The following is a 54,637-nucleotide window of genomic DNA, read 5'->3' on the forward strand; positions in this document are numbered from 1 at the left end:
CTGGCAGCATTTGAACAATAACATTTTCCTAACCGCATCGGCGGGGCCGCGTGCTTACCCTCAGTCACGGGGGGGCTGGGGCCTGGGGGGCTACAGGGGAGCCCCCAGGACCCCCATGGCCACGTTGCTGATACCCCCCCCCTCATGGGCTGCCTTGACCTGTCCCCCAAGCTCGAGGCCTGGACTTCACGGGCCCCGCGGAGGAGCTGGGGGTGGTGACTGCTGCTCAGTTCAGCAGAGCACCAGTGTCTGGAGGCCTGTTCCCCGGTCCCCACCGTGTGGCCCAGTGGGGACCCTTCCCAGCCTCAGCTCCCAGCTCTCTAACAGGGAGAGCTGCCCCTTGCCCTCATGGAGCTCTGGCGACCATCTGGTGAGCTCACGGCCACGGAGAGAACCCCCACAGACCCCGGCACCCCGCCTTGTGCCCAGCTCAGCTGAATGCCATGTGGACTGGGCTGCCGTGCCCTGGCCAGGACCCAGGGGCTGCGGGGGGCACTTGGAAAGGCGCCCAGGGTAAGAGCCCTCGGTGGACCCTGCTGGGCAGCTGCTCCTGCGTCCTGGGGCGGGAGAGCTTTTGAGGGTGGGTGAGGGGCACGGCCCCCCAAAACAGGCAGTCTGGGCAGGGGCGCCCCAACACTGGGGTCTGCCTTGCCCACGCTGCCCTCTCCCTCCTCCCCGGTGTGGCCCCAGCACAATGGCCCGAGCTCGTGGCCCGAGGCCTCATCCACTGTCCTTTGGCCTCCTGTGTGATGGCCGTGCCAAAGTGTCACCCGTTTGTAAAAGATGGAAGTTCAAGGGCTGCATCTCTGTCCCTGGCCCTCGCCCACATTTCCAGGCAGTTCCAGGCGAGGTGTCAGTGGCTTACGGGGACACACTGCACTCCCAGGGGCCCGAGCAGACAGGAGAGGCCCCAGGCCGGGGCTTTGAGAGGCTGTGGGAAGGCGGTGAACTGGGGCGCTGCAGGAACTGGTCCCTCCGCCTGAACGGCCACTGACCCACAGGGACTGTCTCAATCCACTTTTGGAACCCCGGGCAGCACCCGGGGAGAAGAGGCTGGTGAGTGGCAGCAGATCTGGGTGAATCCCACCCTGCGCAGCAGCCACCCCCATCCCCCCACCACACGGCACGCAGCAGTGGGGGCTGCAGCCGGGGCTCCCAGGGCGGCTAGAAGGAGCTAGGCCTCCAAACTCCTGGGGAGTGCGTCTGCTCGGGACCCCTGCCTTTCATCAGCTACCTTGGTTTACAGGCGTCCAGCTCTGAGGGTGGCCAAAGTGGCAGGTGATCTTAAAGAAGCAGTAAAACCATCTTGAAAGGAGAACAGAGTTACAACACAATACTCAGAATGTCTAGGTCTCAACAAAAAATTACAAACACATAAACTGGAAAGTATGGCCCATTCACAGAAGGAAAGAATTTGCCAGAAACCTCCCCGAGGAAGCTCACACATTAGAACTATTAGTCAAAGACTTTAAATCAGGTAGCAGACTTAGCCCAGTGGTTAGGGCGTCCGTCTACCACATGGGAGGTCCGCAGTTCAAACCCCGGGCCTCCCTGACCCGTGTGGAGCTGGCCCATGAGCAGTGCTGATGCACGCAAGGAGTGCCGTGTGCCCCAGAAGGACAGCCACCCAGTGTGAAAGAAAGTGCAGCCTGCCCAGGAACGGTGCCGCACACACGGAGAGCTGACACAACAAGATGACGCAACAAAAAGAAACACAGATTCCTGTGCCGCTGACAACAACAGAAGTGGACAAAGATGACGCAGCAAATAGACACAGAGAACTGACAACCGGGGTGGGGAAGGGGAGAGAAATAAATTAATAAAAAAATCTTTAAAAAAAAAAAGACTTTAAATCGAATGTCCCAACTTCATTCCTCATTTTTATTTATTTGTGTCCTTTATCTTTTTTCTTTGGCTGAAAGTTTAGTCACTTCTCTTGATCTTTTAAAAAAATCCCACTTTGGGGGTGGTTGTTTTTCTCCATTGTTTTCTTCTTCTCTATTTCCATGATCTCTGCTTGAATCTTTACTCTTCCCTTTCTTCTGCTACCTTTGAGTTTCGTTTGCTCTTCTTGTTCTAGTTTCTTTAGGTGTGAAGAACAAGTTAGAGGAGTCCCACTCCTGATTTCAAAGCTTAGTACAAATCTACAGTAATTAAAACTGTGGTACTGGGATACGGATAGACGGAAAGACATACATACAAATGGGATAGAATTTAGACTCGAGACAAAATCCCATGCATCTATGGCTACTTGATTTTTGACAAGGTGCCACGGCCATTCAATGAGGAAAGAAGAGTCTCTTGAACAACAAATGATGCTGGGACAACCAGAAACCCACATGCCAAAGAATGAATGTGGACCCCCCACCTTTCACCATGTACAAAAATTAATTCAAAGTGGACCAAAGACCTAAATATAAGAGCTAATACTATGAATCTCTCACAAGAAGACATAAGGAAGTCTCTCCAAGACTTCACAGTGCATTAAATATCTTCAGGATCAACAGCAAAAGAAAAATAGATAAGTAGGACTTCATCAAAATTAAAAACTTTTGCGCATCAAAGGACATTATCAAGAAAGTGAAAAGACAACCTACAAAAGGGGAAAAAATATTTGGAAACCATGGGTTTAATATCTGAAAAGAGTTTAATATCCAGAAGATATAAAGAACTCCTACAATGTAATAACAAAGAGACAGACAACCCAATTTAAAAATGGACCAAGGATTTGAATACATTTCTCCAAAGATGATATTCAAATGGCCAATAAGTGCATGAAAAGATGCTCAACATCATTAGCCATTAGAGAAATGCAAATGAAAACCACAGTGAGGCACCACTTCATACCCACTAGAATGACTACTATGAAAAAAAACACCTGAAAGTAATGGGAGTTGGCAAGGATGTGGAGAAATAGGAACCCTTGCACCTTGTTGGTGGGGATGTGAGACGGTGCAGCTGCCGTGGAAACCAGGTGGAAGTGCCTCAGGAAGTTAAACATAAAATTTCCATATGACCCAACAATCCCACTCCCGGGTACATGCCCAGAAGAATCGAAAGCAGGGACTCGGGCAGGTATTTGTCCACCAACGTTCACTGCAGCATCACTCAAAATAGCCAGAAGCTGAGAGCGACCCATGTGTCCATCAACAGATCAACGGGTAAAGAAGGCGGCTCCCGGGTACAGGGCAATATGACTCTGCGGTAACAGGAACGAAGGGCTGGGACAGGCTCCAGCACGGATGAACCTTGGAGACACCATGTTGAATGAAACAAGCCAGACACAGAAGGACAGATGCTGTACAGTGTCTCTCAGAAATCCACAGAGACAGAAAGCAGAGCAGCGGTGGTCAGGAGGGAGGACTGCGGAGTTAATGCCAAATGGGGATGAGTTTTGATTTTGGGGATGATGACAATAGTCTGGAAACAGGTGGTGGTGAGAAGAGTTACAGTGTTTCAGTGCTCCTAAGGTCAAAGAATCGCCCTTTCCACATAGTTAAAATGATTTTTTTTTTTTTTTGGTATATTTTACCACAATTAAAAGTAAATACATGAAAAGAAAACCACAAAACCCTGTGATGTGCTTTGCTAGTTGACAGATTGAAGGACAAACCCCTGTGATCTTGCTGGTAAAGATGAAAAATCCACTAGCGAAGGAGAGAGGGAAACAGCCTTAATTTGATTTGCCTCAATCTCCACAACAAAAGAAGGCCCCACTGGGCCTCAGCAGACGTGCAGCTCCTGCCCTCTCGTTTATTGGACTCACCCCGGCCAGCAGACAGGGAGGTGGAGAAGGTCAACCATATGCCAGGGAGCCAAGAGTGCCTGCAACTGCAAGCAGGAGGACCACACCCATCATCCAAGTGGAATCTAAGCCCCCTCTCGGTTTAGAGGTGGAGTGGACATCACCATCCCAGGGTCCACGGGAGGGAGGAGTGGAGTGTGGACTAGAGTGGACCTACTCATATTGTACTATGGAACTGTTGTGATTAGTAATGGAAGAAAGTGTAGCGTTGATGTGGAGACAGTGGCCACGGTAGCTGCTGAGGGCAGGGAGAGGGAAGAAGAGATGTGATGTGGGGGCATTTTCAGGACTTGGAGTTGTCCTGGGTGGTACTTCAGGGACAGAGGCTGGACATTGTATGTCCTGCCATGGCCCACTGGGTGGACTGGGGGAGAGTGTAAACTACAATGTAAACCACTATCCATGTGGTACAGCAGTGCTCCAAAATGTATTCACCCAATGCAATGAATGTTCCACGATGATGAAAGAGGTTGTTGACGTGGGAGGAGTGGGGTGAGGGGGGTGGGGGATATGTTGGGGACCTCTTGTATTTCTTGAATGTAACATTAAAAAAAAAAAAAGGAGGCCCCAGGCCGAAGCAGACACTGGTGTGACATGGGGTTCATTCAGTTCCAGTCGGGAAGGCGAACAGGCGGCCACGGCCGCAGTAATGGGGGGGGCTGGCCTGCAAGGCGCAAGCTGGGAGGGGGAGGAGAGGGGCTAAGTGGGAGCAGCTGGCCTAATCACCTACCTAGAAAACCCAAGAGACTCCACGGAAAACAATTAGAACAAGAAGAGCATCTAATGAAGTGGCTGAACGAAGACCAGCGCCCCAACCAGAAGCAAACACGGGCCAAAAAACATCCCAGGAAAAGAGCAGCTGCGGAAACCCAAGAACTGGGAGCGCGCGTGCCAAAAGCATATCAGCAGGAACCCTGTGATTTTCCGGAAAGACCGACTCGGAGCCGTGATTAATGGGAGACAGGTTCCCCAGGCTCGGCAGTGAGCTCTCCACCAGGCGGCCAGCGTCAGTCAGGTCCACTCAGGAGCCCGCTGTTATTGTCCTGGAATTTAGCACGCCATTTCAGAACAGTTCCTACGGGAGAATGAAGGGGAAGCGCCCAGGCGGGCGTGGGAAAGGACCGAGGGAAGGGTCCCCGGACAGCTGCGGGGACTAATTTGTAACCACAGCAACGGAGACACTGGGGCGTGGCTCAGAGGGAAAGGCCATGAGCACCAGGGGTGCCCGACCGGCACGTCTGTGCCAGAGCTCAGGAGGCCGGAAGGAGGGCGTCCCAGCCGGCCACGTGCCCAGGTGACGCCACCCTGTTACCTGGCAGCGCCGGTGCTGGGGCTTCCCAGCCTGTGCCGCTAACCCCACGCTCCACAGCCGCGAGGACAGAGGCTACCACGAGGCCTCCACGAGGCCCCGAGGACGAGGCTGGGGCAGGCGGGGAGTGCACTGGGTACAGGAGGCCCCGTATTAAATACCCGGCCCCGGAGGCCGAGAGGAACAGGCTTAGAAACGCTTCTGTGTCAGAAAGGACACTTCCATCTAACGACCGGCCCCAGCCACAAAAGAGAGGGCACGTGGCAACCCGGGACGGCAGGTGTGCGGGCTAAGAACCGAGGGGCTGCGCGAGAACGCCAGCGCCACAGGGCGCAAAAGGGGCCGCGGCAAGCGAGTGAGGTCGGGCAGGTGGGACGAGAGCCCGCGGGACAAGACGCGCGTGAACCGGGCACGGCCGCCGGTGAGGAGGGCGCGGCCGGGCGGGGCAGTATCACGCCGCCTCTCACGCGTGTGCACCGAGGGACGGTGGGAAAGCAGGGTCTTTGCACCCCTGTCTGTCGAGCCGGCTGGGGAGCACCTGGGAGCGCTCCGTGCTGACGTCGCAGCAGCAGGTCCTCCCTGACCTGCAGCCTCGACCCTGGGCACGCCCTCGCCCTGTGCCAGGGCCGCCCGGCGGCTCCACTGCGGCCACCTTCAGGCTCCGGCCGCCCCCGAGGGTCTCTGGGTTGGGGGGCTGCTCTGAGGTTCTGGAGAGGTGCTCCCTTCCCCTTCGCGGCTCCTTTGCGGGGGCGGACTTCCTCGTACGCGCGCCCGCAGGTCACGCGGAGCCCCGAGAGCCGGCCCCTTTGGTCGAGGGGCTTGGCGCCGCTCCGGTGAATTCTTCATTTGTTCAAACTCCGGAATTAACGAGTGTGAGTTTGTCACGTCTGTCAGAGCGGTGGGGAAGAGGCGCGCGGGCACTTGTGCCTGCATGTGAGCATGCGGTGGGCAGATTGTGCACCTGTGGAGGTGAGCCAACAGGTGTGCCAGGATGCGTGCACTGTGTGTGCTCGTGCAGGGATGTGTGCAGGCAACTGCATACATGAGCACACATGCAGACGTGTGCCTGTGCGGGTGTACAGGGATGAGAGCACGGTTCAGGTGTGTGCACGTGTGTGCCCTCTATGCACACCCGTGTCCCTGTGCAGCACCTGGGAGCGTGCTCACAGGAGCCGTGGGGGGCCCGGGGGCTGGGTGCCTGTGTGACGGCGGGGCTGCTGAACCCCTGCCCACCACAGGGGAAAGCTAAGTGCCCCCTCCCCAAAAAACTAAAGAGCCAAAGCTGCTTCAGCTGCCAGGCAGTGGGCAGGCAGGGGGCCTGGGTGAAGCCCGCCCTCGCGGGGGCAGGGGCTTCACGTCAACTCTGCGGGTGCTGTGCAGCGCCCCCTCCCGAGATGGATCAGGTTCCAGAGTGAAAGCTCAAAACCCGCGGGGGAGCTGAATCCAGCTGGAGAGGCCTCCAGACCAGGCCTTCTGGGCCAGGGGCCGTGGACCCCCAGGGGCCGTCGAAAGATTTCAGGGGGTTCGTGAGCTTGAACTGAAAAAAAATCAGCATATCTTTTCTCTGACCTAGAAAGCCAAAGGGAAGTGCAGCTCATAAAGCTACCAGCCGCTACGTTCTGAGACGGGGTCTGCAGTTGTCACCTGGCAGGCCAAGGGGTCCGTGGAACAAAACTGGTTAGGACCCTGGCTCCAGGCTGACTGGCAGAGCAGCCTGCCCGAGCACCGCCAGCCCAGGGGAGGGCCGGAGGGGCAGCCCAAGACCCGCCCCCGCCTCTCTGCGCCCAGGGACCCGCCTCCAAGGATCTGGGGGAGCCAGAAGCCGTGGGGCGCCCGAGGCCCAAGTGGGGACGGTTGGGCCAGGGGGCAGCGGTGCTGGCCGGGAGCCCCGACACAGGTCAGCAGGGCAGCTGTGGGCCAGCGGCACCCAGGCACCCTGGGACAGTGCCTGTCCACCCTGGAGTCTGGCCTTGAGCCACCGCCTCGCTCCGCTGGCCCTCGCTGCTGCCAGCCTGACTCTGTAGCCGGTGCCTGGGGCTCCAGGCCGGCCCCCCAGGTCTCCCAGCCTGAACCCTGACCCCTCAACCCCGCCCCGGCAAGCACCTGGTGCTCGGGACACCCCCGACGACTCCAGCCCGTCCCCCTGGGCCTCTCGGCCTGGCTCAGCGGGCGGCCCTCACACATCGCCTGGCCTCAGCGGAACGGGGACAGCTGGCCGCACGGTTTCTGGGCAGTGGGGGCTCGCTCCATGTCAGCTAGAGTCCCGGCTCGGAAGGTCAGGGGCCATGTCCACGTGGGCACCTGCCCACCCCCCTGGGGAAACCGAGGCCCTGCGACGGGAGGGCGCCCCTCCTCCACGTCCCCTCCCAGTCCTGGCAGACCTAGGCCCTGGATGCACGTCCAGCCCCTCCTCCCCCCGCCATCCCTCACAGCCCTTCCCTGACCAGCCTCTCCTCTCTGTCCCCGCTGCCCCCTGCCCTCCTAGGCCTCACAGCCTCTCCCTCCCCGTGAGCATCCCGTCGTGCCGTGACCTTCCAGACTGGCTGGCCCTGGCCCACCTGAGCCTCCGTGGCCCCTCTGCCGGGTGGGCAGTGCCAGCCCCCAACCTGCTCCCCGCCCCACCCGCCAGCCCCCGGCTCACGCCCATCTTCCCCCATCACTCGGGGTGTGGCATGCCCTGGACACTTGAGCACCACAAAAGGGTGGAATTCTGAGGTTGCCCAGCTGCAGGGCCTCTGCCACGCACTGCGGCTCGCAGCGCCCAGCCGGGCCTTTGTCCTGAGGCCACGTGCCCGTGAGGGCCTCCCCCTGGCGCTTGGGTGTCCCCGTGGGGCTCTGAGTCTCAGGACAAGGGGTGGGCGCCCCTGAGGAGCGGTGGGAGCTGGGCTGCGTCCAGAAGGTGGCGGGATGTTCCCACCCGCGGCCCCCGCTGCGCCCCTTCCTAGCCTGCGAAAGCAGACATGGCGCCAGGCTGTGACCACGGTGCCCCGATGGCACCGGGAGTAGAAAGCCCCCAGCCGTCGCCCTGGGTGTGGGGGTCTCCTCCTGGCTGGGGCACCACCCCCGTCTGCACCTCGCCCTCCCACCCATCACTACACTGGCTTGGGGGTGAGTGCCTGTGCCAGCACGGGGTGTCTGTGTCCTGTGCAAAGGGGCCCCCCCGCTCCCCACCTGGCTCACTTCAGTCCTCAGGAGCGGGCACCTGACGGACACCTCTGAGAGCCTGCAGCGTGCAGCAGCTAAATTGTTGTAAGAAAAGATCAAACTGCAGTGGCCGGGGGTAGAGAGTTATAACAGACCTCCTGGGATGGGAGGAAAGAGTATTTCCTGGGGTTAGGAGGGTGCATTGCAAGCCTTATAAATGGAGAGTTGCTAAGGCCACGAGGCCATGGTCAGGGCAAGTCGCCCGCTCAGAAAAGACAGGGGAAGACCTGTGCTTGCACCTCGGGCTGACCGTCAGGCTCACGGCTGGGAGGCTGCACTGAAGGAGAGCACCAGCCAGCGTGGAGCCAAGCTGCAAGGACCGAGGTACAGCCTGTTTCTCCGTGTGTTTTTGTTAGCCTCCGGCATTCAAGGAAATCTGTCCTATCACCAGCAATACATACTACTCAGACACTTGGGGACTAAATTCTAGAGTAAACACCTTAAAATATCAAAACACAAAGTGTGTAAGAAAAGATCACAAGGCATACAACAGAAAAAGGAAATGATGGCCCAGTCAAAGGAGTAAGATGAAACATCAGGAATCATCATCATTGAAGACCTGACTTTACACGGATCAGGCAAAGACTTAAAAATGTTTTGAAATATCTCAAAGGACTAAAGGAAAACATAGCCAAAGACCCTAAAGATATCAATAAAAAGAGATAAATCATAAAAAGGAACCAACCAGAAATACCAGCACTGAAGACCACGATCACTGAAACAAATTTTTTTCCTATAAGGTTTCAATTGCAGACTGGAGCTGACAGAAGAATTGGCGCACTTGAAGAGAAGACAATTGAAATTATTCAGTTTGAGGAGCAGAAAGAAGAAAAAAATGAAGGAAAGTGAACTAAGAGCGCTGTGGGTCACCATCAGGTGTGCCGAAATGCATATCCGGGGAATCCCAGAGGGAGAACAGAGAGAGAAAGCGTCAAAAAGAACAGTGGAAGAAAACGTCCCAAACTTAACAGACGCCACGAATGTACGCATCTAAGAAGCTCAGTGAACTCCATACAGGATAAACTCAACAGACCCACAGCCAGACCCTTTGTCATCAAATTGCAGAATGCCAAAGTCCAAGAGAGAATCCTGAAATCCGCGAGAGAAAGGCAATATGTCACGTGCAACGGAGCCTCGTAAGATTAAGTGGCAATTTCTCATCAGAAACCAGGGAGGCAGGAAGGCAGAGGTTCAAAGAGTTTAAAGAAAATAAAATAATTGCCAACAAATAATTCTATCTATGGTGAAACTATCCTTCAAAAAATGAGATATTCCCAGATGAACAAAAGCAGAGGGAGTTCATTACCACCAGCCCTGTGCTGCAAGCAATGCTAAAGGGAGTTCTTCGGATTGAAAGGAGAGGATGCTAGGCATGGATCAAAGTGGCAACAAGAAATCAAGATTTTAATAAAGGTAACTATATGGGTAATTATAAATGCCGGTACCATTATTGTATTTTTGGTTTGTAACTCCGCTTTTTACTTCTTTCAGGCTACAAAATGCAAATGCATAAAAACCAATGAAAAAATCTGTGATTTTGGCCACACAATGTATAAACATGTAATCTGTGACAAGGACAACATAAAGGTGGGGGGACAGAGGGATAGAGGGACATAGTTTGTATGCAACATTGAAGTAAAGTTGGTACCAAATCAAATGAGATCATAACAGATCTAGTATATTAAATTTAAGTTCCACTGCAACCACAAACAAAATATCTGAAAAATACACACATAGTAAGAAGGGATTCTAAATGGTTCACGATAAAAGATCAGTTAAACACAAAAGTAGGGAGTTATGGAAGAATTGAGGGACAAAAAGGTGTAAGACTTACAAAAGCAAAATAGCAGAAAAAAGTCCTACATTGTCAGTAGTTACTTTAAATGTAAATGGATTAAACTCTCCAGTTAAAGGCAGAGTTAAGAGTGGATAAAAAGCATGGCCCAACTTTATAGCTGTTTATAAGACTCACTTAAATTCAAAGTCACAAGTAGGTTGAAAGTGAAAAAAAGGAAGAATATATACTGCTCTAGTTCACTACAAGCTGCTGGGAGCAATATACCAGAAATGGGTTGGCTTTTATAATGGGAATTGGTTAGGTTAAAAGCTTACAGTCCTGAAGCCGTGGAAACGTCCAAATCAAGGCATCATCAGAGATGCTGCCTCACTGAAGGTCGGCTCTGGCAGTCCTGGACTCCTGCCACGGGGCAGAGCACAGTGGCAGCTCTGCCAGTCTCTGCCTCCTTCTTCTGGGCCACGTTGCTTTCAGCTTCTTGCTCTCGTGGTTTTCTCTCTGTCTCTGCTGTCTTCTCCCTGTGTCTGCGGCTTTTTATTTCTCTATAAAGCACTCCAGCAAGAGCTCAAGACCCACCCTGGGGGGTGGTCAGGGAAGCAAGCCTTTCAGCCTAGGAAACTGTGAGCAATAAACTCCTGTTGTTAAGCCAACCCATTTTAGCAGCTTAGTGTTATGATGTCCAAAAGTAGAGACGGGATCATCTCTGTGAACCGGTCCTTTACTCTGGGCATATTAGATTAATTGGATTCAGACGTTTTGCTTTTACTTGATTATGTAATGATTAAGGCCTTGATTGGGCCATGTCAGTAGGATGTTGAGTCCCTGCCCCCTTGGTGGGTGGGGACTCACAGAGAAACTGCGCTGCGGAGAAGGGAGGTTGGGGTTTTTGAGCTGGAGCCCCAGGAAGTCAGCTCATGGAGGAGCTTGGTTGTGAGGAAGGAAGGTCCTGGGAACAGAGACAAGCCGTTCACCTGACAGTTCACAGCTGACCTTGTGGAGAGAAGAAAGAAGCTGATCCCGGAGAGAATCAAGCCCCAGGGAGAGACAGAAAGCCTAGAGAGCCTGACCATGGGGCTTTAGGAGGAAAAGGAAGTCTGTTGGCGGCCATCTTGTGCCAACACGTGGCAACAGACTTTGGTGAGGGAAGTTATCTTATGCTTTATGGCCTGGTAACTGTAAGTTTCTACTCCAAATAAATACCCTTTATAAAAGTCAAGATTTCTGGTATTTTGCATCAGCACCACTTTGGCTGACTAATATAGAATTTGGTACCAGAAGTGGGGTAGTGCTTTTGCAATTACCAAAATGCTGGAACAGTATTATAAATGAGTAAGGGGTATTTCTTGTAGGAATTGTGAGATGCTCGACGGAAAAGGCCTAGATTGCTTTGAAGAGACTGTTGTTGGCAATAGGGATGCTGAAGAGACTTTATGATGCCTTAGAAGTAAATGATGAAACTATTATTGGAATCTGGTGGAAAGGCGATCCATGTTTTAAAGTTGTAAGGAACTTAGCAAGATTAACTCCTGGTGTTTTATGGAAAGCAGAATTTGAAAACAGTGAGCTTGGGCATTTAGCTGAAGACCTTACCAAAGTAAACTTGGAGAATGCAGCTTGGCTTCTCCTTGCAGCTTATAGTAAAATGCTAGATGAGAGAGATAAACTGAGAACTGAAATGTTGTGCACAAAGAAAAGAGAAACTGATTCTGGAACTTCCAAGTCTCTGGAAATCAAGCTTCCAGGTGACAGTGTCCCACTTGAGGACTTAACTAAACTTGAACTTGTAAATCAAGATTGAAGATGCAGTTATCCAGGAAAGATTTGTGGAAAGTCTTACTGTCTGATGGCTTGGACTCCTGTGTCCTCCATGCTAAACCAACAAACTTTTTGAGAGAGCTGTCTGAACAAAACCACTGTCAGCCTGGAATAAAAGGGACATGGAAGTGAGAGATTGAAGGAGAAAGAGCTTTAAGAGGAAAACATGGAAACTGAGACCTGTACTTAAGACATCACCTTGGGTCAAGAGAGAAACCCCACCCAGGTGTACAGAGAGGGTGGTTTTGCCCTAGCAGTTGAAGAGGGTGGATGTTCCCACCCAATGTTCCAAGAGACTTTTCCACCCAGGGTGCAGAGAGGGTGGAGCACATTCCTCGAGAATTAGGGTGGTTAAGGTCAGCACCCCACAGGCCTGAGAGGGGTGTGCCTGTCCCCCATGGATTAGGGAAGGCCAGGCCAACAACCACTTGCTCTGAGAGAGTTGAGCCTGTATGTCAAAGGTTAGGGGGAATGTTGTCTTTACGTCACTGTATGATGGGGGTTAAGACTCTAACCCAGAGATTGGGTAAAGTGTAGCAATCACCCCAACACCTGGACGGAGAGGTCTGGAACTTGGCCGATACCCAGATGCTTGATGAGGGTGGAACCAAGGAAATGGCCATTGGGCAAGACTGTGGAAAGGGTGGGTTCCCATAAGGCCCCAGGGAGAAGAAACCATCGTCTTAAGAATGACTCTCAGACTTTGACATCTAATGAAGTATGTCCCGCAGGTTTACCAAACTGTAGAGGACCCATGACTCATGTTTCCCTCCCAATTTTTCCTTATGGTAATGAAAATATTTATCCTTGTTTGTCCATTTGTGTACTGGAAGCAGACAAATGGTTTTTTAAGTTTCAAAGGTCTACAGCCAGATGGAGTTTTGCCTCAAGACAAACTGTATTTCTTTAAATTGATTATAATATGATTTTGTACGTAGTATTGTTACTGATTTAAGGTAGTTTTGAATATTATAATGTCTTTTTGGAACGCAGAGGGTGAAGTGTAGCAGTTTGGCATTAGTTATGAATTCCAAAAATAGATATTGGATTATGTTTGTGAACTTGTCTTTTCCTCTGGGCATGTTAGATTATATTGGATTCAGAAGTTTTGCTTTTACTTGATTAAATAATGATTAAGGCTTTGCTTGGACCCTGTCAGTAGGATGTTGAGTCCCTGCCCCCTTGGTGGGTGGGAACGCTCAGAGAAACTGCACTGCGGAGAAGGGAGGTTGGGGTTTTTGAGCTGGAGCCCCAGGAAGTCAGCACATGGAGGAGCTTGGTTGTGAGGAAGGAGAGAAGGTATTGGGATGAGAAGCCATTCGCCTGACAGTTCAGAGCTGGCCTTGTGGTAAGAACAAAGGCACTGAGGCCGGAGAGAGTCAAGCCCCAGGGAGAAAGACAAAGCCTAGAAAGCCTGACCACAGAAGAAGAGGAAGCCTGAATGTCGCAGCCATCTTGCTCCAACACGTGGCAACAGACTTTGGTGAGGGAAGTATCTTACACTTTATGGCCTGGTAACTGTAAGCTCCTATTCCAAATAAATACCCTTTTAAAAAGCCAACAGATTTCTGGTATTTTGCATCAGCACCCTTTTGGCTGAATAATACACCATTGTACGGTAATGTTTTAGCAACTGGGGGACTGAAATAGGATCAAAGAAGAAATCACTAGGGAAGTTAGGAAATTACCATCAGGTGAATGAAAATGAAAACATACACATTAAAACTTATGGGATGCAGCAGACACAGTGTTCAGAGGGAATTTTTAAGCTTTTTTCCCCCCAAAATGCATATATATATATATATATATATATATGAAAAGTTGTAGGTTTACAGAGAGACCATGCGTTAAATACAGAGTTCCCATATGCCACCTTGTTATTCACACCTTGCATTAGTGTAGTAACTTGCCCCAATTCGTGAAAAAAAATTTACAATTGTACTTGTTGCAGTCTGCAAGGCTGCTGAAATGCATATACCATGAAATGGGTCGGCTTTTAATGATGGGGATTTATTGGCTCACAAGCTTACAGCTTTCGAGGCTGAGAAAAATGATCAAACCAAGGCCAAATCAGATGACGCTTTCTTCCCGAATGCTGGTCATCCTGGACTCCCGTCAGTGGCAAGGCACACGGCTGCACTGGCCAGGCTCTCCTTTGTCTTCCGGATGTTACTGCTCTCGAGGGCTTTCTCTCTCTTCCTTTCCATATTCACCCCGTTTACAAAGGGATCGAGGAAGAGGATTAAGACCCACCCTGGCCACGCCTTACCTGAAATAACCTCATCACAAGGCCCCACTTATAACAGGCCCCTGCTCACAGGAGTGGATGAGCCTTAAGGAAATGGCTTTTCTGGGGTCCATCGTGTACTGTTACCCAAGGTCCATTGTTTCACAGGGTTCATTGTTTGGGTTTACGGTCCTATGTTTTAAAAGAAATCTTTATTGTAGTAACATGTACACAGCCTAAAATTTTTCTTTTTAGCCATATTTACATATATAATTCACTACTCTTAAGTAAATGTTCACATTACCAAACAAGAAAGATCTCAAAGCAGTAGCCTAACCTCACACCTGGAGGAACCAGAAAAAGAAGTGCAAACTAAATTCAAAGTGAGCAGGGGTGAAGGTGAGGTAGCTTGAATTAAGCGCCCTAATTTAGACGTCTTGACACAGCCCTGGGGTGTGAGCCCACCGCCAGTCAGATGCCGCGAAGGTTTTGCTTTTGGGTAAGGTGTGGCACAACTGAACGCAGTTGGGTCTAGTCCAGATGACCAGAGAGGTCTTATAAAAAGAGAGAAACCAGAAGCCAGAAGCCTAAGGAACTCAGAAGAGAAGCAAGAGGATGTTTCCACGTGATGCGAGGTAGGTACATGCCAAGGAACCCCGAGGGTCACCGACAGCCGCCCCAGAGTTTACAGACTCCGGGGAGGGCGCCTTGCTGGGGTCTCCTCCCCGCCTCAGAACCATGAGCCAATAAACTCCGCTTGCTTAAGCCAGGCCACCGCTGGCTCTTTGCCGTAGCAGCCTGACAACCAAGCGGGAGGAAAGACCACCTATCGCGGTGGAGATAAAGGAAACCGAAGGCAGAAAAACAATAGAAAAGAATCAGTGAAACCAAAAGGCCGGTCTCTGAAAAGATCGATACCTGACAAATCTTCAGTGAGGCCACCAAAGAGAGAGAGAGGATGCAAATACTACAATCAGGAATGAAAAACAGGGCTTCCCGGAAAGAAACAGGGTCGTAAGAGGACACCATGAACAACTGTATGCGGACAAATTAGAGCACCTGGGTGAAGTGGACAAAATCCCAGAAACACACGCGTTAAGTAAACTGACCCGAGAGGAAACAGAAGCTCTCAACAGACCAATAACAAGTAAAGAGATCGAGTTAGCAACCAAAACCCCCCAACAAAAAAGTCAGAACCAGGTGGCTCACGGGCGAATTCCAGCAGGCTTTCTAAGAACTGACACCGATCCTGCTCCAGCTCCTCCCCAAAGGTCCCCGGGGTGTGTGTGGAGGCAGGAGCGGGGAACCAGCGCCTATCGAGTCCGGCCTTTCTGTTTGGGGTGAAGTTTTGGCCATGGCTGGTGGTGATGGCAGCACAGCAAGGTGAATGTGCTTCCTGCACACAACTGTATATTTGAAAGTGGTTAAAATGGGAAAATTAAGGTTTTATACCATAAAATCATATTGTTACCACAATAAAAATTAAAAAAAGAATTCCCCAGAGGGGTGCTTGGACCATGCTGGGACGCAGCACGGCTTGCACACCATCCATGCACCTTTGTAATCACCTTCTGCATGCGTCGTCACCGTTAATGCTCGTGACCAACGTAAAAGTTCAAATGGGGAAACCGAGGCACAGGGCAATTCATTGCCTTGCCCAGCCCCGTGGCTACTCGGTCGTGGCCCTGGGACTGCCTGGCCTCCCAGACCAGCTCCTGTGGCCTGTCCAGGCTGCTCGGCCCCTAGGTGGCTCCTGGTGATTCTGGGGGGGGAGGGGCCGCCAGCCCCAGGCCAGGCTCGCAGCGTCCCCCATGTCCGTCTGCCCCTTTCCACCCCTCCTCGCCCAGCCTCCCTGCCTGCCCAGGGACCCCAGTGCGCGGGCCCGCGCCCCCCGCACGTCCCCGTCCCCACAAACGCCTGACCCCTGCCGGCCCCCGCTCGCTGCCGCCCATGTCCTAGGCTCAGGTGGGGGCCCCCGAGCCGCACTGGCTGGGCTCCCCCGGCTCTCCCGCGTGCCCGCGGGTGCACACCCAGGCGCCGGTACAGAGCACCGCGGGCGCACACGCACGCTCAGACACACGGCTTGGCGCACGGGACAGCGCACCAGGGCTGCCGTCGGGCTTGCGGGTCGGGGACCCCCGAGGGGCCTGGGGGCCACCGCAGAGTGGCAGCACCTGGCCTGGGCCTGCCCGTTGCCGGCACCCAAATGGGACGCTGAGGGGGAGGGTTTACGATTCCAAGGTGCCGCCGCGAGGGTCAGACGCACACCCGCCGCCCAGGTAGCTGCAGACCTGGGCACGCACGGACAGACCCACAGACGGGAGCGGCGCCGGGGCGCCACCCGGGCCCCTCGCTCACCTCTATCCTCCCGCGCCGGCGCCGCAGCTGCCCCGGGCCAGGAGACCCCGGCGTCCTCCCCGCCTCTGGTGGGGAAGCCGTGCATGTCCCTCCTGCCGCGGGGCCGGGCTGGCCTGCGCGTGACCTGGCGGACCTTTCCCAGGGGGCCGCCGCTTCCTGCCGCCCGCGGGCTCCGCTCCCTAATATGGGCAGCCCGGACGAGGCCAGCGGTCGGGCCGGACCTCCGGCCAGGCGCGGAGCTGACGCGGTGCCAGGCCCGGGACCTCTGTGCCCCTGCGGTCAGGGTCGGGAGGGTCCCACGCCCGCCCTGGCGAGCCGGACTCTGGGAACAGGCGGTTCCGGGGAAGGCCGGGCCCGGGGCTCTGGCGGGAAGCCCACCGGCAGGAGGAACGCACGGCCCAGGCCCGGCAGTCTGCCCCCTCCAGCCCCACCCCCATCTCACGGGAGAGGAGTGTCCGGTGACAGCGAGCGAGCGAGCGTTGGTGCCTGGGGCCACGCAGCACGGCGGGGGCGGGGGGCGGGAAGGCGCCAGGCCCCCAGGAGGGAGGACCCCCTGCACCTCTGGGGGTCGCGGCTGGTCTGCAGCTCGTTCCAGGGCAGCCAGCCCTGCCGCCGGGACAGACGTCGGGGAAGGGGTGTCCCTCTCCTCCCGCCCCTGGACTGGACTCTGTAACAGGCAGAGGCCCCGCTGCAGCCCGGAGGTGGCACAGCACCCAGTGGAACACTTGGGAGTGGGACTCTGCTCCCCAAAACTCTCCCCGCCGGCAATTCTGCCAGAGGAGAGTCTTCCTCCTGCAAGCCGCAGCCCACCTCCTCGAGCTGCGGGCCTGCATCCTCGCGCGGAGCTCAGTCACCCGCTCCCAGCGAAGCCACGTCCTCAAACCACCAGGCGCCCCTCCCTGGGGGCTGCGGGGGGGGGGTGCTCGGGGTCCCAAGCAGTGTGGGGACCTCATCTGGTTGCCCCAAGCACAGCCACCACCCCACCCGGGGCATGTCACCCGAGTGGGGGGCTGCGCTTGGAGGGAGCATGTCCCCAGGTACACGGCTGTGGCCAGTGTCCCCAGGTAGGGCCTCCCCCTGGGGCACGCGGGGGCGCTGAAGGGGTTCTGGGGGAGCTGGGGAGCTGGCTCAGACCCACCCAGCACCTGGGCCTGCGGCCCCATGTCAGGAGGTGCCAGAGGCCCTTGTCACCGGCACAGGGCCCAGGAGCTGGACATCTGGACACAGGGGAACTGGGCAAGTCCAGGCCAGGCTGAGCCAGGGAGCAGTTCCCACAGAGTGGCTCCCAAAGGTGGCACAGGGCAGCCTTCAGCCACCACGGGGTGCCCCCCTTCTGAGAGCCCACAAGCACAGTGTCCCCTCCTCAGGGACACGAGCCCACCGCCGCCCCCACTGCAGGACGGGAGGCCCGGCTCTCACCCGTCCCCTCCCTGCCCCAGGAAGCAGAGCCCTCCCGTCTCCTGACCTCTGTGGAGTCCAGAGCGTCCACATGCAGCCCCGGCGGGGGGGCTCACCCTGCTCGACCTTTCCTGGGGGGGTCCTCACGTAGCTTGACCTTCCCTGGGCGGGGGGGGAACCTCACCCAGCCTGGCCTTGTTGGGGGTCCTGGCCCAGCTCAACCTCCCCTGGGGGGTCCTCACCCAGCCTGATCTTCCCTGGGGGGGGGTCCTCACCCAGCCTGACCCTGCTGGGGGGGCTTCACCCAGCCTGACCTTGTTGGGGGTCCCCACCAAGTCTGACCTTGTTTGGGGGTCCTCACCCAGCTCGACCTTCTCTGAGAGATGGATCTTTACCCAGCCTGGCCTTGTTGGGGGTCCTCACCCAATCTGCCTGACTTTCTTCCAGTCCTGGCAGCCTCTCAGACGTCAAGAGAAAACAAGCACCCCAATGTGACAATGCTGTCCCCAGGATGGAGAGCACCTTAGCTCAGCCAGAGGACGGCGTGGCCAGGAAGGCTTGGCCAGCACCGATGGGTGTCTGGGAGGACCCTGCAGACACAGCCCTACCACGGAGGTGGGTGACCTGAACCATGAGAGCCCACCTGGGGTCCCTTACCTGGCATGGCCTGGGGGCTCCCCTAGGCGGCCCTGGCAGGAGGGCCCAGGCTGTGTCCACTTGAGGGGTTAACTGGTGTCCCTAGGTCACTGCTGAGCGACCACCTGCCTCCCCTGGCCCCCACACCCGCACGGACGCCGGTGCCATCCTGGAACTCCTGCCCCCTCTAAGAGCCCCCTCGGTCTGCTCCATCACAGACAGGCCCCCTCGGACCAGCTGCTCCAGCCCCACACTCACATATGGGGAAACTGAGTCACAGAGGGAAGGTCAGCGGCTGCAGCTGACCTTGAACCCAGGCCTCGCACCTCCCAGGCTGCACGGCCCCCCCTTCTCTGTCCTCAGGACAGCTGGCTCAGACTGAGTGCCCGGCAGGGGGGGGCTCTGGGTGGGGGTACAGAGGGTCTCCAGGGCTGCGGGTACGGTGGGCGAGACACAGAGGGCCAGGATGGACTGTCCCCGCTCTGCCCTGTTGGGGCCCCTGGCGCTTTCCAGCCCGGGCCCCAGCCTCTCTTGCCGGCCGTGCCCTTGGCTGTGCAGGAGCTGGGTGGCTCCTGGGACACTGCCCAGGGGAGGGGTGGCCGGCCGCGTGGGCTCCCAGGCCACCTGGAAGCCCCCTCCGTGGACCTCCTTATCCCGATGACCCCCAAAAGAGATGAGGCTCCCCCACTCGCCAAGGCACTTGAGGCCAGGACCCCCATCTCCCAAAGGGGCACCTCACCAGCTGCCGCTCTTACGCAAGGGGCTGCTCGGGAAGCCCCCTACTCGGTGGGGCGCCCTCACCCCGTGCCTACTCATTCTCGGCCCAGTGCGACCCCTCCCATCCCAGACGGCCCCTCCCCCAGCCTGGGGGGCACAGCGCAGCACCCTGCCCCTGGGGCACACAGGCCTCCCTAGCTTCCGGGGACCCCCCCCCGCCGCCACCTCTTAGGCCGGGACTCGCAGGACCCCTGAGCGCGAGGATCGGAGCCCGACGCCTAAAACTGGCCGCGCCACCTTCGCGCTCAGGGCGCACCGCCCCCGCCCGCCTGGGCACCTGCTGGTCATTTGAGTGAGGGCCACTTCCCCCTCTCCGGAGCCCCAAGGGGTGCCCCAGCTCCCCCACGGTGGTCGCAGAGGGCGCTCGCAGGTTCCGGGCGCAGGGGTCACAGGGGACGGGGGCGCCGGGGGCCGGGGTCGGGGGGCGGAGTCGGGGGCGAGGGTCTAGCCGGCCGCGGTCTCCCGAGGCGCGGGGCGGGCGCAGCAGGCCGTACCTGGGCGCGCAGCGGCCGTCGTCGAACACGAAGGTGCGGTTGGCGCAGCCCCCGCCGCGGGCCGCCAGCTGGCAGACGCCCCCCGGGCTGCGCGCCCCGTCGGGGAGCGGCATCGGGCTCGGGGGCCCCGGGGGCCGCAGCGGACCCGGGGGCGCCTCTGGCACGGGGCCGAGGGGAGCGAGTCGGCAGCGAGAGGCGACTTACTTCCTCGCTTTCCACCGGAATATTTAACACCTCTCTCTGATTTGGGAAAAGGAGAAAAAAGCGGATTCCAGAGTCGGGGTTCAGGCGCCTGTCGGGGTGCGCCCTCTGCTGGCTGCGCCGGGAAGCGCGCCCGGGGCGGGGGGGCGAGTGAAGCGCGGGGAGGTGGGGGACCGCGCGGGCGGTGAGCGCGGGGCGGGGGCGGCCACTTGCTCCCCCATCGCGGCGCCCCAAGCTGCTCCTAACCCCGGCAGACAGGATGGGGGGCTCTTTGAGGGTCAGAAAACCCCAGCTCGGCAGCACGACGCGCTCCCCCGCCCGGGAAGCGTCCTCCACCGGGAGCGCCCCGGCCGCCCCTCCCCACCTGGGACATCCGCCTCTCAGGCAGAAAACGGGCAGGGGGCCTGCGGGCGCCTGGCAGAGCTGAGGGGGCGAGCCCCACTTTCAGGGAGGAGGACGGGGCGGTGGGTCCTTGTGACCCTGCTCCGTGGCTCCCTTCCGTCCAGAGAGCGAGGGGCAGGGGCCCCCGGAGGCCACCGCGGGCGGGACCCCTGCTCTGCGCTCTGGGACGGCTCTGCTGTGTCACCCGCACCTCCCACGGCCGGCCGCGCGGACACGCAAGAGGCTGCCTTCCAGACAGGGCTGGAGAAGGGCCTGCCCACCTGGGCGCCCCCAGGCCACGGGCTGAGGCCCCCCCCCCCCCCCCCCCGTGCCCACTCCGGGGTGCACACGCGTCCCCCTCACGGGCTCTCAGCAGGGCCTCAGGAAACTTCCTCCGTCCCCAGCTTTCAGGAGCCTCTGCTGGTCGGAGAACAACAGGAGGAAAACAGAAAGGGAAACAAGAGAAGAAAGGAAAAGACAGGGACAGGAAGAGGAGAAAAGACAGGGAGAGAGAGAGGGGAGAAGAGAGAAGAAAAGAGGGAGAACGTGAGGAAAAAAAGAAGAGAGGAAGGGAGAGAGAGAGGGAGGGGAGAGGAGGAGGGGACGGGGAGAGAGAGGAGGAAAGGAGGGAGAGAGAAAAAGAGAAAGGAACAGAGAGAGTAGAAGTAAGGGAGAGGAAGAGAGAGGAACAGAGATGAAAAGATACAGAAGGGCAAAGAGAGCGGAGGAGAAAGAGGGAGAGGAGAAAGGGAGGGGGAGAAGGAAGGAGAGACGAAGGGAGAAAGAGGGAGAGATAAAGAAGAGGGAGAAAGGATGAGAGGGGGAGAGGAAGAGAAGAACAGAGGGAGAGGGGAGAGAGAAAGGAAGAAACAGAGAACACGAGAGAAAAAGAGAGAGAGAAGAGAATGGGGGGAAGGGATGGAGAGAGAAGGAAAGGGAGAAAGGAAGGAGGAGAGAGGGAGAAAGTGAAAGAGAGAAGGAGAGAAGAAGAGAGAAGGCGAGCAGGAGATAGATAGGGAGAGGGGAAGAGGGGGAGGGGGGGAGAGATGGAAAAGGAGAGAAAAAAGTGAGGGAAGAAGAGAGGAGGAGAGAGACAGAGGGAAAGAGAGAAAAAAGGGAGGGAGAGAGAAAATGAGGGAGAGAAAGAGAAAATGAGGGAGAGGAAAAGAGGGGAGAGAATAAGAGAAAGAAAAGGAGGGAGAGAGAAATAAATGGGAAGAGACAGGAAAAGAGAAAGAGAGAGGGAGGAGAGAAGAGAGGTGGGGAGAGAAACAAGGGCAGAAGGAGGCAGAGAAGGGAGACCAACGGGAGAGGAGAGGGGAAGAGGGAGTGGGGAGAGCACCGAGGGCTGGGCACTGTGGCCGAGCCCCCTTCTCTAGGCCGGAGCGTGGACCCTGCCTGCCCACGGGGGCACAGCTGGACCAGGGCCCATTCAGAAGGCCCGGGTGTCCTCTGCGGCCCCCTGACAGGGGCCTGGATGGGGGGCGCAGCCCGTCTGTGCCCAGCTCTTCAGCATCGTGGGTCCCCAGATGTGCCCCCCTCCCAGCAGATCTGGCCTGTTGCAGCCAGGGGCCTCCCCGGACCCAGGGGTGTGTCTGTGTGTGGTATGCCCCGTGGGACTCAGAGCCGGCCACCTCCATCTCGGGGTCTCTCAGCCCCGTCTGCACCTGCCACTCACAGGCGCCCTGCGGGTGGGGCGGGGCCAGCAGGCCAGTGAGGCGATGGCGCATGGTGCCAGCGGCCAGACACCTCCAGGCCTCAGGGACGCAGCCCCGGCTCTGCCCCGCTGGGAGACAGCCCACCGGGCTCTGACTCCCAGCCCAGCCCCCCGCCAGGCGGGGGAGGGGGAGGTAGGGCTGTGCAGGCCCCTCCCACGTGCCCTCTGGCCCCCCACCCCAGGGCCTTCAGTACAGGGACCCCTCCTGCTGACAGAGCGGAGCGCCCACCAGGAATCCCCCCATCCCCAGAGAAAAATCGAGGCCCTCGGGCCAGGGTCTGTCCCTCTGGCCGCTCCTCTGGCCGCAGGCTGGGCAGGAAGCCAGGGGCCCTGACCGGAAGCGGGGACTGGCCGGCTCGCTCCACCTGGCTCCCGCCCCACCCCCAATCGTCCACAGCCGTCCCTTGACCCCAGGAGGGCTCCTGTCCCCTGACCACCACCCCCAATGCCAGAGCACACCCCCTGGGGCTGGCCCCCTTTCCTGACGCCGGGACGTCCCACATCGTGCCCCCGGCTCCAGTCCCTCACCACGTCTAACCTGCAGCCCGGGCCTGCGTGGAGTGTCCTCCACAGCCGCCTTCGGGCCGCCGGGCCGAGCGTGATGCAAAGCCGGCCTCCCCCCAGGGCCCGGGGACGCCCACCGCCTCTGCACCCATCTCTCGGGTACCCAAAGGCGGGCTGGTGGGCGGACAGGTGAGTGGACAGGTGAGCGGACAGGTGCGGGAGGCGCCGTCGGGCTGGGGAGACCCCTGGGAAGGGCGAGGGGCGGAGCTGCCGGGTGGGGGCGCGGGCCGACCGCCACGGGCGCTTTCCGGGCATCGTTGGGGTGGGAGGGCCTTGGCGGCACTCGTGGGCTGGGGGCTGGGGCGAGGGGGGCGGGGGGCAGGGGCGTGTGCTGCGCCGGGCGGGGCACGCGGGGGCGGGGGGCACGTGGAGGACGGGGCACGTGGGGGGCGGGGCGGAGGGCACGTGCCGGGGCGGGGCCCGCGTGGGCGGGGCGCGGAGCACGCGGGGGGGCGGGGCGCGCGTGGGTCCAGCCGCCCTCCGTCCGCGGCCGCCCGCCCCCGCAGCTGCCTGTCCTGCGCCATGGCGTCCCTGGGTCCCGAGCCCGGCAGCGGCGGCGGTGGTGGAGGGGGTCCCCGAGTCCCAGCCTCCGGCTGGTGCAGGTTAAAAAAACCTGGGTGGCGGGGAGGGGGCGGGGGGCTGCGCGCTCTAACCTCTCTGCTCAGGGCAGGCCCGGGCGCTTCCTGTCGGCCCAAGTGGCTGGCGTGGCCCGTCCGCCAGCAGGGCCGTCCCGGGGCCCCGAGACCCCCAGGCCCTGGCGCAGAAAGGAGGGGTGCAGAGAGGGCCAGCGCCATCCGCGGGGGGCAGCTCGGGCTTTCCTTCCGCCTCGCAGCACCCCAGCGGCAGGCCCCTCCCGCGCTGGGCGCCCCGCGGTCAGCTGTGGTGCTGCTCGGTCTCTCCTCGCAGGGGCCCTGCCCCGTCTGGTGTCCTGTCCAGCGGCGAGGACGTGGCCCCTGCGGCGCCCGAGGGTCAGGGCTCCTGCCGCCGGCGGAACGTGCTGACCGAGCGGGAGCGCAGGTGCGCGGCCTCGTGGGGGGCGAGGCAGGCGGGCCCTGGGGGTTTCCAGGCTGGAGGGTCGGGGCCCTGCCCAAGGCCAAGGAGAACGTCCGCGGGATCGGGCGCCCAGCAGCCCTCTCCGGTCGAAGCGCTGGGGTCTCTGTACCTTTGGATTTGTCATCTCTGTGCCCTCGGGCCGCGGGTCCCTCCCTACGCCCAGCTGCGATGGGGGGTCAGGGCCCTGGACGAGGCCCTGCAGAGCAAGGTCCCCTCGGAGAACTGCCCGGCAGCCTTGGTCTTTGTCCCCTGCCAGGGAAGGCCATGGGCGGACCGTGGGGGGGGCAGGGTCACTGCTGCTGCTGTCCCACCGCCTGGCGAAGGCCGGCCAGGCACGTGGGTGGACAGGGCTGTTGCCCACGGCAGGAAGCGGATCTCGGCGAGCTGCGAGCGGCTGCGCTCCCTGCTGCCGCACTTTGACGGCCGGCGGGAGGACATGGCCTCGGTCCTGGAGATGGCCGTGCACTTTCTCCGGCTGTCCCGCGCCCTGGTCCCTGGCGAGGAGCCGCAGGTGGTGAGTCGGAGTCGTCCCTGTCCCCTCCTGAGCCTGCTGCCCCCCCAAGGCTACCCCTGCCGTGTGGGCTCCCACAGCCAGGACGCACTGCCCACCCCGTCCGCTGCCTGCTGCCCGCTGCCCGCTGCGGTCTGAGCTGGCCACGCGCTTGGCGGGGCCCTCCTCTGTGGGTTCGAGCCGCGCCTCCCCCTCCTCCCGGGGCATCGGCCCCCGCACTTCCCTCTCTCCTGTCCAGGCTCCCCGATAAATCGTGTTCTTTCTTCCCGGGCTTGTTAAAGTGCCATGTCTGTCCCCACATGTGGGGGACCCCTGGCCGGGGGTTCTGTTTCCTCCCGGACCCCGCGGAGCTCGGGGCCTGTGGGGGCATCCCGGCCTGCTGACCTTTGCGAGCACGGGGTTTCCCCCTGTCCCCGAGGGGCGCAAGGAGGGTCCTTGCCTCGGCTGCCTCCCACCCCCTCGGGTCGAGCCGCCCCTAACCCGGGGCCATCGTAGATGCTGGGCGCGGCTTCCTGTCCAGCAACGGACGTTCTTCCAGTGCAGCTTCCTCGCCGGCCCCTCTGGTGGCCGCCTGATATGTTTATTTACCCCTTAGCTTCTCGCTCCCCCCAAGGACGTGGGTCCCAAGCGGCCACGGAGCGGCCGGCAGTCGGCCCTGGGGAGCCCGAGGCCGGTGGGAGCGCCAGGCGCCAGGCCGTGCTCGATGATGGCGTGAGTGTCTGCGGGAGAGGGACACCCACAGGGGCCTGCAGCCTGGAGGCCTGGCTGGGTCTGGCCCAAACTGGCCGCTGGTGGTGGTGCTACCGGGGCCGCAGGGCCTCCCAGCGAGTCACCTGGTCGGCGGGCAGGGCTGGGGCTGAGGGCCAGAGCTCTCTTCCGTCCCCGCCGTTTCTCATCCATGGGCTCGCTGTGGGTGGGGGTGTCGGTGGGAGGGCGCTGCGGCCCCACCCTCACCCAAGTGGCTTCACCCCCACCCAGCTGGCAGGCATCCGGGACGGATCTTCCTGGATCTTGAAGCACCTGCTTTGTTCTTTGGGATATTTAGTCACCGGGTTTGAGAACCACTTATTTTTGTGTCCAGGTGTTCTTTACCCCAAGAGAGTGCTGAGGCCGGTGGCTGATTTGCCGTGGAAAGATCTGGAATCTGGGTGGGGTTGGGGAGGCAGTGGGCAGAGACGGTAGAGCTGAGCTCTCCAGCGACCGCGGGAGGGGGCGGCGAGGGGCTGCCCTTCTCAGGTGTCAGGGGAGGTTGGGTGGGTGTCGTCAGGGACCCCAGCTCCTGGCCTGGGAAGGTGGGTGCTCCCAGCGCGGCCCGTTAACTGGCCGCAGCACCTGTGGGTTGTCATTCGCTTCTAGAGAGCCCCACTGAGCCCCCGAGGGTGGCCGGCGGGGAGCCTCTCGTCACTGCCCTCTGAACCCACGTGCTCCAGTTCTGTGTCTTTCAGGCGGCAGGACCCCCCGAGCTGTGCAGCTGTGCGTGAGGACGAGCGGGAGGTGCCGGACAGACGGACGGCCCCGCCGGGTGAGCGTGGGCTGCGCTCTGCTGTGCTGAGCTGGGCAGCGCTCTTGCCGCCGGGCTCTGTGCTCGGCGTCTGGGGCTGGGGAGCCCCTTCTCCCTCAGCGTCCCTTAGAGGACCGGGCATGTGCTCCCGGGCGGGGGCGACGGTGAGGGGGGCAGCTGTTCCCCGTCCTGCTGCTCCACGGACCTGTGTCCGGTCGGCGCCCTCCGTCCTCGCCTCTGCTGCCTGCCGGGCAGGGCTCCTGCAGCCGCCTCCACCCTGGGCTGCAGCCCCCTGGGCCCCCGCCCCTGCGCCCGCCTCCCACCCCTGCCCAGGCTGCGCTTCCCCTGCCCACCTGAGGCTGGTGCCCCCGTGGTGGCCAGGGGCTCCTCTCTCCAGGGGTGGTGGGGGCTGTGGGTCCAGGGCCCGCTGTTGCCTCCCTGCTCTGCATCGTGGCAGCGCCTTTGTCCTGTGGGGTGCCTCCGATGGCTGCTGCGGCCTGTTCCCCTCGGCCCCTCTTCGGCTGCCTCTCTGTGGGTTCACGGAGCTGCTGGTGACTGGGTTTCAGCCCCCTGCTCTCATCTGCTGCTTTCTGAGGAGCACCTCGGACTCCCCCCGTGCCCCTACCCAGGATAGGGTTCTGCCGTCGACAGGGCCGGCGGCAGAGCTGGGGTCACCGGGGGTGTGAGGTCTGGCATTTGAGGCAGGTGGTTGGGAAGGCAGCACCCATGGTCCCAGAGCTGAGTCCTGCAGGGTTGAGCTGAGGTTGAAAAGGTGCCACCTCCAGGAAGCCTTCCAGGGTTGGGTGCCTTGCCAACAGTGCTTTTCTTTTCCTGGGTCCGTGTCGGTCTGTGGGCCTCCACCTGGCCTCCACCTCCTTCTCCAGCACAGGACACAGTGGACGGGGCTTGTGGCCGGGGGTGGGGGTGGGTGGGGATGGAGTTCCCCTTAGGAGCGGCTCGCTCAGGCTCGGGTGTCGTGCTGCTGTGGGTGCGAGGGCTGATGTCCACTGCTTCTACCCGCAGAGCTGCCCGGCCTGGCCCCCGTGGCCTCAGACCCGAGTGTCTCCAAGGCCCGGGATGCCCAGGACCCCCCTGTGCTGCTGCCCCGCTGGCCCGTCCTCTCGCAGCGGCCGGTGTCCCCCCTGGTGAGCCTGGAGGCGCAGGGCTGGCCGGGCCGGGCGGTGCCCCTGGGCTGGGGGCCGGCGTCTCCCGAGGGTCCAGAGGATGCAGATGGGGCTGCGATGCCGGCGCCGGACGGCAGGTGTGTGCCCATGTGGGGGTGCACGCTCCTGTGCACAGCTGTTGCTCATGGGTGTGTGCCGTTTGTCTCTTTTCAACTCACACCAGCTTGGGGGGGGGGGCGGCTGGGGGCCAGCCAGCGGTGGCGTGGCCGGAGCTGGGGACGGCGTGGCCGACTGCCAGTGTCCTCGGGTGCTGCCGCCCCGTGCGGTCAGTTCAGCCCTGGACCCGGGCCCCCCCCGCGGTGTTGGGGTTCCCTCGGCAGTGGGCTCTTCTTCCCTGTCCAGGCCTGCATCGGGGTCCCCCGTGGAGGACAGCTCGCCCTTCCTGCTGACCGCCAGTCCTGACTGGTGGCTGGGTGAGTGTGCGGCTGGCCCCGGCGGGTGGCTGGCAGGGGAGTGGGGGAGGCTGTGGGCGCGCCCAGCCTGGTGTGACATGGAACCCCAAGTTTGGCCTCCGAGCCCCCGCTTTGCCAGCTGGGGCACTTGTTAGGGTTCTTAGGGTAAAGGTGACTTACAGGTGGTGTGCCTGTATGTGAGTGTGTAACGGGGTGGGTGTGGGAGAGGATGTGTGTAAGCATGTACTCATGAGCATGTTTATAAGCACATACACGTGTATGTACATAAGCACGTGTGTGTAAGGTACTTGTGTAAGTGTGAGTATAAGTACTCGTCTCTTGTGAGAAAGTGTGGGTGTGTGCTAGTGCATGCCGGTGTGCGGGTGTGTGGCCCGTGGACACGACTGCCTGGCAGGAGGCGGGCTCTGGAAGGCTCTCGACCCCGCCGGCCCACGCTGGCCCGTGGCTGACGTGCAGGTAGGGGTGAGGTGGTGCGGGGCCGGTCTCCGGGTTTGGCCGCTGACTCCCTCCTGGGCAGGGTAGGGGGGCGCGCGCTGCCTCCCGCGGCTGAGTCTGGTGCTCGTGTGGGGCCGACAGGAGCTGCCCACCCTGCCGACGCACCCCGCTTGCTTCCAGGGCCCCCGGAGGGCAGGGGCAGCCCCCTGGACCGGGCAGAGCCGGCCTTCCTGGCGGAGCCAGAGCCCGGCCTCCAGCTGCTGCAGGACAGCCTCCTGGCGCAGTGGGGCTCGGACCTGGGCTGCTCGGGCCTGGCCCTGCGGGAGGAGGCGGACGGCAGCTTCCCCGACGTCTTCACCTGCTGCCTGTGAGTGCCAGCGGGCGCAGCCTGCCCCGGTGCCTGCCACAGCGCCCGCTGCGGTGCCTGCCCCAGCGCCCGCTGCGGTGCCTGCCCCAGCAGCCTGCCACGGTGCCCGCCACGACGCCCGCCACAGCGCCCTGCCCCAGCACCCGCCACGGTGGCCGCTTCATTTTGTGTTTGGTTTGCAGCTGTGCTCTAATTTGAGCGAGGCTGGGTGTTAAAGAGGGAAAGCAATTTTCCCAGAGGAAGCAACTTTTCTGTGGTGTTTGACTGATGAAGATGACTCACGGCAGCTCAGAGCTGCGGGGGCGGCGCGAGGTTCTCGTGGGGTCCCCGCGTGACCTGCCCGGGCCCGAGGGGAGGGGGCGGGCTGGGCTCCTGCTTGGTGGGCCCTTCTGCCCCCCGGGATTAAAGGCTGTGTGGCTGTGGAGACGTCTGGGCGGTTTTTTCTGTGTGAAGCCCCCCTGGCCGGGGCTGGTGTGGGTGACGCCACCTGGGGGGTCTTGGGGAAGGCCTGGCGCCCCTTCTCCTGGCCCGCACGCCCAAAGGAAGGCCTTGGCCCCCCTGCAGCCCCCTCTGCCCTCTTCAGGGCCCGGGGTGGGGCCCTGGGAGCTGGGGAAGGGGTGCTTATCTCTGGGGGTGGCCTGGGGTGACCCGTCCAGGCCACTGCCCCAGATCCTCCAGTCCCCTGGGCACAGGTGGTCAGCTCTGCCCTCTGCTGGTCCCCTGGAGACGCTGGAGACCCAGGGCCACCACGTGCCTCCCAGGGCGACTGTGAGCCTCGGGGGCCGGAGGGACTTGGCCCCGAGCAGCCCCAAGGGGGGGGACACCACGGGGGCCTGTCATGCCCGCCCTGTGCCTGCCGCCGGCCCCTGCTCTCAGCCAGGACCCCAGAGATGAGGCCTGAGCAGCAGCTGGTGGGGGGGCTGGGGGAGGGAGGTCCCCCCTGCCTGCTTTTGGGGTCTCCCCAGCCCCTGGGGCCTGCTGCAGGAGTGGACCTGGGGGTCTGTGGTGGTCTCAGGATGGTGGCCGGGTCCAGGTGGGTGTGGCAGAGGTCCCAGTGGCCCTGGGCCCCCATCTCTAGGACCCCCGCCCTTCCGGCACCAGCGATTCCTGCTTCCCAAGTGGAGGCAGGGGATGCTGTGGGCAGTGGGTGACGGCCCCCCGTGCCGCAGGGCGCCTCCCCCCGTCCTGATGACCCGGAGGGGGCATGGGGAGCAGGACTTCCAGCTTTAGGGGGCTTGGCGCGTGGTACCCCAAAAAAACACATCCTTGAAGGTGCTCCATTCCTGGGGGCGGGAACGCTTGCTTCGGTTGAGGTGTGGCCCGGCCGGTTGGTTGCCAGAAACTTCTGGAAGGGGAGCGACGTGGACAGAGCCAGGGTGAAGGTCAGCGGGACCTGGGCAGGGGTGAGCGCCGCCACGTGCCTCGCCGTGTGACCCAGGATCCCGGGACGCCAGGCTTGGGGGTGGACGTGTCGCCCGGCAGGTCCGTGGCTCGGGCCGTTTCTGAGCCTCGGTGTCGTGAGCAGTCCATTCCCGTCCTTTAACGTGGTGCCTGCCTGAGGGGCGGGGAGGCTAGAACATTCTCACCGGACGTGAGCTTGGTCGGCCCGGGGATTGCAGCGTGTCCTGAAAGCCGCGTGCACGTGTGCACAAGCGCCCGCCTGTGGGTGTCTGTCGGGGGCAGGCCACTGGTACTCCTTGGTGGGGGGGGGGCACTGCAGGCCTCGTCTGACCCCCAGGCCCCGCCCACTGCCCCCCCTGCCCCCTGCCCCTGGCTGGGGACGAGCACCTTGTCTGCCTGGCCAGCGCCCTGAGCCCCTGGGGGAACTGGCCGGTGCCGTGGTAGGTCCCCCAAGTCGGCCGCTGCAGCCGGGGCCTCCCCCGCGAGCAGCGAGGCCGAGGGCAGAAGTGCGAGCCGCCCGAGCCCCCGCCCGCCGCCCGGCGCACAGCCAGGCGCACGTCCGTCCCCGCATGGTCAGGCCCCGGCGGCCGGCGGGAAGCGTCTGGCGGGTGTGGACCTGGCGCCTGCCGTCCACAGCCGGCCTGGCCCTGGTCCCTGGAGGGTGGTCTGGGCGGCAGGCAGACCCTGGGGCCGTGTAGCGAGGGGGCGGGGGTGGCGCCTGGGCCTGGCCGGGGGCTGGAGTCTGGAGCCCCTTCCCCATGCCGGCCCCTGGGGCTGCTTTGTGAATCTGATTACGGCTCTTGGCTCTTGTCGGCCTGAAATCGCCGGGGGCCCCTGGTTGGGATTTGAAGGGGGCAGCGGCGCTGGCCCTGCGGCTCTTGCTGGCGTCGTCGGCTCGTGTCAGAGTGGGGTGGGGGGCGTTGCTGCACAGTCCCCCACTGCAGGCCACCTGCTCCCTCCGCCCCCTCCTGCTTCCCAACTGAGGGTCTTTTTTTTCTGGGAAGTGGGGCACTGCGGGGGGGCGGGGTGGGCAGCAGCAGGTCCTCCACTGCGACGCTGTCCACTTACCTCTCCGACCGCCCCCCTTCCCCATCCACCCGGCTCCATCTCCTCCGTTGACCCCACCCCACCCCCACCCCCTCACTACTCCTGCTTGACCGGGGCCCTTCCATCTCGCTGGTGCGCTCCCCACGGGGACCCCACCCTCCCCTCCCGGCCTTGGAGGCTGGACCCCACGCCGTTCCAGGTGAAGGGCCTGGAAACCGGGCTCAGCCATGGCATGAATTTTGGGGCACCACGTGGGGGCCAGCGGACCCGTCACCACCTGCCCCGCCATCTGTGCCCCACGTCCTGAGAGCGGGCGAGCGTGGCACGACAGCCCCCGGCAGGAGGAAGCCCCCAGGTCGGCACGCCCGGCCTCCCTGCTGGCTCGGAGCCCCCTACCCACAGCTGTCTTCACAGGCTCGACTCGAGGCATGGACCCCGGCTCAGCTCAGCCCCCGGGCATGGGTGGTGGGGGCTTGCTGCACAGCTTGGCTCGGAGCCGGGAGAGGAGGGGAGGTCGCTGGTGGCTGCTGGGTCTGGTCCACTCCCAGTTCTCTTTCCAGAAGCTTCTGGAACTCTCCCGACCCCTCTGGATTCCCGGCCCTCCCCAGGCCCGGGCTCATATGCACTCCTCCTCGGCCCACAGCGTGCGGGCTCAGGCATACAGATGGCGCTCATCACTACCCAGGATAGGAATCCCCAGCTTTCCTGGGGGCCTCAGGATGTCTGGGAGATGCACGAAAAGCCCGTGGAGAGGGCCACGTGGGGGGCGGGGGGCTGAGGACTCCAGGAAGGGAGCATTTGTCTGGAGGGTCCCGGCTGTGGGTCCTCCCTGGAGGAGGGCAGGGGGCGCGGCCTGGCGGGGCTGGGAGGAGCGGTGGGTGGTGTCAGGACGGGAGGGCGGGTCAGAGGCCGGCAGGGGAGGGGTGGGGGTGGGCGGGGGTCAGCACAGACCGCTCCTCTCTGGAGAGGCCAGCGGGGCACGGCCGAGGATGGGGACGGCGGGAGGGGCAGGGGCTGCCTAACAGGTGACCTCGAGCGGGGCCAGTGCCGGGCACAGTGGTCAGGGGGCCAGGCCGTTCCCTCCCTCGATCAGCCCACGCCCACCCTCTGCAGACCCCAGCCCGTCCCGCTCCCTGCCCTGCGGGGGAGCAAAGCCCAGAGGGGCCCTCCCCACAGGGGACCCCGATCTAAGGTGGGGGTGGGGACACCCAGTGGGCCCCAGGGGACTGCAGGGACTGGACACTGAGTGGGAATGGGGGGTTCCCACTGGCCCAGGACCCTGTGTGTACAGCTCCGGAAGCAGTCAGCGTCCGGGGGTGGGAGTGGGGGTGGGGCGGCCTTCCCAGAGTGGGGAGGGGGGGTTGGTGTCTGGGGGTGGCTTGGGGGAGGGTGCCGAGGGAACTTGGGGCCAGAGCTTGGTGGGGGAGCAGGGCTGCCCTCTGCTGGACACCCCCCACCAGGGCTCCCTGTGGCCGGGGAGCAGAGGAGCCCCGGGGCCTGTGGAGGGGATGGGTTCCCCTGGGGTGACAGCCAGGCAGGCGGGGGAGGGGAGAGAACGGCCCCCACCCAGCCCGGGGCCTGTGCCTCAGTTTACCTCTTCCCTCGGACCTGCTCAGGGTCCCTCCTCCTTCTGGAAGGCCCCTCCCCAGGTCTGGCTCTAGGCCCCAGCTCGCAGCCGGACGCTGCCCCTCTCGCCACAGGTGTGCCGCCCGCCCAGGGCCTGCCCCTTCCCCTCCGGCTCTGGATAAAGGAAAATCCTCCAAAGCATCCCCGTGGCCTCGTGAGCTCCACCGGGCCAGCCCCCCAGCCGCCGCCCGGGGGCGTCCCTCCACGAGGCCTCAAGCGCCCCCTGCCCACACTTGACCGCAGCACCCCCTGGTTTGGCTTCAGCGCCGACTGAGGGGCTTGCTGACGTCTGGGACAAAGCCCCAGATCCTGCTGGTGGGCGCCAACCCCCCCCCCCCCCAGTGCGCAGAATCTGACCACATCGTTTATCGGGCACGCCAGGAGAGCCCTGGGGGGGCTGGGATGGGGGATGCTTCCCTGAGGGAGGGGCAGGTGGGAAGTGCAGGTGTCCTGGGTCCCTGGCCCTGTCCTGGCGTTTTGGGGAAGGTGGCAAAGCGCCCAGAGCCCTGTGAGCGAGAGGGCTGCGTGGGGCGTGGGCTGGGGGCTGGGGGCTGGGGGACTTGTACTGGGAGTCAGATGGCCTGTGCCCCCGGGCTCCTCCTGGGCCACGGCCCTGGGAGGGGGCTCGCCAGGGGCTTGGCTTGCAGCACCCCTGTGGGAGGGGATGCGCAGGACCCCCAGCCTGCCGGCCCCCCAGCCTGCTGGCCCCCTGCCTGGCCTGCTCCACACTGCCTGCCTCCTGGTGGCGGGGTTTCTCTGCGGCCAGGTCGTGGGGGTTCCTCTTTGTGCTTGCTGTTCCCCCTGCGACCCTCAGGGCTGGACTGGAGCGAGGGGCTGTCGGGGCGGGCTTGGCCCTTGGGGGGGTGCTGAGGGGCGGGGTGGGGCCCGCCGCTGTGCTCAGGCATGGCTCCGCCCTTGGCTCTTGCAGCCGTTGCAGAGCAGGGTGAGGCTCGGGCCGCCCTCTCCAGATGGACTGCGCTGTCGCCGTGTCTGCAGACCCCCGCGGGCGGGCCAGGACGCTCCGCCGGGCCTCAGTGTCTTCGGTGGCCAGCGGCTCTGCTCCAGCGGGCCAGGACTGGAGTGCAGCCCCCACTCCCCCCAGGCACGCAGCCGCGCCTCCTGCCCCCCCCACAGCGTCCCCGGGGAGGGCTGGCCGTCCAGGGCACACCGGTGGCCGAGGCCCTGGCTGGATCCCGCCCCTGTCCCAGCCCTCGGGGCACCCCGCTCTTGGGTTGGACGGCGCCGGCAGGTTACCTTCATAGTCCATCACGTACAGACGCTCCTGGCATCATAGATGGGGTACACGCCCCATTTATCCTGGGAGGGGGTGGCAAGAACCCCTGGGGCCTGTTGTCCAGGGGCTCAGATGCTCTCTTTGGAGCCTTGGGCCTGGGGATGCAGTGAGCCCCGTGTGGCCTCGGGGTCCCCTCACCCCCCTGAAGCGGGGACCCTGGGCAGGGCGGGAATGGGGGCTCACCCTGGGCCCCGGGGCTCTCTGCCGCCCTCTCACGGTGACATGAACTTCCTGTGGTCCTGGAAGCACAGGTGTGGGCTTCACCTGGACGCTGCGCCAGGGGGCTCCTGCCCCGCCGTCTCTAGCCGAGCCACCGAGAACCACATGTCGGCAATCTGCCGAGGACAGGGGAGCCGGACGGGCAGGGAGGGGCAGGCGGGGGCGTGCTGGGGGGCCGTGGTGCGCTGGGGGGGCCGGGGGCTGTCCTGGCCCCTGCGGAGCCCTCCTCGCGGTCCTGCCTGTCCCTGCTGGCTGCTGCCCCCAGCCCCTGCCCCTCCACCCCTGGTTCCCATTTTCACATTGAAGTGGGGTCCCAGGCCCAGTGTGCTGGATGGCCAGTGTGCTGCCCCGTGAAGGCGCAGGAAGCGCATGGCAGGCGAGAGCCCAGAGGGTCAGCCCGGGAGCCGTGGCTTTAGCCCCCTCCCCACAATTACCCTCTATTTGGTGTGTCTGCGGCCCGCAGTGGCTCTCTGCCTCTGGCCTAGAGGCCCCCGCTCTGTCCCTCTTTGACAGCGTTACGTTCAATGCTTGCTTTAAAAACAGCCGGTCACGACCTTTGGGGTCAAGGGGAGCCCCCATCCCTCTGGGCTCTCCTCCTCTGACAGCCATGCTGCCGAGTGCCCCGGTGGCGTGGCAGGCATGGGGACCCTCCAGGCCCCCCTTCCCGGTGACCACCCAGACGCGGGGGCTTGGTTTGGGCACCCCGGCTCTCAGCAGAGGGTGGAGCCCTCTGTGCCAGCTGGGAGCTGGGAGCTGGGCAGCCCGGGGCCCAGGTCCTGGGAGAGTAGGAGAGAGCCCGGAGGCAGTGGGGCAGCGGCCGTGTGCATGGTCGGTTCTGGCCCGTTTCGGGACCTCTCCCCTGCTGGGCTGGCTGGGACCTGGCCCGAGTTCCAGACCCCTTAGGTACAGGGAGGGGTGGGCAGGGGGCATGGAGCTCTCAGGCATAGGCCCTAGCCCCTGCCCACCCCTGACCTGCCATGTCCTGAGGCTCTCAGAGCTCTGGTCATCTTGTCTCTCAGACGGCGGTAACGGCCCTCGCGTCCCTGCTGGCCGTCATGCTTCTTCACTGCCATCTCTTCCAAGGAGTAGAGGGTCCTTCTCATCTCTCCCTCCCACTTCCACCCTCCTCCAAACCCACTTGTCGGGTCACCCCGCACTGTGCCGCTCGGCCCAGGCTCGGTTCTCCATCCTCGTCCACTCGGCCACCGGCAGCCTCTGCCTCGGTTGCCCCCACCCAGCTCACGTCCTTCAGGTGGCTGCACTCATCCGCTTTCCTGCCTTCTTCCCGGTCTCGTCCCCCCAGTACCCACTTGCTCCCTGGGAGACCTCTGCCCACCTCCTCGCTGATCTCCTGCTGATGATGCCCAAGTTAGCACCTGCGGTCCCACTGTCCACCGTCAGTTCCTGGGTGGTGAATGGTCTCTCAGGGTCATTGTGTCCAGTCGGGTCTCCTGACATCCGCTCCTGCCCACACCCCCTCCCCGTCAGCCTTGACACCCAGTTGGTGGCAACTCCATCCTTTCTGTGGTTCAGGCCAACAGAGCTTGGCGGCACCTTTGACCCCACTTCTCTCTCGCTCCACATGCAGTTCATCAGAGAAGTCTTTGGGCCCTCCCTTCAAGGCACACCCATCGTCTGAGTGCTGCTTGCCACCCCCACACCGGTACTGCCCTGGCCTGAGGTTGACCTCCCCAGCTCTGACGGTCCGTTCTGACAGCGGCGGGAGAGATGCCTTAAAGTGAGAAATTACTCAAAAGTAACAATTCACCAAGCTGACATATGAAGAAACAGAAAATTTAAATAGTCATATGTTGTAATAGAAATTGTATCTGCAAGTAAAACATACCCTCAAAGAAAACTCCAGGCCTAGGTATCTCTACCAATGAATTTGATTAAATCCTTAAGGAAGAGAGAACACCAACTTTATAGAAACTCTTCCAGAAAATACAAAAAGGTGGCATTCTCCCCAACTTGTTTTATGATGTCAGCATACCTTGATATTAAAATCTGACAGGGAAATTATGAAAAAGGAAAACAGGGCCACATTCATCCAAGAATATAGGTGCAAGAATCACAAATATTTATTATACAATTAATCCAGCAATGTGTGAAAAGGCCAAGGCCATCACAGCCAAGGAGGGTGGGTCCAGGAATGCAAGGTTGGTTTAGCAACTGGGGAGTAATATCAATGTATTTTGTTACATGAACGGAATAGAGGGAAAAATCCTATTGTCATATTAGTTACAGAAAAGATCTTTGATAATATTCAAGAACTATTCATGATGAAAGCTCTAGAAATCAAAGAGAATGCTCTTAATCTGGTTAAGGATTTACAAAATGCCTTGAACAGCCTACACTCCTAACAGTGACGTGGCACCAACTCACCCTCGAGGGTCAACGGCAAGGCCCATGCTGCTGCATGGGAAGGGAACCAAAATAAGTACAAAGTTGTGAAAGAAAGTGATTGACCTGAGGTTGTCCATAGATGATACGATGATGTATGAAGGATATCCAGAGCAACCTGCAGAAAAATTAACCAAATGGATAAGTGGATTTAGAAAGTTGAATGGCCACAGGATCTATACCCCAAACCCAACAGTTTCTGTATGTAAGCAACTCAAGATGGCAAAGTGAAACATTGCTTTGTTTTTGATTAATAAATAGCAAGTAACTAGAAATAAATCCAAGAAAAAAATCATAGTCCTTTGGCGCAGGAAGCTATAAATTAGTAGAGACATACGCAAAACAAAACAAAGCAATATGTCACATGCATGGATCAAAAGTCTCCTAGATCCCTGTGATCACGGAGGTCTCAAAACTACAACAGGATGTTTTTGTGTGGAATCTTACAGGCTTATTCAAAAAATGAAAATGGTGAGGGTTAAAAAGCACGAGGCTTGTGAAGAAGCAGTTCGGTTCAGGCGGACTTGCTCTACCAGGTTTCTGTGCTTATGGTAAAGCTTTCACAGTTCATCCAGCTTAGGACTGGCGGAACGTTGAAAAGGAAGGGACCAGGAGAAGACGCTGCAGTGACACGTGGGAAGGGCCGCCCTTCCCGCCTGGCGCCGGGTCCTGAAGACCGGAAGGGAGGGAAGAGTCTGGGCGCTGGCCTTCCCCCAGAGCCAGAGCTCAGGCCCCGGCTGTGGGGCAGCGCGCCCAAGGACGGCTGAAGAGAGGCCAGAGGAGACCGCTGGTGGGGCACTGATACGGGGGCCGTCGCGGGGGTGCCGGGAGAACCCAGGGAAGGCCGCTCCGGGGCTGCGCTGCAGCCCTGCACGGGGGCGTGGGGGCGCAGGGACGGTGCGGTGGGCGCTCGAGAGGGCCTGCAGCCTGGCCACAGCGGCCAGTGCTTGTCTGTGTCTGACGCAGATATTCACTGAGTTGGATGAACGCGCTGCCCGCTTTGAAATCAGGAGATGGGATGGGGGCCCTGGGCCACTCTTCCTGCAAAGGAGATGAAGCGGGATCTGGGAGAGAGGGATGTGGAGAGGTCTGGCGTAGACATTTCATCCTCGCTCAACAACCACAGTTCAATCCCAACAGCCACAGCAACCACAACTACAATCCAGTTTCAACAACAATCCAATCTCAACAACCACGATCCAATCCCAACAGCCACAGCCCAATCTCAACAACTAAGATGCTGAGATCAGCTCAGCGATAGGTTGGCTCAAAGGGAAGGCAACTCAGAACTTTATAGAAATAAAGGACAGAGAGAAAGACACAAGAGAGGAGCTAAAGATGGGACCAGGGAACTCACAGCTTCTGGAACTGAGAGCCTTGACCCTCGTTTCTACATCATATTTATTGGAAACTGCCGAGCAGCTGTTTGCCATCAGAACTGCAACAGCATCTACAATAATAGGGAACAGCTGCAACATCTACAATAAGGAAGCGTTCATACAAAGTTCAAATACAATCTAAACTTTTTCCCACACCACAACCCAGCCTCACAACCACAAGAGCAGTGGCAGCTGGTGCCAGCCTTGGGCCCTTGTGCTGCAGAACAAGGAGAGGACTTCCCTGGGGCCCCCGGGCCCGTGCAAAGGCCCCTGCCGTCGAGAGCTCGCTCACCTTTCGTTTGAACACAGACGTGCCCTTGGGAGGCCCAGGAGCCTGACTGGCCTCGCTGGACGCTCCTGCTTGCGGCGGGCATCCTGTGGAATCAGCCGCAGAGGTCCGCTGGCCCTTCCCTGGGAGTTTGCCGTCCCGAGGGCAGGGGCAAGCCCCCGAAGGGCGCGTCCAGGGCCAGCCCGTCGTGGGGGTCGCACAGCACAGCCGAGGCCGTCAGCATTTCGTGCCGGGGACCCCCACCCCAGGACCCCACCTGCTGGTGCCCAGATCAGCAGGAGACCAGGGCCCGGTGCCCCCCACAGCAGAGGGGATGGAGACGGACAGACGTCAGGGTGCCCCGGGATGGGAGAAGGGGCCTTATTGCATCTGGGCACAGAGAGGTAGTGCCTCCCAAATACTGGGCATCTCCTCCCAAAGGCGACCCCGTGTGCCCGCGTGGCACGGTCAGTGAGTTAGGCCCAAGAAGACAGCCCGCGGTTTGCTACCCACGGGAGAGTCTACTAGTCCAAACTGGCCAATTTGGGTGGGCGGCCAGGCCCCCGCTGGGACGTGCTGAAGGGCCGCGCCCACGGCCCAGGCTGTCGCCCGTCTGCATCTCCTGTCTGTTTCTCATTCTCTTTCTTTGCCCCTCTTGTCTCTCTCACACACACTCACGGTGAGCCAGCGGGTCTGCAGCTCATCACTGGACGTTGCGTCAGGTCCCCTGGAGAAGGCCAGCCTCCCGCCCCGTCTGAGGGCCCCGCCCTGACCCGTTCTGCCATCGGAGGCTGGGGGGGGGGGGCGTCGGCCTGGGCTCCCGGCTCTGCTGCCTTGGCACCTCCCTCTGGGCGAGGGTCCTGCTGCCCGGGCACAGCTGTCCACAGGCACTGCCCCTCGTGCTGGCCTCGGGTCAGAGGCGGCCCCGGGCCCAGCGCCCCAAGGAGCCGGGCGGGAGCACAGCGCGGGGGTTCCTTTCCGGCTAACATTGAGAACAGTTTGCTTTTCCTGATTTAAAGAGAAGGAGGTGGCTGCAGGGACAGGAGCCCCTCGCTGGCGTCAGCGGGTGTCAGCACGCCCTGGGCCCTCCCCGTGAGCCCGTCGCCCTCCTGGGCGCGCCTCCGCGGCCTTTTCACGCCCACGTGGGGGTGTCCGGCCCTGCACAGGCTCCCGTGGCCCAGTTCATCGGCCGGCATGTCTGAGGGCCCTGGGGAGTCGCAGCTGCAGCATTGCCGGGACCTCCTGTGGCCTCCTGTGTCCCAGACTTGCTGTCCCAGAACACGTATGGCTGCCCTGGCGGATGTCCCCATGGGGGAGTCGGTGCTCGTACGCGCCTGCTCTGTGCCCCACGAGCCTCCCTCCCATGCAGACAGCACGTGGCGGGTGGGCAAAGGCTGCTGCTTGGGCTGGGCATGACCTGTGACTTCACACCCTCACCCATGCCCACCTGGATCCTGCCTCGGGGCCTTTGCACTGGCCCTTCCCAGACCCTCCGCCGCCCCTGCAGGTCGTACCGACGCCCTGTCCAGCTGCGGTTCCACCCGCAACGCCGTCCTCATCAGGACACTGCTGGTGCCGTTTGCTGGTCCTCGTCTGGCCCCTCGCTCCCCCCAGCAGCCCCCTCTGTGCTCCCCCAGGGTCTCCCCTCCAGCCCCCCCCTCCCCCCGTGTGCTCCCTCTCCTGTGGCCTCCTGACGTGGGTCCCTGGAGCACCGCGCTTCTCAGCGCCCTCCTCTTGTGCAGCTGGTCCCAGGGGCCCTGATGGGTTTGGGGTGTCTGCCTGGCGTGGTGGGGGTAGGCTGCGCCGCTTCGGTGCCTGTCACCGTGTCAGGGAGGGACGCGTGGGGACTGGGGTTGGAGCCTTGACCCCTCGGACTTCCCCCGTGTCCACCTGCGGGTCTTTAGACCACGGGTGGGGAAGTCCCGGGACGGGAGCAAGGTCTCCCCGGGCGGGCGGGCACGGGGGCTCCCGCCGCCTTCCGAGGCCCGGCCCGGCTTCCCGCCGACGTCCTCGGGTGGGCGGCCCTCGCCCGGTAGGACCCCGGAGAAGGCGCGCAGCCTCCACCGCCCCTGCGGCACCCCGCGCCGCCGCCTTCCTGGCCCATTTAAGGAGGGGTCTGGGACGCTAATTTTTAACAACTTTAATTTCAAAGCAGTGCGAGGTTTAAAGAGAAACAGCGCAGGGTACAAAGAGCCCCTCCTCCCCGACCCTGAGACGCTGGCCGCGCGACAGCGGCTTCCTGGAGCGGCTCGGGCGGCCTGGGGCTGGCTCGGGGGCTGGCACCGGGGGGCTGGCACCGCGCGCCCGGCACCGTGCGCTCTGCGTGGGGCTCCTCCTGCCCTCGGAGCCCCCGTCACTTCAGAGCTGGGGGCGTGGAAAGCACCTGTCGGTCCGCACCCGGCGAGGCGCCCACGGCTCTGCAGCGCGAAGCCGGGCACCTGCGCCGCGCGGTCAGGCAGGGGCGCGCGCCGGCCACTCCCGCGGACCCGAGCGTCCCCCGGCCGGGCTCGCCCCCCAGGCCCGGTCCTGCCCCTAAGCGCAGTCGGGGCCCTTCCTGGAATCCGTCTCGGCGTCTCCCTGGCTTCACTCCGGGGAGGGGTCTCCCTGCCGGGAGCCTTTGCTCAACCTCGGACGTCGCCGCAGGGGGCTGGAGCCCCGCGGCCTGCTGCTTTGTGCCCCGGGGCGCCGGCACCTCCGGTGGCTCGGCAAGGACCAGGGAGACGGCAGGCGTCCCTTCCAAGCCCTGAGCCCGCGCTCAAGAACGGGGAGTCTCTGGGTGGGCGCCGCAGCAAGGTCACAGCCTTCGAGCAGCTCTCGGCCCAGACCCCTCCCCCCGGGGCAGCCCCTCCCCTCCCCTCCCCTCCCCTCCCCTCCCCTCCCCTCCCCTCCCCTCCCCTCCCCTCCCCTCCCCTCCCCTCCCCTCCCCTCCCCTCCCCTCCCCTCCCCTCCCCTCCCCCTCCCCCAACGACCCCTCCCATCCCCCAGAGGCACCCCCAGGCAGCCCCTCCCCCCGCTATCACTTTACTAGCTAATTTGCATTTGTAAACTCCGTAAGTTCTTTCTGCGCACTTTTATTTATGTTTTATCCTTTTTAAAACATTTCCTTTTTTTTCTTTCTGCACTTTTATTTTATTGCGGTAACGTATATAAAAACACAAAACTTCCCATTTTAGCTACTTGCAAGTGAACGATTCGGTGACATTAATCACACAGTGGGGTGCCCCCACCCCCGAATGTGGCCTTTTGGAAATCTATATACATGGGGTCGCAGCGCCCCTCCTCTCGCCCCGCTCCGGCCGCGTCGGTGTGTCCCTCCAGCAGGTGCGGCCGCCCCCTCGCTGCTCGCCGGGCACCCGCCTCCCGGCTGTGGACATTTAGGCGTGGAACGGCCGCGTCACGCGCACAGGGGCTTCTAGTGTCGGTAAAAACTCAAAGCTGCTCCCAACGCCGGGGCGTCGGGGAACGCGCGTCCCGCCCCTGCCACGTGCGGCCCAGAGCCGAGCTTCTGGACCTCGGTTCTGGAGGCGCCACGACTCGGCCTCCCGCGCGTTTTCCCGGCAACGAGCCAGGCCGCGCCCTTCTTTCACTTGGGCTTTTGTTTTTATTTTTTTTGAGGCTCGGGAAATCGAACCCAGGCCCTCGTTGGTGGGAAGCCGGCGCTCAGCCCCTGCCGCGCGGCCTCCGCGCTGGTGCTGCTGCTTGTTGGGTTTTGTGTTGATCCGCAGGTATCCTTCCTATATTCTGCCCAGAAGCCTTTTGTCAGCTACGTCTCCTTTGAATATCCCTCTTAAATTATGTAACGCTCATGCAATGGGAAATTATTTAGCTGTAAAAAAGCTACAGAAGCCCCTGTGGTGGAAGCTCTGGGGCACGTGTCTGCAGCGGTTACCTGTGTGCAAATCCTCACCCTCGGGAGACCGAGGAGCCTGGCCAGGGCCCTGGGGCTCCGGCTCCTCCCTGGCACTGGAAGCGAGACCTTCCGCGGCAGGTTTCTTGGCAGAAGTGGATTAAGGGAAGCAGACTTGGCTCAACTGATAGCGCGTCCACCTACCACATGGGAGGTCCAGGGTTCAAACCCCAGGGCCTCCAGGCCCGTGTGGAGCTAGCCCATGCCTAGTGCTGCCACACAAGGAGTGCCCTGCCACGCGGGGCGTGTCCCCCACGTAGGGGAGCCCCACGCGCAAGGAGTGCACCCCATAAGGAGAGCGCAGCCTGCCCAGGAGTGGCGCCGCACACGTGGAGAGCAGATGCAGCAAGATGACACAACACAAAAAGAGACACAGAATCCCGGTGCCGCTGACAAGAATGTAAGTGGACACAGAAGAACACACAGCGAATGGACTCAGAGAGCAGACAACTGGGGGGGGGGGGAGGGCAGAGAAATAAATAAAAATAAATTTAAAAAAAACCTTCCAGAGATTAAAAAAAAAATGGGTTAAGGACCTCAAGTGGGGCGTACTGGCTCCCCAGGGCGCCGTGACACAAACGGGTCCTCGCCACGGCACGTGAACCCGCCCAGAGCACCCTGCAGGCTGGGAGGGCACCTCCCTGGGGCGGTTCCGGCCCTGAGCCCCCTTGGAGATAGTAGGAGCCAAACCAGCTGGGAGCGGGGGTTGACTCCGCCATGTCTGCCGAGGAGACCTGGCGTCCTGGACTGGGGCGCCGTGGAATGCGGCCCCCGCGCCCTGTCCCCAGCGGGCGTGTCGCCCGGGCCTGGACGCCTGCCGGCCTGTTGCAGCCACGCGGGCTCTCTCCTGCCTCGACCTTTAGGCTCCTCTCAGCCTAAGGCGCCTGTTCATGGGGTGCGTGCCCTCGGGGCTTGCTGCTTACGGGGAGGGCTTGCTCAGTGCCGCCTGGGAGAGGCACCCGCCCGTCTGGAACGATGGGGAGGGGGCGCAGGGCCTGAGGGGAAGTTCACACGACAGCGACAGCGCAGGGAAGGTCTGCGCGCCCCGGGGGAGGGTGTGCGCGGCGAGCCTCAGCTTTGGGGGTGCGTCCTGCGTCCAGAGGCTGCCCGCGGGGGGCCGAGGCCGGCTGGGGGGAGAGGTGCCCCCTCGGCTGCCTCCTCTGCAGCGCCCCGTCCCCAGCGAGCTCCTGGCTTCCTGCCCGGACCCCAGACCCAGCTCGGTCAAAGCGTCCTCTAGATGCGCGAGACGGCGAGTGGCGCGGGGTTGCCAGGTAAGCCGCAGGTTTTGAGAAGCGTTTGGGGGAAACGCACACGCACACGCACGCGCACGCACGCCAGGCCTCTCCTGCCCTCACCTGACCCTGACGCTGACCCTGACTTGTGCTTAATCTTCTTGGTTAGAAACCCCCCAATGGTTTTCCAGAAGTGCCCCCCACAGGCTAAGAAACGTGTGGTGTTTGTAGCGTGTTATGTGGTGACAGTTTGCTCTGGGTGGGGCTATGCTGCCAAGGCCTGTGCCATTCCCATCCCCTAAGCCCCCCGGGGCCGCCCCCCACGGCCCCTGGGTCCCTGCAGGGCTCACCAGCCAGGCAGGTGGAGATGCCCCTTTCCGGGGTCACGGCACCTTTGACCCTTTCTCACCCAAAAGCCAAGCTCAGTCGTAAATGCACCTTTGCCCAGAGTATGAGGCGGGGTGTCCCCTAAACCCCTAGGATGCCCCCCAGGTGCCTGTACCCCAGGGCGGGAGCCTGGAGAAGTTTGATATTGTTGATGAATTCCAAAAAGAAACATGTTCCTAAACTGGTCTTTTCCTCTGGGCATATTAGATTATAATGGATTCTTGTGCTAGTAGGGCATTGAGTCCCCGCCCACCAAGATACAAGGCATGGCAGAGGACAGAGTTGGGTTTTTTGATGTTGGAATTTGATGCTGAAGCCTTAAGCAGGAGCCCCGGGAAGTCAGCTCACAGAGGAAAGAGAAGCCAGCCCCAGGAAGAGAGGAGCCCTGAGCCCAGAGAGAAGCAAGACCCTGGAACGGAGGAACCCAGGAAGCCTGAGCCTCGCAGGCGTCGGCAGCCATCTTGCTCCAAATAGACTTTGGTGAGGGAGTAACTCACGCTTTATGGTCTGGTACCTGTAAGCTCCTGCCCAAATAAATACGCTTTATAAAGCCAACCAGTTTCTGGTGTTTTGCAGCAGCGCCCCTTTGGTGACTAATACAGAGCCCTAGGAGCCTCCTTGCCCTGGCTCTTCCAAGGGTCTCTGCACCCCCTGATAAAGTTTGCCGACAGGGAGGGGTTCTGATTTGTGCAGGGGCGACAGTGGGGATCTGCGCCGCGGGCCCGGCAGAGCTTGTTGGAGATGTCGAGTCAGCGTCTGGTGTGTGTGTGTGGTGTGTGGTGAAGTGTATGGGGTGTGTGTGGTATGTGGTAGTATATGTTATGTGGTGTGTGGTGTTTGTAGCGTGTTATGTGGTGTGCATATACGCTATCAGGTATGTGTTGTGTTTGTGGTCTATGTTTATTGTGTATTTTGTGTGGTGTGTGATGTGTTTGGTGTGCGTGGAGTGTTTAGTGTGATGTATGTGAGGTGTGTGTGGTGTGATTTGTGTGGTATGTGGTGAGTGGTGTGTGTGGTGTGGTTTGTGTGGCGTGCGGTGTACACATGTGGTAATGGTGTGGTGTGTGCTGTGTGTGATGTGTTGTGTTGTATGTAATGTGTGTAGTGTGGTATATATGATATGTGTGGTGTGTTGTGCATGTGTGGTATATGGTGTATGGGGTGCGTGCATGGTATGTGTGGCGTGGGGTGTGTGGTATGTGTGTGTTGTGTGTGATGTATTTGTGCGTGTGGTAGGAGGTGTGTGGTGTGCATGTGTGGTGTGTGTGCAGTGGTATTTGTGTGTTTGTGGTGTATGCTGTGTGTGTGGTAAGAGTTGTGTGATGTGTGGTGTGTTTGTGGTGTGGTTTATGGTGTGCTTGTGTTCTCTGTAGTGTGTGTGGTATGTGCACCTTGTGTGTGTGATGTGTCTTGTGTGGTGTGGTGTTTACTGTGTGTGGTGTGTGCTATGTGTTGTGTTGTATGATGTGCTTGTGTTGTATGTGGTATTGTGGTGTGTTATGTGGTGTGCAGTGTGCATGTGGGGAGTGGTTAGTGTAGTATGTGGTGTGTGCTGTGTGTGGCGTGTGTTATGGTGTGTGGTGTGCATGTGTGGTATGTGGTTTGTATGTGTGGTGTATGGTTTGGTTTGTATGGTGTGAGGTGTGCATGTGTGGTATGTAGTGTGTGGTGTGTGATGTGTGTGGTGTGTGGCGAGTGCTGCGTGTGGTGTGTGTGTGGTGTGTTTGTGGTGTGGTGTGTGGAGGGTCGTGTGTGGTGTCCATGTGTGGTTTGTGGTGTGTGACATGTACTATGTGTGTTATGTGTGGTGCGGTGTGTGGTGTGCATGTGTGGTATGTGGTGTGTGGTGTGAGTTTTGTGTGTGTGGTATTGGTGTGTAGTGTGAGTTTTGTGTGTGTGGTATTGGTGTGTGGTGTGAGTTTTGTGTGTGGTATGTGGTGTGTGGTGTGAGTTTTGTGTGTGTGGTATTGGTGTGTAGTGTGAGTTTTGTGTGTGTGGTATTGGTGTGTGGTGTGAGTTTTGTGTGTGTGGTATGTGGTGTGTAGTGTGAGTTTTGTGTGTGTGGTATGTGGTGTGTGGTGTGAGTTTTGTGTGTGTGGCATTGGTGTGTGGTATGTCTGGTATGTGTGGTGTGATGTGTGTGATGTGATCTGTGTGTGGTGTGTGTGGTTTGTGGTGTGTGTGACCCCGGGGAGGGGTCGGCCTGGGTGGCGCCCCTGAGCAGACTGCGGCCTGGCCAGGCCCTGCGGCTGCAGCTCCTGGCGCTCGCGGGGGTGGGGGAGACGGGGCAGGGCACCCGTCCAGGAGAGCCCCCCACGCGCCCCCTGGAGCCGCGCAGGGGGAACGCGGCGTGATCGTGGGGGGAAGGAGGCGGGGCAGCAGGGGCTCCTGGGAATCTCCGGGGAGGTGGGGGCGGAGGCGGGGGGGCCTGGAGCGCGGAGCTCAGAGCGGAGGGTGCGGCCATTCCTCGGCTTTTCCGGAGTTTATTTTGAGGAGGTTGTGGATTCACAGCGGTGGGAGGGGACAGGGGCCCTGAGCCCCTCACCCATCCTCTCCGGAGGCCGCCTCGTGGGACCCCAGCTTTACGTGCTCTCAGGCGTGTGTGCACAGGCGTGTGTATGTGTGCAGGTGGGTGCACACACGTGTGCCTGTGCGTCTGTGTGCACACGCGTGCTGTGTGTGCCTGTGCGCACATGTGCATGTTTAAGCATGCCTGTGTGCATGTGTGCACACATGCTTGCTGAGTGTGTGCATGCGTATGTCTGTGTATGCATGTGAGTAAGTATGCCTGTGCACGTGTCTGTGTTTGCGCACGTGTGCATGTGTGTGTTGTGAGTGCACTGAGGTCTGTCCTTTTTCACCTGGCACCAACGTAAAGACTCAGCACATTGCCATCGCACAAGGGTCCCGTGCAGCTCTTCTGGGCTCCCCCTCCCTCCTGCCCCCCCCAGAACCCCCCATCTCCTGCGTTCCTGTGATCTCGCCCTCGCATGACCGTCCTCCGGAGCCGTCCGCTGGGGCTGGCGTGGGCCTCTGTGCGGGGCCGGGAGACCCCCGTGTCGTGGCCAGTGGCCGCTTTTCCTTTTGTGCTGAGAAGTGTCGTGGTGCGGTGGTCTCACCCGCGAGGTGCTCCCTGCTTTGGCGATCACAGACGGGCAGCTCCAAGCAAGTGTGGACCTGTCAGGCCATGTGGCGTCCACACTGGCCCGGATGGCCAGCACCCCCCCTGGACCCGCCCCAGCCGTGGCCCAGGGGACCCCAAGCCCCGGAGAAAGGGCGGGAGCAGGGGTCTCCAGAGCCCCTCCCACGCCTCGTCCTGGGGCGGGGTGGCCCTGTCCACCCGTCACCTGGAGAGCTCTGGAGCCCCAGCGCAGGGGGGGCGCTCGGTCCCGCTTGGAGGCGATGTGGCTTGGTGGGGGGGCATGAGGGGCGGTGGGGTCTCGGGGGCCAGGCTTGGAGAAGGGGCCTGGGTGGGCTGGGGGCGCCCCAGAAACCTGGCCACGGCCCTGACCTATGAAGCGGCCTCGTCTGGAAAACGGGCCTTCACCGCCGAGCCCGGAGGGCCAGCGCCCTTCAGGAGGACAGACGAGCTCGGAGAGGAGACGGGCTGCAGCCCGGCCGCCCCTGGCGCTCCGCCCTCCTGTTGGCCAAGGACGCCCCCGCCGTCCTCGAGGGGGCCAGCGAGGCGGCTCCAGCCCTGGACGCAGCTCGGGCCTCGGCCCCGCCCCCTCCCCGCTCCCCCCTGCCCGCCCCAGCGCCCCCCACGCCCGTGGCCACTTACGCGCGGCAGGCCGGGGCTCCAGTCGCGGGGGCTAGCAGAGATCTGGGAGAGGGCGGGGTGCTCAGTCAGGCCTCGCTGGGGTCGCGCCCCCCCACCGCCGGGGTCCCAGCACCGAGGCCCCACCATTCCTGGGCAGGGAGATGATGTGCTCAGGCCTGAAGCCGTACTGGAGGCAGACTTCCTTGAACCTCTCCAGGAACGGGGAGCTCAGCTCCGGGACCTGTCCTGGGGACAGAAGGCGCGGCTGGGCCTCCTCCGGGGTCTGCGGGCCTCGGGGCGGGGGCGGGGGCGGTCCTCCCCAGGGGCTCTGGGCGTGCCGGGTACCGTAGAGCGCCAGCACGCGCGTCTCCTTTCCGGTCTTGACGTTCCGCAGGTAGAAGACGATGTAGAGCCTGTAGTTGGTTTCGGCGATGCGTACCGTGGTCTGACCCTCGTCTGTGGGGACAGGCGGCTCAGAGCTGCCCCCCGCGCCCGTCACTCGGGGCGCCGCGGGGCCCTGTGCGAGGAGGTGGGCTGGCGGAGGCGGGCGGGGCCTTCCCCAGAGAGTGGGCGGAGTCCGGGGGTGGGTTGGCTCTGAGTGACCCCAGCCCCTTGCCCTGCGGGGCTGTGTTCAGGCCGGGACCTCTTGCTTGGGGCCGGAGCTGCCCAGGTACCCCCTAAATTCCCAGGAATCGGCAAGTGAGCAAGACCCCCGGGGAAATGGGGCCCGATGCCTCAACTCGGCAGAATTCAGCAGGAGCTTGGTGCTATTTATGGGCTGTGCTGTACACGCCAGGCACCCCTTACTTACAGAGGATGGTGTACACACCAGGTGCCACTTACTTACAGGGGATGGTGTATACACCAGGCACCCCTTACTTACAGGGGATAGTGTACACACCAGGTGCCACTTACTTACAGGGGATGGTGTATACACCAGGTGCCACTTACAGGGGATGGTGTACACACCAGGTGCCACTTACAGAGGATGGGTACACACCAGGTACCACTTATAGGTGATGGTGTACACGCCAGGTGCCCCTTAAAGCTAATGGTGTACACAGCAGGTGCCACTTACAGGGGATGGTGTACACAGCAGGTGCCACTTACAGGGGATGGTGTACACGCCAGGTGCCCCTTAAAGCTAATGGTGTACACAGCAGGTGCCACCTACAGGGGATGGTGTACACACCAGGTGCCCCTTACTTACAGGGGATGGTGTACACAGCAGGTGCCCCTTACCTACAGCTGATGGTGTACACAGCAGGGGCCACTTACAGGGGATGGTGAACATGCCGTTCTTTGCCGTCTTCTCGCAGACCACGGCCACTTGCACGCACTCCCCCTGCACCCTGAAACGCGGCGCACGGTGACCCCGCCAGGGGCGGCGCTGACCGCAGAGCCTGCCTGTGGCCGCCGCGGCACCCCTGCCCCTGCCCGCAGCCCGTCCCAGCGGCCCCTGGCCCGGCACCCCGTGAGCCGCCCCGCACCCCTCCTGCCTGGCCTCCCGCGGCCTTCCTCGGGAGGGGCCCAGGCCGCTGCCCCCACCGCCGCTGCCCCCACCGCCACCCTGCGCCTCCGCTCTGCTCCCCGCACGCCCCCGCCTCTCAGAGGAGGACCCCTCCCTCGGGTAGGGTCGAGTCCTGGGGGACCGTGTGCACAAGCGAGCGAGGGGGCGGGAGCAGCAGGTGCGTGGACCACTGTGCCCCCCGCCCGGCGCAGACCCCGCTCACCTGAACATGAAGCGGAACTGCAGGCTGCCGTTCCTCAGGTGCTCGATCTCCTGCATGAAGATGCGCAGGTCGCCGTTGGCCTGGATGCGCGTCATGTTGTCCGAGACCATGGAGATGGAGTGCCACTTGCCCGTCACCTGGGGACAGGTGCTCGGTGGGCGGGGCGGTGGAGGGCGGGGCCCGGGGGGCTGGGGCCGTGCTGGGCGGTGGGGGGCGGGGCCCCGGGGGCTGGGGCCGTGCCGGGCGGGGGCCCACCTTGTCCATGTCGAAGTCCTGCTGCACGATCGAGCTGCGGTCCAGGTTCTGCGCGGAGGCGAGGCTCAGCCCCAGGCTCAGCAGCAGCAGCAGCAGCGCCATTGCCCGCCGGGGGCCGCGGTGGCCGCCCGGGCCGTGGCTGCAGCCTTTATACCCTCCTGGGCCCACGGTTTCCGGCCTCAGGGGCACTGCCCGGTCCCCCCGTCCATGGCCTGGACGCACCGCCAGAGACCGCAGACCATGGCACCGCCACCCACGGCGCTGCCTGACTCGGGGCCAGGCCTGGGAGGGGCTGGCGCCGGGAGTCCGCTCCCACCGAGGGTCCTCTGGAAAGGGAGGAGCGGGGGTGCTGGGCTCGTCCTTCCCCGCCCCTGCCTGGCTCTGCCGTCCCTCCCTGCCCCGCTGCCCTGCCTGGCGGCCCTTTGGGGTCCTGGGCAGCCTGGCCCCTGGATTCCAGGATCTCCTTAAGGTGTTCACCCAAGGGGTAGGGGGCACTGTTGGGGAACCCAGGTGGGGCTCAAAGGAGCGAGCGCTGGGGAGCACAGACCTGGGTCGGATGGGCGGGGGGCCTGAACGCCCCGTCCCCGTCCTTGTCCTGGCAGGGCCGGGAGGAAGCGTCTGCCCCCTCCTTGGCAGGTGTCCGGTTCCGAGGCACTCACCTGTGCACAGGTAAGCTGGCGGGCCGGGCAGCTCCCTCCAAGCGGGGGCTGGGAGAGCTCGAGTGGGCGCTGGGACAGGATGGCTCTTGGCCGGGGTGGGTGGCGCTCTGTGTGCGCTGCGGGGCCCGAGCGGAAGAGGCCTTGCTCCCCCCGGCCCACCTGCTGCCCCCGCGGCTCTTGGTCTTTTTATTCCTGCCCTGAAGTCGCAGAAAGTGCCGGAGTCGCGTGGGGGCTGGGCACAGAGGCGCCCCGGGTGCCAGTGCCTCCCAGAAGTTTTTTAAATAGAAGGGCCTGGAGGGGGGCTGCCTGGCCCAGGCCCACACCCCAGCCTGCCTTGCCGGCACTGCGGTTCCCTTGGGAGAGGCCAACTCCAGCTTCCTGCCCCTCATGTGCCTGGGGCCGAGAGGGGTGAGGGGCTCCCCACCTCCCTGGGACTTTGGGAATCAAATTCTCTCTTAAACCTCGCAGGAGCCTGGCTATGGAAAGGGGCCTCAAGCAGAATCCCCTGATCACACACGTTTCCAGTGGCAGGGGGAGCGCAGGGCCTGCAGGGGGAAGGACGAGGACAAGCCGTGAGCGGGTCCCCTTGGCGATGGGCGCTGAGAGGCCCCTGCCTGGCTCTTACTGAGGGGACTGAGACGCCAGGAGCGGGTGCAGGTTCCAGGGCCACCCAGGCCGAGGGAAGAGTCCGTCCTGGGGGGCCCGGGAGAGTCTCGGGGCGCAGGGCCGGCCCCCAAGGAGCCTCCGTGTCGGCAGCAGCCCTGGACGCACATCACCGACCGTGGGCGCAGGCTGCGCTGTGGACAGGCCGCCTGCCTGAAGGGCTGAGAGCGCGGAGCACGGGGCGAGGGTGAGGGGTGGCCCAGAGCTGGGCCCTGGGGAAACGATCTGCCCCGAGGGCCTGAAACGCGAGTGGAAACAATATCCAGAGGCTCCGTCTACACCCCTGGAGGGACGCGTCACCCAGAGGCGGGACGCGGGGCCAGCGGATCTCAGGGGTTCAGTGCGCGATGCGCCAGCCCGCTCTGAGTAGTTAATTCCTTGTTTTAAACATTTATTTAAAATACATATGATAAAATTCACTGCACTTGTGGATAGTTTTATGAGCTGTGACATGTACATGGAAACACCCCACAGCCCAGGGAACAGAAAGGTCCCTCCCAGCCCCCAGCCCCCTGCTGCCCGTGGATGGCTCCCTGCCCCCACCTCACTGCTCACTGCTGATTTCTGCTCCTTGCTCCCCTTTCCTGTCTTTTGCAGAATAGCACACAAATGGAATCGGCTAAGTGGTCTTCTCTCTCCATGCCGTGTGTGTCCATTCTCCATTCCTTTTATTGTGGAATCAGATTCCTTTGTAAGGACGGCCAGTTTGCTCGTCCGTTCCCCCTTTGAAGGATATCTGGGTTGCTTGCAGTTTTTGGCAATTGTGAATAAAACTATAAATATTTGCATTAGCTTTTTTTTGTGTGAATACAAATTTTCACTTCTCTGGGAATTTCTGGGTTAGAGAGCAAATCTTTATCTTCAGAAGAAATCTGCCAAACTGCTTTCGGGAGTGAACATACCACTTCGCGCTCCCGCCGGTGGTGCACTGCAGGCGACCCACGTCCTCGCCAGCCCTTAGCGTTGTCAGCTACATCTTTTAAATTCAGCCCTTCCGCAGGCCTGCGGCGCTGGCTCATTGTGAATCTAGGTTGCGTTTCCACGATGACTAACGATGTTGCGCGTCTGTTCACGACCTTACATGCCATCAGCAGCACCTCTCCAATGAGATGTCTCTCTATGTCTTTTGCCCATTTTCTAATTGGATTTCTTTTTTTAATGTTGACCTTTGAGAGTTCTTCATATATGCTAGACACCAGCTTTTATTTCTTTCCGATTGCCAATATTTTCTCCCAGTTTGTAGCTTGTCTTTTCATCCTCTTCACAGCATCTTCGGCAGAGAAAACATCTAAGGTGATGAAGACTGATTTATCAGTTTTTTTTGGATTAGACTTTTTGGTGTCAAGTCCAAGAACTCTTTGCATAGCCCCAGGTCCTGGAGATTTTCTCCTGTGTGTTTTTTCTAAAAATGCTGGCCGGGCTGTGGGGTCTGCTCGGCGGCCCAGAGCCCCTGTCCTTACTCTCTGGGCGTCCATCCTGCAGGGCCCCGCGGGAGACCCCAGCCGTGCCACCCCACTCCCCTGGGTGGAGTTGTGTCCCCCAAAGACACGTCCAAGTCCTCACCCCCAGAAGCTGTGCGTGCAGCTTTATTTGCTATTAGGGTGTTTGCAGATGAAATTGAAGGTCCCGGGATGCGATCACCCTGGGTTGGCCGTGGCCCCCTCCCTGTGACCAGGAGGATGGAGGGGGGGGGTTGGGACGTGCAGAGGCCGAGCACACCCGGAGCAGCTGCGTGGCGACGTGGGGGCATCCGCTGAGCTCCAGCGGGGACCAGCTGCTGGTTTCGGGGGCCCAGGACTCGGTCACATGTGGGCTGGGGTCGGGGGTCAGCGGCCAGGAGGGCGGCCCCCATGCCTGGGTCCACCCCGCCTGGAGCACCCGCGTCCTGGCTCTGTCCCCGCAGTGGTGTCCCCTCAGCGCGCCGCCTCGGGCTCCGCAACCCGCCGCCGTCGAAGTGAAACACGCCGAGGTTGGGCGGGTCGTGGGGTCGCCAGGTCGTGGGGTCGCGGTGTCGTTTCTCAGCACAGTTCCTGGGGTGTGAGGAGCCCCGACTCGAGGGCAGCCACGACCACGTCTGCCTCGGTGCCTGCAGCATCGGTGCGGGCAGCTGAGCCAGCAGGCCTGGCCATGCTCTCCCAGCCCACGCGCCGCCACCTCGGCCCCCACGGGGGGCCCCTCGCTGCTCCTTTGCCAGAACCCCAACCCGAGGCACCCCCAGCCCACAGGGCCTTCGCTGGCCCTTGGCTCGCCCCAGCTTTGGGCAGCTTCCCCCTGGCCCCAGGCCTGGCCCCGGCTGCCAGCCCAGCCTCCAGCTCCATCCGGGACCACCCCCCATCCCCACCCCTGGCCCCGGTCTCTCACTCCACCCAGGACCCCCGCCCCTGGCCATCACCTTCCAGGGGTCTCATCTCCTTCCTCTGGAGCTTTCCAGACCCCAGGAGTCCAATTACACGGGGAAAACGCCTCATGCGTCCTGGCATCCAGCCTCCCGCCAGCGCCCACCCCTCAAAGACCCCGCCTTGCTGTACCCTTGCTTGACCTTGGCCATGCAGGTTTCCGGGCACCCCTTGGCCGCTCTGCCACCCCGTGCTCTTTTCATCTGCACATTCCCGCTGGACAGAGCCCCCGCGTCCTTCTCCAGCGCCCGGGGAGGGGGCTCCCCCGTGTGCCCCGCCCGGCATTGCCCGCGCACAGCCGCTGCCCCTGCGCCCCCAGGACGCCCCAGGCTGCTCCGCCGTGGGGATCACGCCTCCTTCCCCACGTGGCCCTGGTGCGGAGCAGCCCCGGCCCCGCACCACGACCCGGGGAGGTACGCGTGTCACCGGGGTCAGAGGAAAACAGTGAAAAGGCCCGGCCTGAAGGGAGAGCGGCCACAGGGGTGCGGGCGCGGCTGGCCGAAGTGAGCTGGACCCCGCCGCGGCCCCGGGACCCCGTCGTCCACGAGGTCGACCCTCCTCGGATCTGGCAAATCTATACTGGAACTGAACAGCGCCTGTCCTGGGTCTTTGTTACTTGACCGGCCTTTTCGAGCTCTTTTTTAAAGATTTTAATGAATCAATCTTATTGGTTCACATTAACAAAGCGTACAATTCACACGAGTACGCAAGCACGGTGTGCGTGGAGCCTCACAGCTGGGTTTTTACAGCTCTTTATTTTTATTTTATTTTTTTATTAAGTTGTCTTTTTTTTTAAGGTACACAGATCACAAAAAATATAAGAGCTTCCCACATACCCCACCCCCCCACTCCTCCCACATCAGCAACCTCTTTCATCACTGTAGGACTTTCATTGCATTTGGTGAATACATTTTGGAGCACTGCTGCACTGCATGGATTATAGTTTACACTGTAGTTTACACTCTCCCCCAGTGCATTCAGTGGGTTATGGCAGGATATATAATGTCCTGCATCTGACCCTGCAATATCATTCAGGACAACTCTAAGTCCCAAAAATGCCCCCACATTACTCCTCTTTTTCCCTCTCCCTGCCCTCAGCAACTACCGTGGCCACTGATATAATTTCTTGCGTTGCTAGAGGCACAATAGTTCTATAGTAGAATACCAGTAAGTCCACTCCAATCCATATTTTATTCCTCCATCCTGTAGACCCTGGGATGGTGATGTCCACTCCACCTCTAAATCGAGAGGGGGCTTAGATCCCACATGGATGATGGATGTGATTCTCCTGCTTGCAGGAGTAGGCACTCTCGGTTCCCTGGTGTGGTGGTTGACCTTCTTCACGTCTCTGTTAGCCAACCTGGGTAAGTCCAAAGAACCGGAGAGTAGGAGCTGCCGCTCTGCTGAGGCCCAGGGCCCAGCTGGCACACGGCCCGTCCAGGGATTAGGCGCTCCCGGTCGCTGCGCTCTGCGTTCTCATTTCCCCCGACTCGCGTAAAGCCCCCGGCGGCTCCCGGTCGGGCCAGGCTTCACCTGGGGCAGGTGGGTCAGTCCGCGGAGCCCGCAGGTTCCCAAGGGCCCCTGGCGTTCCGGGGGCTCTCGAGTGAGGTTGTGCCCCCCGACTTATGGCCACAGTGGCCAGCGCGTGGCCAAGGGGAGCCTTTCCCAAAATTCAAAGGGGATCCCGACAGGAAACGGGATCGCAGCAAACAAAGCAAACAACGAAGACCGATGCCTCACAGCGGAGCCCGCGTGGGAGGAAACAGCTTGCCTACGCCCCAGGGGGTGCTGCAAAGACCACAGAGCATGTCCGCGGGGCCCGGGAGGGGGCCTGGACGGGACCCGAGGCCTCGGGCCAGCATA

General features: G+C 61.4%; 2 protein-coding genes across 2 annotated transcripts; one reads left to right on the forward strand and one right to left on the reverse strand.

Annotated features, from left to right (window-relative positions):
• The first annotated feature begins 23,203 nt into the window (after positions 1-23,203).
• Positions 23,204-28,149, forward strand: LOC131277822 (spermatogenesis- and oogenesis-specific basic helix-loop-helix-containing protein 1). Its single transcript, XM_071213661.1, has 8 exons — positions 23,204-23,277; positions 23,378-23,698; positions 24,101-24,248; positions 24,841-24,956; positions 25,691-25,767; positions 26,770-27,007; positions 27,273-27,343; positions 27,959-28,149. The coding sequence occupies exons 1-8, from the start codon at positions 23,204-23,206 to the stop codon at positions 28,147-28,149; spliced, it is 1,236 nt and encodes a 411-aa protein (XP_071069762.1).
• A 17,630-nt stretch (positions 28,150-45,779) lies between these two features.
• LOC131277823 (uncharacterized) lies at positions 45,780-52,473 on the reverse strand. The gene is made up of 7 exons (XM_058292917.1): positions 52,098-52,473; positions 49,057-49,268; positions 48,802-48,938; positions 48,347-48,420; positions 47,414-47,524; positions 47,090-47,314; positions 45,780-46,485 (listed from the first exon to the last, which is right to left on the reverse strand). Exons 1-6 carry the CDS (start codon positions 52,471-52,473, stop codon positions 47,151-47,153), a joined length of 1,074 nt encoding a protein of 357 aa, XP_058148900.1. The 3' UTR covers positions 45,780-46,485; positions 47,090-47,150.
• Between the last annotated feature and the right edge of the window lie 2,164 nt (positions 52,474-54,637).

The sequence above is a fragment of the Dasypus novemcinctus genome, unplaced genomic scaffold (assembly GCF_030445035.2).
Source record: "Dasypus novemcinctus isolate mDasNov1 unplaced genomic scaffold, mDasNov1.1.hap2 scaffold_486, whole genome shotgun sequence".
NCBI lineage: Eukaryota > Metazoa > Chordata > Mammalia > Cingulata > Dasypodidae > Dasypus > Dasypus novemcinctus.

Bases quoted from the DNA above. Each gene is read 5' to 3' on its own strand.
- LOC131277822 (XM_071213661.1), top strand. From the start codon at position 23,204: ATGGCGTCCCTGGGTCCCGAGCCCGGCAGCGGCGGCGGTGGTGGAGGG. The intron at 24,957-25,690 runs GTGAGTGTCTGC...TGTGTCTTTCAG, and splicing joins AGGCCGTGCTCGATGATGGC to GCGGCAGGACCCCCCGAGCT. The intron at 27,344-27,958 runs GTGAGTGTGCGG...GCTTGCTTCCAG, and splicing joins CAGTCCTGACTGGTGGCTGG to GGCCCCCGGAGGGCAGGGGC.
- LOC131277823 (XM_058292917.1), bottom strand. From the start codon at position 52,473: ATGCTGCAGGCACCGAGGCAGACGTGGTCGTGGCTGCCCTCGAGTCGG. The intron at 49,269-52,097 runs GTGTGCTCGGCC...CGGTGCGTCCAG, and splicing joins TCGCCACGCAGCTGCTCCGG to GCCATGGACGGGGGGACCGG. The intron at 47,525-48,346 runs GTAAGTGGCCCC...CTGTCCCCACAG, and splicing joins CGGCATGTTCACCATCCCCT to ACGAGGGTCAGACCACGGTA.